Genomic DNA, 72089 nt, shown 5'->3' with positions numbered 1-72089 from the left:
TGACCCCTAGGTGTCACAGGCTGGAAGCATTCCAGTACCTGTCCGTCAGGAAATGTCACTGTAAGTCCCTTCTCGCCGCACAATATCTGGGCTCTCAATGCTGACAACATGTCTCTGCCCATTAAATTGATGGGTGTGTCCATTGCATGAACATATGAATGATATAGTCTCTGTCCAGTGTTTGTAATTTCCGTTTTCAGTGGCCGAGTAAAGGGCAGAGTCTGAGGACGTCCCGAGAAGCCGACTAACGTTGTAACTCGCCTCGACAACGCTGTACTTGGCAGTGGCATGTTGATTGATGAATGTGTTGCTCCAGTGTCCACCAACATCTGGACTGGAGTGTCCGCCACTGTCAACTGAAGCATTGGCTCTGCCTGGCCAGTGCTTCCCGAGCTTCCCAGGCCCCCCTATTCGTCTGGGCCGTACCACTGGTCAGCTTGGAAATACTGACCCCTTGGATTCGGCTGTGGCCACGGGCGGGGCTGCTGCGGTACCCCTTGGTGTGGTGGCCCTGCTTGCTGGTTCTGCTGCTCCACCCCTGGTGGTGGGTTGCCATGACAATCACGTGCCCAGTGGTCAAGGGACCCGCAGTTGAAGCAAGTCCCTGGAGCGAACCCATTCCGCCCCCGGCCTGGGGGGGCGCCACGACCACGCCCTCTGTATCTACCACGGAACCCTTGACCTTGGCGCCGTTCAGCCCCCACTGGAGTTTGATACATCTGTTTTTGTTTCACCTTTTCTTGTTTTGCCTCACCATGCAACTTTGCCAACTGTAGTTTAACCAAACTAGTCGCCAGAGCGTCAGATTCCTTTTGATCTTTATTTGCTTTTTCCATGTAGATGCGGCAATGGTGTATCAAATGCCTCTTAAATCTCGGTTCCGGACAAACCAAAATGTCCGGATCAATTCTCAAAATCGCCTGCACCTCATTTGGGAGGCCGTTCAGCATCGCCGTCCTGAACATCATTTCAGCTTCAGGATAGTTGCCTGGGTGTTTACCTGTGGTCTCAATCCACAGCTCCAATGCCTGAGCATAATGTTGCTCGGGAGTCACATCTTTTCCGTAATTAAAAATTGTTGGCGCCACATCCACTGGGGAGGGAAAGGCCGCCCTCAGCTCCCGAAACAACGCCTCAGAAGTCTCAGCCAAGGGGGTTTCTCTCCCCAGCTGGCGGGTGCCAGCTGCCCCCTCAATATTCTGTAATTGAATCAGGGAACACGATCCCAAAATGGCTTGTCTAAAATCTCCCAATGCTACTCCCTGTCCTGACATGGCGGCTAAGAATTTAGTAATCCAGGCTCGTGCCCCTTTATGCAGCGGAGGCAATTTTTCCACCAATGCAGCCACATCCCGAAGCACCAGAGGCTCATAGTGACGGCCAGCGTGAGTCACCACTAGGGGTGCCATTGTTTGAGGCTGCTCCTGCTGTGCCATCATCTTATCTTTACTGCGTGTATTATAGCCTCGCTCAGCCCTGGACATGCTCTCCTCTTTATCGCCCAGCCTCTCTCCTTCACTCAACGCTCTGAGCATCTGCCGCTGTTCACGTAACACTACCTCGGCTTCCTCATCACTTTCCACTTCCTCCTCGCGGGGATCTGCGTCACTGGGCATTGCCTGCCCATGTTTCCGTGTCCCCGTCATCACTCCCTCTAACATCTCTCTTTCCTCACTTTGCACCCTGTGTCCTTCCAACAACTTTCGCGACGCCTCCTTCATCAGTGGTTTCGAATTTCTCTCACTCCCGGCACTCGGGGTGCCCCCACCTCCTGCGAGCGCTGCCCCTGACGTCAGCACGGGCGACTCCACATTCCCCAGCTGCTCTCCGCGCACTCTCTTCCTTTCATTATTCACAGCCTGTTCAATCAACTGTATGGTCGCTGGCGTCATCCGTGAATCGTGATCTTCTACATCCAAAACCATCCTGCCGCCCAAAGTGACTACGGGGGCCATTATTTGCGCCATCGGATACGGCGGCGGCTCATACACATACTGTCGCGAGTCAGGCAACTGTGGATAAATGCCTCTCCGACCTTCCGTCTTTTCTTCCACTTTTCCAATCACTTCATCCTTCTTTTTCACTTCATTCACACTCTCTTCCTCTTTTATTGCCCCCAGCGCAGTGGCAATAATTGCCAATTGGTGAATGCCTCGTCTATCTTTGTCCAATTCCTTCACTTCCTTCTCAAGTTTAATACGCTGTCGCCATCCAGCTTGGCTCTGATCCTCCTTCATATCTCGAATATTTGCCAACATTCTGGTTTCCTTTTTCTGTAACTGCCTCGCTAACTTCGACATGTCCCACGTTCCGGGACCACCGCAAAACAAATCATCCTTTTTTAATTTCAGAAACAACTTCTGACTCCGTTCTTTCACCTTCTTAATTTTCTTACTTTCCATTCCACTAATCAACTGTGATTCCAGCTGAGCATAATGACCATTAATCTCCGACCAGACTTCCGCCCGCTCGTCTGAAGCGCCAGACACAAGAAAACCCTCACATTTCCTCCCATTTTCCATCTCCAAATCCACTCGTGCGTGTCCCAAGCACTTCATACGCAGAACAAATTTAGGCTTCACATTCACACCGCTTCCACACAGACACGTAAATCCCAGATTTTAAACCGTGTCCTGATACGTAAATCCCAGATTTTATACCGTATCTTAACCACGAATAGTTCCAAACTATTCTAGTAGGTAAATCCCAGATTTTATATCCTCCTAACGTCCACACTGTTACACTTTTTTTTTTTTTTTTTTTTAATTTATTTTTTCTTTTTATTATGCCGTTCCGCTCCTCCTTCCTCTTATAATTTAGCGTTGCCAATGTGCAGAATTTGAAAAGGATCTGCTTACCTTATGTCACTGTGGGCCCAAAGAGGAAAGACGGTCGGATGTGCGGCTCCTATCAGGTCGTCACCTGGTGTGGACATGCGAGACCCAGTCTCATGTGGTCTTTCTCGAAGTTCCAAACTTCTTTTACCTCTCATGCATCGCGTCGGCGTCACCATAAATTGTTGGAATTTATCTTTAAATCAATGTTAGAATTTAATTTTAAACCAATGTAAACTCAAATTAATAATCTGACTCCAATTTGTGACTTTACCCAACTCTCACTCATCCAACAATATGCGCGCTCGTTCTGCAATAGAAAGGTATCAGGAAGCCGGCATTTTCACACACGAGTGGATTTATTCCTAACACACAAATCTACAACTTGAGTTTGGGTCCCTCTCAATACAGCTCTCTTTGTCTTCGCTGTTCAGCATTAATTTATAGACACAATATGCAAATGACACAGAGACAAAGGCATCCTGGCATGATTCTATTGGCTATGTGTATGCTGCAGTTAACTTTAGCTTGCTTCTCTTGGTCTTTCTTCAAGTGGTGGCCCCTCCTGCTTGTGGCTGGAGGGTCCAGTTTCTTGTGCATCCCTTCCCCCTCGAGGTATCTGTCTGCGCCAGGCACCGACCTAAAACCTCCCAAACCTCACATTCTTTCACTTTCTTTTTCCAGCTTCACCAGCCACCCACACAGCATTCCACAGAATAACAGTGACACAAGATGCAGGACATCGAATAAAACTAGCCAGGTTTAAACTCTTCCACTCCTTTAAAATAGAGGCACCACTTTTTAGTTTTCTTTGGTATCCTGCCTCTATGAATGTTGTTAGAGCCAGTACCTGTTCTGTGGTGCTTCTGTGCTTTCTAAATCCTGCCTGCTGGCAAGGAATATTCAGCTCCAGGGTTGGTGTTATTCTGGTTAGGATTATCCTCTCCATTATCTTATACATACTGCATAGCAGGGATATTGGTCTGTAGTTATTTGGGTCTTCTGGTGATTTCCCCGGTTTTAAGATGGCTATGACCCTAGCTCTTTTCCAGAGATGGCAGTATCTACCCATGTTTATTGCATCAGTGATAGCAGATGCCATCCATTTAATCGCAGCTGGACCCAGGTGTTTCAACATATCTGGGTAGATCCCATCAACTCCTGCTGCCTTGCCTGACTTCGTTGCTCTGAGTGCTGCTTTCACCTCCTCTTCGCTCACTGGGTGGGAGAACCCGTCTTCTTCTGGCATGTCTCTGATTAGCTGCTGGTACTTTTTCTTTATGGTGGTTTCGAACTTGTAGTCAGCGGTGTGAGCTCCTCTTCCTCTTATATTAATTGCAACACTATCAGGGCTCACTACGTTAGACTGTTTGCTCTTTTTTCCACCCCCGTCCAGTTTTTTAATCAGTTTCCATGCATGTCTACTGGATCTTGTGAAATCCATGCTCTCTACCGTTTCCATCCATCTTCTCTGTCTCTCCTCCTGCAGTCTCTCCAGCAATTTCTCTCCAGTATCTGGATTCTGGGTTTCCTCATAGGATTTTAATATTTCCTCACATTCTGGTGTCCAGCATGGTATATATCTTTTACGGACTCCCCGGGGTATGTGCTTTTTTGCACTGCTCTGAATGAGTTTATTGAACCTAATTATATTCTCCTGTTTTGCTGGGATTCGCTTGCATGTCTTATCAACTTGCTCTGCGAAACCCTGCCAGTTTGCCTTTCTAAAGTTTAAAGGATAATGTAAATGGCAGTCAATTTAAAAACTGAACAAAGAGTAGACTGCTAGGAGCCACTTTTGTGATCCCGGCATGGAAGTCCATTGTTTCAGAGGGGTCTCGTTCACACCTCCTGTGGTGCAGCTGTGATCCAATCTTCCTGCATTCCAATCCTGAGGGTTTGGTCATTAGCATGGTCTAAACTTCAGTTACACTTAAAGGATTTCATACATTTGACTATTAAAGGAATATAAGAGTTTGAGCTTAACATAGTTCATTAGATGTTGGTGCATCCAATGTATGAAAATGTGATATTGTAAAATGCTGAGAGTGTGACTGGTGAAGCGAAACTGGTTGCGGGGGTTGTGCAAGAATGGAATGTTTTAGAAGCAGAAGGTGCTGAGCGAGACAAGATGACTCCGGGAAGGAGCGGCCATCGGGGGATCGCACGCAGGAGGAGCCACGGGATTCGGCGGGAGGAGAAAGACCAATGAGAGCGAGCTAAAGTTAACTGCAATAAACATAGCCAATAGAATCATGCCAGGATGCCTTTGTCTGTGCCATTTTTGCATGTTGTATAGTATGAATCAGTACTGGGCAACTCGGGGGTAGAACACATTCGCTGGTGGCAAGAGAGGTGTAGAGTTGTATTGAGAGGGACCCGAGATCCAGGTGCCATGTAGAAAATCTGTATTGGGAATAAATCCACTTTGTGCGTGAAAATGCCGGCTTCCTGATACCTTTCTATTGCAGAACGAGCGCGCATATTGTTGGATGAGTGAGAGTTGGGTAAGGTCGCAAATTGGAGTCAGATTACTTATTTGAGTTTACATTGGGTTAAAGTTAAATTCTAACATTGATATAAAGATAAATTCCAACAAGTTCCATCTTGGCAGGGGTAGAGATTGTGTGACTGGTATGTTGATTCCTGTTTTTATCAATATTGGTCGGTGCTGGGACCTTGGGAAGTTACCCAGCACTCTTCGATGTGCTGGCATTGATATGCCATCTGTGTCCCTCGTAACGAAGGTCAGGTCAGGTGTGTATTCCCTCTGCCATCGTGCTGAGTGGAAGGTGCCTGGTTCATTTGGATGGTAAAGGAGGTGGAGATTATTTATTTCTGCCCAGTTGCTGAGCTGGATTCCAGCTGGGTCGGGCTCTGTGTATCCCCACGATGTATGGTGGCTATTGAAGTCTCCTAATATTATAGATTGATGTTGGTATTGTGGGAGGACACTAATTGGCCAGCTTGTATTTGGAGGCTTGTATATGTTGACCACTGTTGTACCCAGCACCTCAATCTCTGACCTGTGTATATTGTGTTCGTCCATAGAGGATCCTCTGTCTATGGCAGGGATGTCTTCATGTACATATATCATGGTTCCGTACTGTTGATGATCTATTCTCGTGATGGGTATGAAGCTGGATATACTGTATCTCGATGGGGGCGATTCTTTAGTCAGATGAGTTTCCTGCAGTGCCAACACTTGTACATCTTTCTCCCTCAGCATCTGCGCCATCAACTCACACTTAGCCATCGATATACCCTCCACATTCAATGAGATTATCCTCAGTCCTCCTCCTACTGTCACTACATTGTCATTTAGGTCATCATTAACTGAGTCTAGCGTATTTTTCGAAGTTGCAGGACTCTCTACTGCACCAACGCGGACCTGGTTATCCTGGGCGACGGCCGATCCAGTATGAATATTCCTTCTTTGAGCTTCCATTTCCATTTTTGAGGTGTGTAGTCGAGAGCAAGTTTTTAACGCTTGGTTCGACCACCAGGGTGGGATTCCTCTTAGTCAGGCCCCCAGAATGCTGGCTGCACTCCAGGGAGCCGCTCAAGCCTCCACACGACGACAACGTGGGAATCCCGGTCGTGGAGGGTGTCGTCACTTTCGGCGCGACATCTGTTCGTCTGCTTTCATCCACCAGGCGAGTAAACGCAACTATGGTTTCGTGCACCACCACATGCAACACTTGCACCATTCTCATGGAAAGACTCTCCCTGCTGGAGGGACGTGTCTGCCAGCTAGAGCAGAGTAATGTGGTAAGCGTAAATGTGGCGGACAGCACCGGTTAGCATTGGCCGTAAACGGCTTGCTAATCGCGTTGAGCCTGTTAAGACACAGAGCAGTTCCATTCCACCTCGGTCTCCTGGCTCCCGCACTTTAGTGAAAGGTGACTCCATTACTCGATACATTAAGCTTGAAAATCCAACCACAGAATGTGTATTGCTGGGGCCAGAGCACCCGACATTGAAGCTAATCTTATGGAGCTAGCACGCAAGAGACCTAGACACCAGCGCAGTGCAAACAACGCTAGCTATTCAGATATAGTAATACACGTCGGCTCCAATGACACTAGTGTTACTGCCGTTTCAATGATACGCTGGCTAAAGAAAGTTTTAACGCGCACTCACTCACCATGGGTTGAAGTTGCGATGACGTTCGCTCGGCTTCACTGGTCTTGATGTTGATGTGTAGTTATGTATGTCACGTCAAACAGTCAAGGGTTAGTCTTAATCGTAGTCATTTCAGTCCAGATGTCATGCCGTGAAGTCAAGTAAATCAAATAAATAAATCAATGGCTACGGTCTTCCAAACTTCAAATCAAAAACATCCGCGCATATGCGGTAATCAATACAATATACTATCTTCTATCTTCCAGTTTGTACATAAATAATGCGTCTTGAGTAAGTGCGGTTGAAAAACGGTATCCGACCAGCGTTCCCCCACCTGTCCTGCATTTGTTATTTATGGATGAACGCAACCAGTGCTGACGTCATCAATTGCCCTAGTGGTGGTGTTGCCATACTGCATTACTCAAAAGAAAACTGCTCCAACAACTAGGATGAAGCAATCAGAGATCACAAAGAAAAAACATAGCAAGGACTTGTGATCTCGCCAGAAAGATGAGTCTGAGTCGAGTAATTGTCTCTGGCCCCTTGCCTGCGAGAGGCAATGATGAGAAAGATGGGGGTGTAGCCCTCATTTCCGAATTTAATCTAAAACTTAGTCCTCGTCCTAGCAATTCCTTCAAAACATTTGAAGTTCTCATTATGCGATCCACGGCCGCACTGCCGTTTTATCTTGCCGTTTTTTACCGTCCCCCTGGCTCTTACTCAGGCTTTTTAGATGAATTTTCTGAATTTGTGGCTGATTTGGTAACTCATGCGGATAATATATCATGGGCGACTTCAACATTCATATGAATCTCCCGTCGGAACCACTTACCGTGGCGTTTAGGACAATAATTGATATGTTTGGTTTCATGCAAATAATAGATGAAGCAACGCATATAAATGGTAACACGTTAGATTTGGTATTAACCCGGGGCTTAGCATCCTCAAAAATAATTGTATTACCATATACTAGTGCTATAGCTGACCATTACTTAATCAAATTTGAAGTCTTGGCGCATTGCCATCGTTCTGACCATGATCAAAGCTATAGCAGCCGCAACATTAGCTCCTTAACCACCGCTGCGCTCTCTGAGCTACTCCCTTTAGTAACCGATTCGTTTCCTAATTATATTGGTACGATTGATGATCTTACAAACAACTTTAATGTCGCTCTGTTAAATGCGCCTGACTCCGTCGCACCTTTAAAAACTAAAACTTGTCCAAAGAGGCTGACTCCGTGGTTTAATGAGGAAACACGCATACTGAAACGATTCTTGTAGGAAGCTTGAGCGCAAATGGCGTGCGACCAAACTGGAGGTCTTCCGTCAGGCATGGTGCGCTAGTTTATACAAGGAAGCGCTCAATCTAGCCAAAACTAATTATTACTCTAGATTAATTGTTTTACATAAAAACAACCCTAAATATTTATTTGCTACTGTAGCAATGCTAACGCAACAGCAACCAACCTCGGATAGCTCTTCCTATTCAGCTCACGATTTCATGCAATTCTTTACTCAGAAGATTGAGTGTATTCGTGATGAGATTAAAGACACTGTTCTTACAATTCCGTTGAATTCCGTCATAAATGGTGTTAATAGGGACATTAGGGCTGATAACTGTCCGATAACCTTATCTCAATTTAAAAAAGTATCTCTTGAAAGCCAAACAAAATTGGTTAGTGGGGCAAAACCGACAACTTGTGTGCTCGATCCGCTTCCTGGCAAACTAATTAAAGAACTGTTTATGACCCTAGGACCGTCTGTCTTAAATATTATTAATCTATCACTTACCACGGGTATAGTACCAGCAGCTTTAGGACCGCCATTATGCGACCGCTACTTAAGCAACCAAACCTCGACCCAGAGAGTCTCAACAACTATAGACCGGTTTCAAATCTTCCGTTTATTGCAAAAATCTTGAAAAACTTAATGAATATATGACTACTAATAATCAATTTGAACCTTTCCAATCAGGTTTTACCGAATGGAAGCTACGGAGGAGGAGGGCATGCTCGCGTCACAGTTAAGCCGAAGAGGAGCACCTTCCCCGGGCACGGGCGGTGTCAAGCGGCCCCTAAGTTTAACCGAATGGAAGCTCCGGAGGAGGAGGGCATGCTCGCGTCACAGTTAAGCCGAAGAGGAGCACCTCTTCCCCCCGGGCACGAGCGGAGCGCGAGGCTGTCAGTTATGAATGAATAAATGAATAAATAAATAAATGAAGAATGCCACCTTTCATTTCACTGGCATGATCCGTGCCTGTCATGCCGCGTGTGTTTTTGTTTTTTCAGCTGTGTGGGCGTTCCTCCAGCGATCGTCTCGCGCCATGCGGTCAGCTGCTGCGAGACGCGCCCACCAGCCCCGCACCGGATTCCCATTCACTCACTGATTACACTCACTACCACCTACACTGACTACCTGGCGTCGGATTGTTATCCTACTTGTGTCTGCGTTTGGAGAGTCCTGCTCAATCCTCCAGCTCTGCTGGAGGATCATAACATTCACAGGGCACACCGGACGGCGTACCAGAAGTTAAAAGTCGAAGTAATTAAATAAATACAAAAATAAGTAATTGAATAAATACAAAAATAATGGCTGGGGAATAAAAAAATAAGAAGTTTTAATAATAATTTTTTTTTGTTATAACATGAATTTCACTCTCTCTCTCTCTACCCGTATATATATATATATATATATATATATATATATATATATAATTTAAGCATTTTTGAAGGTGCGCCGCTACTTCGCGGATTTTCAGTTTTCGCGGGTGGTCTCGGTCCCCATTAACCGCGATAACCGAGGGTTCACTGTATTACTCTTACTCGATCTTGGCGCCGCTTTTGACACTTGATCATAACATATTATTAAAACGCCTTGAAACTTGTGTTGGCATTTCAGGTTCAGCGCTTTCTTGGTTTAATTCGTATCTGTCGGAGAGGACGCACCGTGTAATTCATGGCAATGCGACTTCTGATCTTTGTAAGATCACACGCGGAGTTCCGCAGGGATTGGTACTAGATGCTACCGCTTGGTGATATTATACGGAAATATAACATTAGTTTTCATTGTTATGCTGATGATACGCAATTATACATGCCGTTGGATATAACGAATCCGTGTGATTGCTATAAATTAGAGGCATGCCTTGCCGAAATTAAACTATGAATGTCTTTCAATTTTTTGCGTCTTAACTCAGATAAAACCGAGATGCTGATCATTGGACCAGCGCGTCATCTGTACCTTTTTCAAAGACACCACTATGAGTATCGATAAATTGCCCAAAAGGATTCAACAAAAAATCTCGGTGTTATATTTGACACAACTATGTCGTTTCAAATGCACATTAAAAATATTACTAGAACTGCATTTTTTCATCTGCGTAACATTGCTAAAATTCGCCCATTTCTATCAACTTGTGATGCAGAAATCTTAATCCATGCGTTTGTTACGTCTCGCCTCGACTATTGTAACATTTTGCTCTCGGGTCTCCCCATGTCTAGTATTAAAAGTTAGTTCAAAATGCAGCAGCTAGACTCTTGACTAGAACGAGAAAGTTTGATCATATTACCCCGATACTTGCCAATTTGAATTGGCTTCCGGTCCACTTGAGATGTGATTTTAAAGTTCTGCTACTTGCCTATAAAATATTGCATGGCTTAGCTCCTTCCTATCTCGTTGACCTCGTGGTACCATATGTTCCGTCCCAAAACCTTCGCTCACAAAATGCTGGTCTTTTAGTGATTCCGCGAGCCAAAAAGAAGTCCACAGGTTCTAGAGCGTTCTCTATTCGGGCACCAATGCTTTGGAATGCACTACCCTCAGGTATTAGAGGCGCCACCTCAGTAGAAATGTTCAAAACACTATTAAAGACGCATTTATACTCTTGTGCATTTAGTTGAACTATTTGTTGGCCTGTTTACTGCCGCTTTTTCTCTTTTCTTCTCTATTCTGCCCCCTTTTCCCCGGCTGGGGGATTAGGTGACGGTGACCCACTAGGAAGTTTAAGGCATTGACAAACTGGGCATGCACCTGTTCCAGTGATGTCGTCTTCCTGCAGCGCGACATTTGATCAATTTATTTATATACTTTAGCATCTAATTTAATTATTTGTTGGCCTGTTTACTGCCGCTTCTCCTCTTTTCTGCCCCCTCTTCCCCTGCTTGGGAATTAGGTGATGGTGACCTGCTATGAAGATTACGGCACTGACCAACCGGGGAGGGACCTGCTCTCCCAAAGTCGTCTTCATGCAGCGCCTCTTCTGATTTCCCTATATTTCAGCACTTCGTTGAACTACTTGTTGGCCTGTTTACTATTTCTGTTCTTTTTTTTCTGTTCCCAATTCCACGGCTTGGGAATTAGGTGATGGTGATTCACTTGGAAGTGGCTGTTCTGAATTTACCCCAAACTGACTATTTCAAGATCGAAGGCTCATCCTCGGATATGCTGCCATGGAGATTACGGTCCTGGATGAGGACCCACTCCACTAAAGTCATCTTCCTGCAGCACTTCATTTAATTGACTCTCACATTATCTCATCTAACATTGTATAGCATCATTGTATGTGTCAAATGTTGCCCACTTAGCATCCAAAGCAGCCTGGTCATCCTGGAAGGGGGTTTCCCCCCCATCTGTGGTCCCTTCTCAAGTTTTCTCACTTTTCCCCCAATGGGGTTTTGAGTTTTTCCTTGCCCTCCTGGGGGTTAAGATCAGTGGATGTTGATTGTGGTTATGTAAAGCCCTTTGAGACTGTCTGTGATTAAGGGCTATACACATAAAATTGACTTGACTCGACTTGGACCAGAATAGAAGTGGATGAGGGAAAAAGGGAGGGGCGGTGTTGACTGATATTGTGCAGATGGAAGTAGGCTGACCGGGTTGTGTTATTATGCTTATGGAAAGATAGAGTGCTGTCAAGGATGACACCCAGACTCTTGACCTGAGGGGAGGGGAAAACAATGGAGGGGCCAACAGGAATGGGAAAACTGACAACTTTGGATTGTATTGATTTTGTACTGAAAAGAATAACTTCTGTTTTGTCGCTGTTAAGCCTCATGAAATCATTAGAAAACCAGTCATTGATTTCAGATAGACAGGAGGTGACGGAGGTGGGAGGGAGTGATATGCTGGGTTTGCAGGAGAACTAGAGCTGGGTGTCATCCGCGAAGCAATATAAAGCGATATTGAATTTTCGGAAAATGCTGCCAAGGGCAAGGAGGTATATGATACATAATAGGGGGGCCAGGACCGAGCCTTGGGGCAAACCTGAGGTGACTGGGAGGGACTTTGATGAGAAATATTTAAGCTGGATGAACTGAGTGCGGTCTTTGAAGTATGAATGGAACCAGTTGAGGGCGGTGTGGGTGATGCCGATGGAAGAAAGTCTTTTGAGAAGGATGGTGTGTGAGATGGTGTCAAAGGCCGCAGTCAGGTTAAGAAGGATGACAATGGAGAATGAATCGGAGTCAGCTGCAATGAGGAGATCAGAGGTGACCTTGAGTAGAGTTGATTCAGTGCTGTGAAGTGCACGGAAACCGGACTGAAAGGGTTATTGCAGGTGAGATGAGAGTGGAGTTGAGTGGCGACTACATTATCTAGGACTTTTGAAATGAATGGGGCAGAGGTTCAGGAAATAGTACTGAGCGGCTTTTTCTTAATCTCATGAGAAAATGTACTCGGGCAAGCACAGTCGAAAAGAGTCGTGCGTTATCTCAGCCCAGCCTCACATTCTTCCCCCGACACGGGTCTACGTCCAAGGGAAGGTCCTCTCCAGATTAATCATTGTCTGGATGGTTGATTCCCAGCTGGTCCCCAAGACTGGTATTCCACGGCTGGCCTTCTCCGGCGGGCAGTCTCTCCGTCTCTCCTGCTGGTATTCCCCTGTAATCTTGTCAGTGTGCATGTATGTGTGCTCCAAAATCAAATTATGTCTTTCAGAATGTGTTTTTGCAATGGCGTCCCAGTGAACCCTCCAATCAATCAATCAAATTTTATTTATAAGAGCACTTTTCATACATAAAATGCGGCTCAAAGTGCTGTACAATAAAAACATCCAAATTACAACGAAAAACTAAAACCCATTCCACCCACTCAACATAAACACAAGACACATCAACATACACGCCTGAACTCGCATACACACAGAACACTCGCATTCACACAACTTAATAAACCATCTTAGTAGAAAGACAGGGTAAGGCACAGAGAAACCATATGAGAAAATGTACCCAGGGTAGGTAATCCGCGCTGAGAGGGATGACGGCTCACGCCCACAGGGAGCTGCGCCAACACACAGACCCCGAGCCCAGACTGACCGGGGTAGACCCTACACATAGTGCAGAGGGCCCCGGGCCTAAGGAGCCTCCGGGATGAAGCCCCCTGTGAGAAGGCCAGCCACACCTCCCAGCGCGGAGGCCCCCCTTGAGGAAACACTGGAGCTAAAATATATAAAAGAAAATGATAATGCTAAACAAAAAAGAAGCTAAAAATTAAAGGACAATAATATAAAAAGACGAAGCTAAAATATTTAAGAAAAATTATGATACTAAAAGACATAGAAGAAGCTAAAAATTAAAAGACAATAATATAAAACGACGGAGCTAAAATGTATAAGAAAAATGATACTAAAAGACAAAGAAGCTAAAAAAAATTAAAGACAATGATAATAGATAAAATGACAGTCCTGAATTAAAAGACTAAGATAAATTATTTAAAAGCCAAACAAAAAAGGTGAGTCTTGAGCAGGGGTGGGCAATTATTTTTTCCATGGGGCCGCATAAGAAACATAAAATATTGTGGAGGGCCGGGCCAAAAGGCTGAACTCAATTCTGCATAATATTAATTGTATTTCTTTTTTAAAAAGCAGTAAATAGCACTGTTTTGACAAGCTGGCAAGAGTATATATTAAAGTTAAGCAATGAAACTAAATACCAAATAAACTGAAAAAATGAGGTTGCCTTCCAAAAATTTATTCATTCAAATTTCTCAACACAATGGTAGACAAAATATTAACATTTTTTACTATTTGTGACTCATATTAGTAAACATATTCTGTCACATTCACTTCAAAACACATTTTGAGTTCCATATACTGTTGGATAGTTGTGTAAAGGTTCTGAGCATTTTAAAGACATCACAATATTGTCTTTTTGCACCAAACATTAAGCAAGATACAACATATTGACTGTCACTGAACTGTGATTTTGAGAAAAAGTGTCCCAGTTCATTGTTATCTGGTGCCGTTTTTATATTTCTCTCCATGTTTCGTCTGGTAATGCCGACTCAAATTGTAGTCCTTCAACACGGCGATCTGCTCCCCGCAAACTAAACACACAGCTTTACCTCTAACTTCAGTAAATAAATACTTCGCTGTCCAATTTTTGTTGAAAATTCTACATTCGGCATCTACCTTTCTTTTTTTAGCCTGAGCGGACATTTTTGAGGGCGAACGTCGTCTTGTTGTGATTCAATTGCGCGCATGTCTTGATAAACGCATTACGTCATTATGTGCGACGCACATTGTGCGGGAATAAAAAAAACAAAACAATTTCAGAATAAAAGCAGTGCAGCTTTAGCCCATGAATGAGGTGAAATTAAAAAGTATGTTTATTTTGAAATTTCCAATTAACCTTACACTCGCGGTCAGAGTCAACCAAAGGTATGTGGCCCGGGCCATACAATGCCCAGGTCTGTCATACGGGCCAGTCAGTGCCACCCGGCGGGCCGGATGTGGCCCGCGGGCCGTGCAATGCCCAGGTCTGGTCTTGAGCCTCCTTTTAAAAATATCAACGGTCTCTGCGGACCTGATGTCCTCCGGCAGGCTATTCCATAGACGAGGACCAGAATGGCTGAATGCAGCCTCGCCATGTGTTCCAGTCCTCACCCTAGGAATAATTAACAGGCCGGTGCCAGAGGACCTCAGGGTCCGCGAGGATGGCCCAAGACCGTTAAGGCATTTAAAAACTAATTGAAGCACCTTAAAATCAATCCTGAAACACACGGGGAGCCAATGCAGCGATTTTAAAACTAAATCCAGTGCCCAATTTGGTATGTTTGCATCTCTATGGCCTATGTGGAGAATGTGCTTTGTCATATTTGTCCATGAAGTGCTGTCTGGCTTGTCATCAGTTTGTAATGTGCAGACTGAATATGTATGATGTGAATGTGAGTGTAGGTCATGAAAATACTATGTTCACACATTTATAAACTAAGTAATATAACGTTAGCATGTGAAAATAATATCATAAAACAGTAAAGACCATGACTACAATCAGTCATTCCTATGCGTAGTAGAATTAGAATTAGAATTAGAAATCCCTTTATTGTCATTGTACTCAAGTGTGCAACGAGATTAGAGGGCTCCCCTCTCCAGTGCAATACAACAATAATACAGACAAATATATAAATTAGATAAATAAATAAGAGAGTGCAATGGAATTTAGTACAGAATAGGGTATATAAAAACACATCAGGATGCTGTTCTGCAAGGTAGGGGTGTTCTCGTGTGTGTGTGAGAGTTCAGAATGGAGATGGCTCTCGGAAAGAAACTGTTTCTCAGTCTATTGGTCCTCGATTTGATGCATCTGTAGCGCCTGCTAGAGGGCAACAGGTCGAACAGGTGTGAGTTTGGGTGGGTATTGTCTTTGACGATGTTGAGAGCCCTTCTGAGGCACCGGGCGGTTTAGATGTCCGACAGTGAGGAGAGAGGGCAGCCAATAATCCTTTGCGCTGTTTTGACTGTCCTCTGGAGCCTCACTCTGTCCGCCTCAGTGCAGCCGCTGTACCAGGTGGAGACACAGTACGTCAACAGGCTCTCAATGGACGAGTGGTAGAAGGCTAGCAGCAGCTTCCTGTCCAGGTTGAATTTCCTGAGGACTCTCAGGAAGTGCAGACGCTGGTGGACCTTCTTTACCACTGCTGTGGTGTTGTGAGTCCAAGAAAGGTCGTCGGAGATCTGTACTCCGAGGAACTTGAACGTGTGGACCCTCTCCACACACACGCCTTCGATGCAGAGGGGGGGCGGCACCGTCTTGTTCCTCCTGAAGTCGACGACAATCTCCTTTGTTTTTGCAGTCTGTTGTCCTTGCACCAAGCTGTCAGTCTCTTTACCTCCTCTCTGTAGGCTGTCTCGTCACCTTTCGAGATCAGACCGACCACTGTCGCGTCGTCAGCAAACTTGACGATGGTGTTGTTGCCGTGGGCCGGGCTGCAGTCGTAGGTGTAGAGGGCGTATAGGAGAGGGCTCAGCACGCATCCTTGAGGGGAACCGGTGCTCAGCATGCAGGTGGAGGACGTGTAGGGGCCGAGCAACACAGTCTGGGGTCTGTTGGTCCGAAAGTCCTTAATCCAGATGCGTGTGAGGGCAGGGAGGCCGAGAATGTCCAGTTTGGCGACGAGGATGTCTGGGATGATTGTGTTGAATGCCAAGCTGTAGTCCACAAAGAACATCCTTGCATAGCTCCTCTGTTGTTTCAGGTGGCCCAGCACAACATGCAGAGCAGTGTTGATGGCGTCCTCAGTGGATCTGGTATGCAAACTGGTAGGGGTCCAGAGTGGGAGGAAGGCAGTCCCTGATGTGCTGGAGAACCAGCCTCTCGAAACACTTCATTATGACTGGTGTGAGAGCAACAGGACGGTAGTCATTCAGGTGGACGGCTGGTGACTTTTTGGGGACAGGAATAATGGTGGAAGTTTTCAAGCAGGAGGGGATGACTGCTTGAGCCAGGGAGCGGTTGAAGATCCTGCAGAAAACATGTGAAAGTTGGTGTTTTGAGGACCTTGCCTGGTATTCCGTCGGGTCCAGTAGCTTTCCTGGGTTTAACAGCCAGGAGCGCGCGCCTCACATCGTGTTCCTCTACGGTGAGTGGGGGGGAGTTGGAGCATGAAGTGCGGGGGTGTGACGATTGGGACGAGTCAAAGCGAGCGAAGAAGCAGTTAAGCTCCTCTGCCAGCGATGCACTCGGGTCTGCAGAGGTCGTGCTGCTGCCACGGAAGTTGGTGATGCTCCGTAGACCCTGCCACACCTCCCGTGGTCTGTTACTGGCAAGGTGGGCCTCCAGCCTCCCCTTGTAGGTTGCCTTGGCTAGCTTGATGCCTTTGCTCAGGTCAGCACGAGCCACCCTGTACTGGGCTTTGTCGCCTGACCTGAAGGCAGCGTCACGGGCCTTGAGGAGAGAGCGAACCCTGCTGGACATCCAGGGCTTCGCATTTGGGAAGGTCCGTATAGTCCTGTGTAGGGACACAGTTTCCATGCAGAACTTGATGTAGTCCAGTACACAATGTGTGTAGACATCAAGGTCCTGATGATCAAAGAGGCCCCAGTTTGTGTCTTGAAAGCAGTCCTGTAATTCACTCATGGCGCCGTCACGCCAGGTTTTCACAGTCTTTGTGGTGGGCCTGAATCTGCGCCTGAGAGGGGTGTATGCAGGTGCGAGCTGCAAGGACAGGTGGTCTGACTGGCCGAGGGGGGCGAGTGGGAGGGCCCTGTATGCGTGCTTGATGTTCGAGTACACATGGTCGAGAGTGTTGTCTCCCCTCGTTGGGCACTTGACATGCTGGTGAAACTCTGGGAGTACAGTCTTTAAATTGGCCTTATTAAAGTCTCCCGCTACTACGTGAACGCCATCAGGGTGGGCCCGCTGATGTTTATTGATGACGCACGCGAGTAGCGAGAGCGCCGTGCTAGTGCTAGCGTCGGGAGGGATGTAAACAGCTGTGACAATCACGACCGTTAGCTCCCTCGGGAGAAAATAAGGCCGGCATTTAACGGACATGAACTCGATGTCGGGGGAAGAGTGCTTCTCGACGATCGTGCTATCGCCGCACCAGTTCTCATGCACGTAAACACAGAGCCACCCCGCCCCTTCTCTTACCGGTGTCCCTCGTCCGATCCGCGCGATGTAGCGAGCGCCCGGCCAGCTGGATGCTAGCGTCGGGGACGTCTGCGTGCAGCCAGGATTCCGTGACGACGATCACACTGCTGTCTCGCACATAGCGGTTTCCCAGGATTTGTAATCCCAGGTCGTCGATTTTGTGGACCACGGATCTGGCGTTGGTGAGGTACAGGCTCGGCAGTGGTTGCCTATGGGGCTGCCGTCGCAGCCGTTGCAAGACACCGGACCTGCAGCCCCGCTACTGCTTCCTCTCTCTGCGTCGCCTGCGCCGCCTCCCGGTCCCGATGACAAGCCACGGTGAGCCGGGCAGCCTCGCCAGTTCGTCCGGAATTTTGCGATCATAGCATATTCAGTAAATATAAACCTGCTAAATTAAATAATTGACATTCTGTCCCATAAATGTTTAAAATGCCGGTAATTGCCATACAATCCTTCAAGGGTCGACGAGCGATGTTCGGGAGGAGGAGCAGTGGTGGTGGTGCGTTTCCCTCGGGCATGTGTCGGTAAATCCAGCGGAGTTCAGCGGCAGTGGATTGAAGTTGTCCTGACACAGGTTGATGACATGACAGGAACAGGCAGAAGTGCGAGAAGCAGACTGGCCTGCGGGTCCACATGGCAGACAGGTGCTAACTTTGATAGGTAAGCTAAAATTTAGCCACAGTAGACGCGTCAGCGACAATGCAATCGGTGGGTGGCATTCATGAGAATCGGGATCGCTCAACATACAGATAATAAATAAAATCACTGTAACTGGAGGGATTGTAAACTGCTAAAGCAGGTACAACAAGCGGATCCAAAAAATTTCTGAGAGTTACCGGTGAGCAGTGGCAGCCAAACGTGCCAGCGTCCACCCAACCGGGAGTTGATTCAATATTCACAATATTTTATTATTTTGTCGTACAGTTGTTTAAAAATGGCTCGCTATCGCCCCCTAGAAAAAAAAAACAACAAAAAAAAACAGCCCCATATCTCTGTTTCACCAAACTGAAAATTTGATGAAGTGTGTACAAAGCCAAGACCTAATAAAAAGTCTCATGGAGCCGTATGCTAAATTGAACAGGAAGTCGGCCATTCTAAATTTATCAGAATCCGAAATCCTTTTATTGTCATTGTACAGTGTGCAACAAGATTAGGGAGCTCCCCTCTCCAGTGCAATACAACAATAATTTAATCAAATATATAAATTAGATAAATAAGAGAATAAATATTGTGATGGAAAATAGTATGAAATTGGAGAAATACAACACAATACGTCGCTGTTCAGCAAGGTAAGGGTGGTCGTGTGTGTGTGCATGTGTGTGAGAGTTCAGAATGGTGATGGCTCTCGGAAAGAAAATGTTTTTCAGTCTATTAGTCTTTGATTTGATGCACCTGTAGTGCCTGCCAACAAATTTACTTCAAACATTGACGAGGCTTTGAAAACAAAAGCTGCTCTAACTTTAACTACAAGCAAATTCCTCTTGAAGATTCCTCACGTTATTTCTCGGAAATATTTCACATTTCCAACGTGCCAGTACCCCAACGTTGTCCGGGTGGCGAGGGCCCTTTATAGCTGCTCGCAGCTCTAGTTTTTAATTAATTTTTTAAAATCAATGGTGATGACAGTGAAATATGTCTGGTCTGGTATCATGATAGCTGGAGGATATTTTGTCATGATATTTTAGTCAGGCGTGATAACAGTGATGTATGCTGATTTCAGGCTACTTTTATTTTGAAATGCCGTATCACATTTTGGTGGGACCGCAATTGATGGACAACTGGGGTTGTCTAGTGTCCCCCAAAATGGGTCTGATATCACGATAGCTCGAGGGTATTTTGAAATGATTATTTTAAAATCAGTGTTGATGACAATGAAATGTGCATATTTCAGGTGTTTTTTTTTTTATTGTGAAATTACACCAGATTTTGATGGGACCACTTTTGATGAACAGCTGGGGTCGTCGAGTGTCCAACAAAACTAGTCTGGTATTACGACAGCTCCAGCTCTTTTATTTTAAAATGCCTCCTTACATTTTGATGGGACTACTTTTGGTGGAAAGCTGTGTTGTCTAGTGTCCTCCAAACCTGGTTTGGTATTACCATAGCTAGAGGATATTTTTTAATGAAATTTTAAAGTCAGGCATGATGACAGTGAAATGTGCAGATTTCAGGCAACTTTTAGTTTGAAATTACAAATTAGATTTCAATGGGACCACTTTTTATGGACAGCTGGGGTAGTCTCGTGTCCCACAAAACTGGTCTGGTATCACGAAAGCTCGAGCTATGTTTTTTTTTAACTCAGTGGTGATGACCGTGAAATAAGCGAATTTCAGGCTACTTTTATTTTGAAGTGCCACATCACATTTTGATGTGACCACTTTTGGTGGACAGCTGGTGTGGTCTAGTATCCCCAGTCCTGGTTTGGTATCACGATAGTTTGAGGATATTTTTTAAAGATTTTTCTTTTAAATCAGTGTTGATCACAGTGCATATTTCAGGTGATTTTTTTATTTTGAAATGCCACATCAAATTTTGAAGTGACCACTTTTTGTGGACAACTGGGGTGGTCTGGTGTCCCGCAGAACTCGTCTGGTATCACGATAGCTTGAGGATTTTGTAATGATTTTAATTTTTTTAATCATTGGTGACGACAGACAAATAAGCAAATTTTCACGCTTTTATTTTTAAATATCCAATCAGATTTTGATGGGACCACATTTGTTTTTCCGGTTCCGTCGCCACGCGAGTGGCTACCTGCTAGAGCAGCACGGCTCACTATTTGAGCCTTTTTCGCGTGTTTTTCCCTTTACCCAGTTTTATTTATTTTACCTCATCGCAGCAATGGACATCCAAATTGCGGTGGTTTTATTGCTGCTGAGGGCTGTTTTTTGCGTGATCGTGTCCGGAGATGTCACTGGGAGCTACGGATCAATCGTTTACACAAGAGATCAGCTGTTAGCACTTCGTGCTAACCCCGTGCCGACTCCCGGAGCGAGACCCGATATCCCCCGCGAGTTGAGGAGGAAGAGACGGGGGATGTCGCGCGGGGGCGAAACGCCAGGCAAAGAGGAGGCGTGACCACCCCGTCCTCCCGTCCGTTTTTATGGGAAATGTTAGATACCTTCCCAAGAAAATGGACGAGCTAACAGCGCTAACGCGGCACGAGAGGAACTTCCAATGAGCTAGCTTGCTGATGTTCACGGATTCATGGCTAACAGAGCTAACGCCGGACACCGTTGTGGAATTTGACGGCTTCCAAATACTACTTGCGGACAGGACACTGGAAAGCGGTAAGAGGAAAGAGGAGGGCTGGCTGTGTTTGTTAATGATAGATAGTGTAACCCTAGGCACATCACAGCTAAGGAGCAACTTTCCAGTCGGGACAATGAGCTGCTAGCTGTTAGCATGCGTCCATACTTGACAAGCATCGCGAGTTAACAAGGACGCGCACGTAACAGGTGCGTGAGTAAACTGCTTAAAACTTTGATCGTCATTCGGCTGACCTGCAAATTGAGACGCTACAGTCAGTTTGACGTTTTTGTTTGCTTCATTGTGGATTGACATGGAGGAACAAGACAGTGGAAAGCGGACATTAAAAATGACGGAGAAAAGCTGTAGAAGATCACAAGCCTAAACGGATGCAGGCACGCAGCTGCAAATTTGCTCAATTGACCTCCATGCAACGTCAAATTGAACAATTGATGGAGGATGATGCAAATGTTGACGCTGTAAAAAACTGAGGTTCGTGTTTGCTTTAGCGGCATGGAGCAAGAATTTGTGGACCTCAATTCCGGTCTGCAAAATTTAAAGACTGAAGAGGATTTTGCCGATGACCAAAATAACTGGTTTGATCCAAAAAATGTAATTAATGGAAATGTGAGCAATGGAAGAAGGACGTTTTGAAACGTGCAGAGGAAGGATGCAATAAACAAATATCACCTGCTGATAGTAGATCTGCATCAACTAACTACACCCATAGAAGTAGAAGTAAAGAATCTAACAGACAGAAGCTCACTTCTGTCAACGTCTTCAATTAAATTAAAGGCTCAAATGGAACGAGCATGTTTAAAGGCAAAGGCTGCTGATTTACAACAAAGGTTGGCACTTGAGCAAGAAGAAGCTGCAATTAAAGCAAAGAAGGAAATGCATGCAATGCAAACGGCACTCCCTGAGTCTGATGCTAAATTGGATGTCTTGAGAAGATATGAAAATACCCAGGAGGATGGTATCCACATTCCTGATGAGTGTGTTACAATTTAAACAAGGAAAAACATTCAATTACCATCACAGCCTATCAGAGCAACAAGCAGTGTTGACCTGAAATGCTCCCACTTCGACTATTCCAATGGCTAGATTTCCACATCAGACAGAAAGTAGAGAACAACAGGGACATGTGCTTGATGGCCTTTGCCACGCAATCTCACAGCAAGCCAGTGTCGCAGAATACTTAGCAAAGAGTCAAAAAGCATCGCTTCTTCCCGAACTTTCCATTCCTACGTTTTACAGGCGACCCTCTGCATTATAAAACCTGTATAGGTGCCATTGAACATGGGATTGAAGGCCGTACAAGTGATAACCGTGATCATCTTCAATTTTAGCTGCAGTATACTAGTGAACAACCACATGAGTTGGTGAAGAGCTGCATCCATATGGAACCTCTGACAGGATATACCAAAGCAAAACAAATCTTGAAGGAGTTTTATGGTGATGACTTCATGATAGCAGAAGCATATTTAAAGGAAGCCATGGATTGGCCAACAATCAAGTCTGAAGATGGTGTTGCACTTCAGTCTTTCACATTATTCCTTATGGGCTGTTTGAACATAATGGCAGATGTTAATTACATGGAGGACTTGGACAACATGGCTAATATAAAGGCATTGGCAAACAAACTTCCATACAGACTTATAGAATCTTGGAGAAAATTTGCCTGCAATCTCCAAGAAAGAACAAATAGAAGAGTGAAGTTTAAGGATTTTGTTGACTTTGTTGACAAGCACGAAAGATTTCTATAAAACAGAAAACAAAATCACAACACACAGAAACAACAAAATCAAAGAAAGTCTTCACAACAGTCATTGTGCCCGCCAAGATGGAAAACAACAAAACCACCACGCCAAAGGCAGAACCTGTTTCAGTGGATGCTATTGCCAAACCATGTGCTAATTGTAATGGAGAGCAACACAGTCTCACAATTGGTAAGGAATTTAGGAGAAAGCATCACAAGGATAAGATTGACTTCTTGAGGAGCAAGGGTCTGTGTTTTGCATGTTTGATGCACGGTCGCATTAGCAGTTGCTGGAAACAAAAGCTTCAATGTCAAGAATGCTCTAGACTGCATCCTACAGCACTACACATTGTCCATAAACTTCTGCAAAGAAACAGCCTAAGACGATTGTGAATAGCAGTACCTATTAAGCGCCCTCGTACAAACAACAGAAACCTGGGGTGTCACTGGGGCCTGTAAATAGGACTGCATCCTTTCAATAATTCCGGTATGGGTCAAGGCACAAAAAGGAACCAAGACAGTGGCGACTTACTGTCCGGTTTAAAAATGCCCTGACGCCTTTTTTAGACTGAAATAACTTACTAAAGTTTTCGTTTTGTGCCATTCAGAATGGGAGAGGGAGCCAGGAGGTGAAACAGCCGTCTTGCCAGTTCAATCCCGCACACCCTCTGACTCTCACCCTCCGTTCTGCCTTTTTATTGAAACTAACTCATCAATAACTAATCACCAGAAGACAGAAAAGCATCAACAACTAATCACCAAGAGACAGAAAACATCAATAACTCACGGTATAAAGGTCAGTTTAACTAAAGCATCAATAACTAATCACCAGGGACTCCAGCAGGCAGAAAATCATAACCCAAGGTCAGTTTAACTAAACACATCTTCAGGATACGGTGTCTGTGTGTGTGTGTGTTAAAATAACAAGTAAGTGTCTCTGTGTGTGTTCAACATTAATGAGTGTATAAAAACATGATTATGAATACACAAACTGATTACCTATCCTCAGCCCATCTTACATTTCCCCCCTGTTGTGGATTTAAAAATCATGTCCTTACGGCTTTAAGACAGATCATCATAATGAAATCATACAACAGTGTGATCATCAGTGGAGGAGCGAAAACCTCACATTAGGGAAAAATTCCCCTCCTCCCTTCCGGCGTAGAATGAGATCCTCATAATTTGATGACCATCAGGGAATAAAACTTGTCCCTGGGGTGACTTGGTGGAGGCCCTTGCCTCGTTGTAGGAGAGATAAGATAAGATAAGATGTCCTTTATTAGTCCCACAATGGGGAAATTTGAGGTGTTACAGCAGCAAAGATATAGATCACACAGAGTCGGCGGCGTAATGTAGCCGTTAATGTATAACATTAGCAGCAGACATTCAGAAAAAGCATGCAAATATACACAGTATAAACGTATCTAAGTGTAAGGAAACACTCCTAATGTTTGTCCATTATACGGAGGGGGAAACGCTGTAATGATAAAAACTACTGAATGATTGAAAATACTGCAATCATAAAAATATTGCAATGATAAAAGTACTGTAATGGTAAGAGTACTGAAATGATAGAAAAGTACTGCATGATAGAAAATACTGCAATGGTAAAAGTACTGTAATAGTAAAAGTACTGCAACGATAGAAAAATACTGCAATGATGAAAGTACTGCAATGGTAAAAGTACTGCAATGGTAAAAGTACTGTAATAGTAAAAGTACCGCAATGATAGAAAAATACTGCAATGATAAAAGTACTGCAATGATAAAAGTACTGTAATAGTGAACATCCTGCAGTGGTAGAAATACTACAGTGATAGAAGTATTGTAATAAGAATACTGTAATGGTAAACAAAATACATCATTGGTCAATATTTAAGTACACCCTTGGCTGAAAGTACAGTAGTAGTTAATATTGCATCCTAGGACTGCACAATTGCACTAATGCCCTCCCGTTTGTAGGCCTGACCCAATGTTCTTGTTAAAAAGTCTGACAGCAGTTGGCAGGAAGGAGCGGCGAAATCTCTCTTTGGTACAGCGAGGGTGTAAAAGTCTGTCACTGAAGGAGCTGTAAAGTGTTCTCAGAGTGTCATTGAATGGGTGGGCTGGTTTGTCCAGCATTGATGACAGTTTTGCCGTCATCCTTCTGCCCCCCACTGAGTCCACAGAGTCCAGGGAGCAGCCCAGGACAGAGCTGGCCCTCCTCACCAGTTTGTCCAGTCTCTTTTTGTCTCGGCCCGAGATGCCTCCTGCCCAGGAGACCACTCCATAGAAGATGACTGATGAAACCACCGAGTCATAGAAGTTCCTGAGGAGTGTTCCCCGAACGCCAAAGGACCTCAGCCGCCTGAGTAGGAAGAGTCTGCTCTGACCCTTCCTATAGAGAGCGTCTGTGTTGTCGCTCCAGTCCAGTTTATTGTTCAGATGAACACCCAGGTACTTGTAAGTTGAGACCCTCTCAACGTCTGTTCCCTGGATATTCACTGGTGCAGGTGGAGAGTGCCGACGCTTGCGGAAATCCACCACCAGCTCTTTGGATTTCCCAGCGTTGATTTGGAGGCGGTTCTGCTGACACCAGTCCACGAACCCCTGCGTAAGCCCTCTGTACTCCCGATCGTCATCGTCAGTGATGAGGCCGACAATCGCAGAGTCATCAGAGAACTTCTGCAGGTGACAGGTTGTGGAATTGTATTTGTAGTCCGAGGTGTAGAGGGTGAACAGGAAGGGAGCCAGCACAGTTCCCTGCGGCGCTCCCGTGCTGCAGAGGAGCACGTCAGACACACAGTCCTGTGTTCTCACGTACTGTGGCCGGTTTGTGAGGTAGTTGTGAATCCATGTGATGAGGTGGTGGGCCACTCCCGCCTGCTCCAGCTTGTCTCCCAATAAGGCGGGCTGGATGGTGTTGAAAGCACTTGAGAAATCAAAGAACATGATCCTCACCGTGCCCCCCGCCTTCTCCAGGTGGAAGAGTGAAGTGTGGAGCAGGTAGATGATGGCATCATCCACACTGATGCCAGGCTGGTATGCAAATTGGAGTGGGTCCATTGAGGAGCTGACCAGGGGGCGCAGATGGACGAGGACCAGTCTCTCCAGGGTCTTCATCAGATGAGACGTCAGCGCCACTGGTCTGAAGTTGTTGAGCTCCTTCGGATGGGGTGTCTTTGGAACCGGAACCAGGCAGGATGTTTTCCACAGCTGGGGGACTCTGCCCAGCTTCAAGCTCAGGTTGAACATGTGCTGGACGATTCCACACAGCTGGTCTGCGCAGGATTTGAGGAGCTGGGAGCTGATCCCATCTGGGCCTGCCGCCTTCCTCGCCTTCATCTTCCTCAGCTGGTTCTTCACCTGAGATGTTGTGAGGAACAAGGCTGAGCAGGAGGAAGTGGTGGTTGTCTGATGAGGCTGGGAACTGGAGCCTGTGGAGAGAGAGAGGGGCGAGAGAGGGGGAGAGAGGGTCTTGTTCGCAGTGGCAGGAGGGGTGGGTGGGGGCTGCATCAGGGAAGCCTGAGCGGGGTCAGACATTTGATCAAACCTATTGAAAAATAGGTTCAACTCATTTGCCCACTGAAGCCCCCCCCCCTTCTGGGTCTTACCTGCTTGTCCGTGGCCTGAGATGGTCTTCAGGCCCCTCCAGACATCCCTGGCATTGTTCCGCTGCAGTTGTTCTTCCATCCGCATCCTGTAGGACAGCCGTCCTTACCTCCCGGATCTTCGTGTATGGTGTGTGTGTGTGTGCACGTGTGAGGACAGGGGCAAGAAGTCCATGTGTTTTTACGTTTCAGTGTCCAGTTTGAGTTCGTCATTCTCAACATTAATCAGGTTGTAATGGTACATTTGGGCAACAAACCTACGATTAACCATCGTCTTTGTCATAAAAATAATGCAACATGAACAGACTACACATAACAAAATGAAAACTATAATTATCCCTATATATTGTTTTTTAAATTCTTCATAGTGGTCATAACATCAATAATTGTTTCATTTTTATTAAAAATTTAAATGCAGTAATGTACTCCAATCAAGGCTGATATTCCTTTATGTACGTCATTAATTTCCAAACAATATCTAATCTTTTTGTTCTGTGGCTTCAACATATTTATCATCTCATCAATATTAGCACCACAGAGTACTGAGTTTCGAGATCCTCACAATAGTCGTTCTCAAAATGATATTTTATTTTTATCAATTTAGCTTTGTTAAGGTAAGATATTTTATTGACAATCTAACATTAATATGCAAAGAACATGTACATTAGTACGAAATGTAAAAGAAAATTGTGGTGGGGGGGTGCGAATTGTTTTCTTCTTGGTAGGGGGGGCATGACAGGAAATAATTGAGAACCACTGGTCTAGTCACACACCAGCTTGGGTTCATTCCCTACCAGAGAAATGACATTCCATGTCCCCAGAGCTAGGCGCTTTATGTTGCCGGGGATTGGACTGCCTTTGACTGCCTCCTAGCTCAAAGGAAACCCAAATTCTTTGGTCCCGCCCACTGGTAGTGAGCCGAAGCCCTTGTATTAAATAATAAATAAATACATAAAATAAAAAAATTAATAAATTTAAAAAACGGACCGATCCACTGCTTGGGTTAGTTTGACCCACCTTGAGATCCGTTCCCACTCAGTGACAGTGTCTACAAGCCACTGCCACCAGGCCAGTGAACCCAACGTCCAGGCAGTGACAAAAAACGTGATCAAATTACATTGCTCATCATAAGGTGTTTGTGAGACGCTCTTTGTATGTTTCCTCAATTAAGACCTGTTTTCCATTGGTGTATTTGAAAAAAGTGGTGAACCTGTTAAATTCACTACAAAACGTTAAGAAGATGAAAGTAATGTTTGAAGGAATATTATTTTTCTATCGACGTGCCGGCGGGCGGGCACAGATAGAGAGTGATAAAGCAGCACCACCCGCGCGGGGCGTGCTGACGAAAAGGCAAGCGCTCCTCCTCTCATCGCGTCCTTATTAAGACAGAAAAAAGACGCTGTTGAATTTGACCTATTCGCAGTTCGAGCAGGTGCTTAACGCTGGAGAATATCACCACTTCGAAGTTCGAACTGCTGTTGAAACGGAGAGGTAAGTGTTTTTCGTTGGTTTTTTTTCAAAACATGCGTCGAGTGCATTTGTTCATAGTTAGAGATAGTTGTGTGGAAAACACTATACAAAGTAGCACCATGGATGTGGGCCTACAACACTGGCCTAGCAAACATGTACTCCTACATCGACATAATTGACGAGCTCCAGTTAAGCATTGAATAATTATAAAACGTCATGGTGCTTTTACTCATTTAAAGAACTAAACCGACGCGTATTGTCATCCGGTGGTCAGGTTTGCATTGAATGTGAGCACGAGGGACGCTAGCTTGTTGCGTTAGCTTTGCGGAGCTAACAGCTTGCACTTTTGTTATAGAACCACAGAATGCAAGTACCATGATAATTTCTGTCATTAATTTTTGTGTAAGACACGATGTTCACTGGTTAATTACATGATTCTTAAAGCAAAGGTTATTGTGAATGCAATTTTGGTAAGATTTTTGTAGTCACACTGCATAAATCTGTCTGTGTCTGTTGTTTAAACTTCAATATAAACTATTATGGTTGAAATCGTTAATTGGGATGGAGGAATTGATATTTTTTTAATTTATAATTTATTTTTCTTACACTAATATTGTTAAAACTCCATTTAGCCCATAGTATTAATAATTCTCAACACAATACTGTCTTTTTTCTTTATAGAATAAACAATGCCTTCCCTGAGATGCAGGAAGTCCCCAAAGCAGGATACTATTGAACATGCAGTCAAGGGTCTGGACAAGACTGCAGAGTTAGAAGCGAAGTATATAAACTAATTTAAAGGTATGATGTTAACGCTTTTGCTAAGATATATTATTGTTTTCTGATAACCAAGCTGACATCGTTTTTTAAGTGGTTATTTTACATTAAGAGTGTCTTGACCTTTTCTTTTGCCACTTTTGTCAGTTTCAAGTTATTTCAGTGAGTGTGAAACCTGATGGTAGGAGTTCTATCTAAATTAAGGCTGTACTTGATGACGCCCTCCGGCATTTTTATACCACAATAGACCGGTGAACAAGTCCGATATTGATAGTCTAGTGTAAAGCACGTAATACGTCACAGAGATCACGTGACGCGATCCAATATGACTGTGTACAGTGTATGTCATTGTTTTGAAACTAAATAATCTTAAAGTTTTTTTTTTACGTAACCAGGTGCAATTGACATTTGTACTTTCAGTCCTAATACATACTGGCTAATGCAATGCTGGAAAATGAATTTTGGCTGGTCTGTTCCTTTAAAATCATAAAGAAGGGCTCTGCTCTATCCCTCACAAGAAGCAATGTTTCAAACCACCCTACATTAGTATAGTGGCACAAATGAATATGATGACTCCTTATTTGTGTGCTTAAAAATATGACGAAGCTAACTTGATTTCCCTGTTAACTAGGTCGAGGAGTATTTACCAAGGCCCCTTTCAGGAAAGACGACTTTATTCTTTATTATGGAGTACAGAGGAAAATTGATAGATTCTGATGAATCTCAACGCAGGAAGATGGATGGAAGAGGCACTGTCTTTTTGTTTGACTTCCGCCGGCAAGAAAAAACTTGGAGGTGAGGCAAAGATTGAGATGTTATCTTATTTTTGTTTTTATTTAAAAAAATAAACACATACTCATCCCATAAGTGTTAGGGGAAAAATCATTCTCTAAGCAAAAATGTATAATTACTTTTATTCATGCGTTGAATCTGTACAAATGAAAATATAGATCATGAAGTCTCAAAGACAAGCTTTTAATAGGGTCTGATTCCAATAGAAATTTCTTGTATGATTTGATTTAGATTTAAAAATTGTGGATTTCCTATTTTTATGTTTTGTGTACACAAGATTGTCTCAAAGATTAATTTCTGACATTGATTGAATAATTGTTTTGTTTTTTTTTTTAATCTATTTTAAGTGTTGATGCAGCTCAAGAAGATGGCAGTCTGGGAAGACTGGTTAATGATGACCACATGCACCCCAACTGTAAAATGAAGAAGATGACAACAGAGGACAGACCACACCTCTGTCTGTTTGCGCTCCGAGACATTGATGTTGGCGAAGAAATAACTTAAGACTATGGACCAGCTGGCCTTGGAGAACACAGGTTTGTAAGATGCATCTTTAAGTACAATAACAGAGCCCACTTGTGGTGTTCTGGTGATGTAGTTTCCAATTAGTTTGGCAATCTAATAAATGTATGTGAGGTTTCTATGGAAGTTGAACATGCTGACTGACTGGGGGAGTTCTCCATTGTCCACTATCTGTAATTCAAATTTGTGGGTCTGAGTCAAAGTTTGGCTCTGCAGGAACAACGAACTGGTCAGGGAGTGACAGTATTACAAAGTTCTGCGTTACTCCTTTCTGGGCGGTGGCCCTGTTAGGCCATCATATGCCATATTGCAAATATCCCCATTGTGGGACTAATTAAGGACATCTTTATGTTGTGGTTTCCCTACCAGAACCAGCACCAACCCTGTATATTCATGATATAAAACACTGTTTCAATTTGATATTTAGCCTTTCTATACTGTAAAAATAGAAGACCCCAGGCTTTCCTGCGCGCCCTTGCCCAATTGGTGGTGTTCAGGAGACAACCTGGGACTGAAATATCAGTCACAACCAGTGTTGTTTTCGTCACTGATGACTATGACGAAAATACTTCGTTAACGCCCCTTTTTTAATGACGATGACAAGCTATACGAGGTTCTTTTATGACGAAAACATGACGTGATGTACATGAATTTTTTTCGTTGACTAGACAAAATTGTTAGCATGTGGTTCATAAATTATTTTATGTTGCTTTTAGTGAAATAAAGCCACAACAGTTGCCCAACAAAATGTTTTGCTTCTCTGCTTATTTTGGAGCAGTGAGTATTGATTCCACTGTTGCCACTTTTTTCTGTTTGTGATGAAGAATCCTTAGTAGTCCATCCAAAAGTCTTTGTTATTGGGTGGAAACCTTGAATGCCTTGTTTTAACTCAAATGGACTTAAACCCATCCATCCGTTATCTGTACCGCTTCTCCTCACTAGGGTCGCGGGGGGTGTTGGAGCCTATCCCAGCTGTCTTCGGCAGTAGGCGAGGTACACCCTGAATTGGTGTCCAGCCAATCGCAGGACATGCATAGACGAACAACCATCCACGCTCACACTCATGCCTCGGGGCAATTAGAGTGTCCAAGCAACTTGCCATGCATGTTTTAAGAATATGGGAGGAAACCGGATTACCCAGAGGAAACCCACGCAGGAAGGCCGGAGCCAGAATCGTACCTACGACCTCAATATTGTGAGGCCATCATGCTAACCAGTTGGGCCACCGTGCCGCTTGGACTAAAACCTTTGTGAATAAATTGACGAAAACTAGGGTAAAACTTTTTTTGCGTTTCCGTCGATTAAAACTGGACTAAAACCCTTTTTTTAGTTTTCGTTGACTAAAACTGGACTAAAACTATAACGAATTGGGATGACTAAATGTGATGTAAACAAATCAGCACTTTGTCCAAATGACTTGGACAAAATCTAAAATGCCTGCCAAAAACAACACTGGTCACAACACGTGTCTACAGAAGATTAATTGGCATGGGCGAAATTAATTAGTTTTATTTCATTCATGAGCTTATGTTTTGTTTTGGGTGGCTAAGGCTTAAAATGTGTAAAAATCTAATCCAACCTCAAATATAATTAATTCAATAAATTTATGATGCTACTAAAACATCGAAGCAGCCTCCTCCAGGCTTTACAGACTCAGAAATGGAGGTATGCGTATCGTGTGCTCATCCTGTCGTGTCTCGAGATGTTAAAATTGCAGTTAGATAGACGTGTGCTGATTAGACAAGACTTCTAATATATCTGGTGTCACAGGATATTTGTCAGTGAATGTGTATGTCTGGTTTGAGGCTCACTCAGCTTTTTCTTGTGTTGTGGGGTCCAGTTGAGTTGAATTGCGAGTCAGGTATGTTGGCCATCTGACACCCAACTGTCAGGTTTGCGTTCGTGGGGACCCCGTAGAGCCATTTTTATTGTTGACATAAATCATAGCTAATCATCTTTTCCTTCATTATCATATGAAATACAGTTAGGAGTTGTATGTGCCTTTACTATGTTATAATCTTAGAACCTACCAGCCACTACAGCTGTCCGACAAGAAGACTTTTGGCTGTCCTGTGCTCCATTGCGGCCCTGGTGGCGTTCAAAAGACAACCTGTGACTGAAATATCAGTCACAACATATCTCTACTGAAGATTAATTGTCATGCGCTAAAGTAATTGGTTTTGTTTCATTCGTGAACTTGTTCTTTAAAATGTGTAAAATTCTGATCCATTTTCTTTTTTTTAATTCATTAAATTAATATTCAACTTGTTCATTAGGATGGAGGACAACCGACAATGACTGAATCGGCTGAGGTTGATGCCACCAGAACATCGAAGCAGCCTTCTCAAGGTTTGACAGACTCTGAAAAGGAGGTATGCGTATCATGTGGTCATCCTGTCGTGTCTTGAGATGTTAAAATTACAGTTAGATAGACCTGTGCTGGTTGGACAAGTTTTCTAATATATCTGGACATAAATCGTAGCTAATAATATTTTCCCTCATCATCATATGATATACAGTTATGCGTAGTGTATGTCTTTACTATGTTACAATCTAAGAACCTACCAGCCACTACAGTTCTCTCATTGGGAGACTTAAGCTTTCGTCAGGCTGTCGACTGCTGCATTGCCCTCTTATTGGCTTTAAGTACACAACCTGTAACTGAATTATCTGTCAGAACAGAACCTATGTGTCCACAGCAGGTGATTTGGCATGTGGATTCTTCAGATTTTTAGAAAATAGGTAAAATTGTGATCAAAAGTTTAAAATGTATAAAATTCTGGTATGGTTTGCAATAGTATATCTATTAAATCATTTCAAAACTTCTTAACAAGGATGGAGAACATTGGCTGTGAACGAATTGGTTGAGGTTTACATTACCAGGACCATTGAGCAGCCTCCTCGGGATCTACAAATTTAGGAATGAAGATATGCATCCCATGTTACAATCCTGTTATGGCCCGAGGTTTTGAAGTTGCAGTTACATATTGGGCTGGGCGATATGGCTGATAAGTACATAGCGATATAAGTATTTCATATGGGTCCATCGATACACATTGAATTCTTTTTTCATATTATTTTATTCATTATTTTTTTTATTTTCCAATATTTTCACTGCCCTGTTAAAAAAACATTTAATGTAGTTTTCCTCCCGGGAGCTTTTTGTTACGGTCAATTAAGTGTTTTTGTTAAATATAGCTGCGTAGAATAATTATATGCATTATTATCGTACCACAATGTTTTGGTTTTGCAAATAATTTCCTAAAATCATTCTAATTTTGTTATTACATTATTTTGTCATAATATCATTCATCAATATTTTAGTTTTTTTTTTTTTTCAAATAGAATTAAGACTTTTTTCTGTGCAGATTCCTCTGGGGATTAAGTATTTAATGGGTTCTCAATTTTCTCTTGGACTCTGATGCAACCCAGTCTCCTCCCTTGGACAAAAAATATGGGCTGAATCTTCCTTGGAATAACGACACAGATTCTGACGAATCATTGTCAAATCCTGCCCCTGAACTTTGTGCCTCAGACCCAGACCATATTACTATCCCAAGGCTCAGGAGGACCAAAAGTATACAGGTAAACAACCCATATAGATTTCAGGGAATCTTACAAGCAAATTGCATATATTTTATTGGTCTCCTGCCTTCTATCCTTTATATTTCGTTGTTGTTGTTGTTTTTTAGATTAAAAAAACAGGCTGACTTTGGAATGGATAAGCATTATTACTCCAACTCAGATGACAGTGGAGATGAATATATTCCGGATACAAGTGAGGCCTCTGATTCAGACGGAAGTGAATCTTTGAAAATTGTGGACCCTCTCTTGAAGTCTAAGAATGCCTTCAGAGATTTTTCTCCCACACCACGAATCTCAAAAGCCACCTCAACGCAGGTTGTTAATCAAGGGCGTTCACCCGTTCGGAGGAGTAGCAGCACTGGTGTGATTCTTGAATTCTATGGCTCTTCAAATATTTGTGCAGTTTAACACAAATCATCCAAAATAGAATTCAAGCACATCTGTGACAGAAATTCAAATTCAGAAGTCAAAGAGAGAACAAAAAAAAAATCTAATGCTGCCCTTCTTCCGAAGACATATACTGTAAACATTAAATGTATGTTAGGACAATCTTGAAAAAAGTATTAGAACACCCTTTACTTTTATTTCTTGTTAATTTTATTAACCAAAATATGTCCATTTTTATTACAGATTAATGAATACAAAATTAAAACTCTAATCAGCTACTTTTTAATCGTTATATTTGTATAAACAAATGTTATACATCTGTGTGTTAACTTATACAAGAAATGACGGAAAAGCAAGGGTGGTTTAGTATTTTTTTATCGTATATAGTCTGTATAATATCTTTAACCTATGCTGATGCTGTTTAATACTGATTTTAAATAATAATAATAATGTCATAATCTGTTGGTTTTACATGAACAAAACCTTTCAAGCACTTTTTAAAATTCTAAATACTACCTCTTGTCAGTAAGTTGGTTCACAGCACTGCCTTGGAGTGAAAGTGTGTAGTGCTGAGACAGTCGGTATGTGCTGAGTCGTCTGACGTTTGTGTGACTGGTACCCAGGAAGGTAGCAAAACCAGGCAGTGTGTATGTCGTACCCAGGAAGGCAGAGAAACCAAGCAATATGTATGTGGTACCCACGAAGGCAGAGAAACTAAGCAGTGTGTATGTGGTACCCGGGAAGGTAGCAAAACCAGGGAGTGTGCATAGATACAGACCCCAAAAGTGATTAAAACCAAATAAAGTCCCCAGAAGATCATCTGTAGTCAGGTGAAGGACCCTGTACTTTGTTCAACTCATTTACTCCCTTAGACGTACAAAGACGTCTTTTAATGCAATGGCGCCCTCTACCAAAGACGTATAAGTACGTTTCCTGTCTTTTTTACGTCATAGTGTACATAAGGGTCTGATGCAACCTCTGACTGAGAATCAGCCTTGTCCGCATTGTGAATCATGTAAAAATCACCCAGCAGGGGGCAGAGGTGCAAAAGATCCGCCTTGAATCTGCGCCAGAGGTACAAATGGGGGGGCGGGATCCTGGGGTAGACTTATAAGTGTGGAGAGCAGCGTGGGTAGCAGCAGCATCGGCAGCACTAGCAGCAGTCGCATTAGTAGCGTTAGCAATGAAATCCTCCAAGCAAATGACGATCGAGGAATGCTTTTTTGTAAAAAAAATCTTCCTAAAAGCATCAAGGCGATGGAGACGCTTTGGTTGAGAGGATGACGCTTCGTCGTCGTCACAACAAAACGGCGTCTAAAGAGGGTGCGCGTGCCTTGCGGCCTGCATCGCCTGCCTTCGGACAATAGCCAAAGCAGCTGAGAGTCCTCACCAGATCCCCCCGAACGAGGAGGTAAGCGCTCGCAAGTTACCATTGAACATGTGGTTTTACCCCTCATGCTTTTATTGTACATAGCATGCATCTTGCGGGCAGAAAATGTCGCGTAAATGTGCAGTTAGACGCGAGCTTGCTCGCTGACTTCCTCGTCCGGCCGCCTCTATTGCACAATTACACGCGAGCGTAAGTCCTCGCCGACGAGGAAGTAAACGCTCGCAAGTTACCATTGAACATGTGGTTTTAGCCCTCATGCTTTTATTGTACATATCATGCATCTTGCGGGCAGAAAATGTCGCGTAAATGTGCAGTTACGCGCGAGCGCATCTCCTCCCCGACGAGGAAACAACAATACTGAATGGTGTGGTAATCATGCATACTTTCTAAAATTCACAGATTGTGCATCCCGCGGCAAGAAAGTTCCTCCTCGTCTTGTTGGTGTAAAGAAAGGTAAATTATAATATGAAACTTCACACGCCAGCAATAAAATGCAGCAATAAATATATATTTCCAATTGTTTATATTTCTGTAATTTACAGGTTGTGCATCAGGAAGCAGTGGTTCCGGATGGCGTCACACTGGATGGCAACCGAGGAAAATCGACTTTACAGCAACCCCTGGACCACTGAATGCCGCTGCCCATTTGGAGTCTGAGGAGCCAGCTGATTTCCTGCAGCTGTTTCTCACGGATGAGCTTCTGCAGCACATCGCGGATGCCAGCAATCACTTCCCAGACAATTATTTTCACACAAACCCCAGTGGACAAACACAAGCTCGCCTATTTTCCACGGACCAGCAAAGCCAGACCACAACGAAAGTGTCGGGTCTGTTTGCGCAAAGGCAAACGGAGTGAAACAAGAATGTGGTGTGAACTATGTTGTGTGCCCTTGCATCAAGGCAACTATTTTATTTTATATCACACAAAAAAAAAGTATGTATGACACTGATGTATTTCATTTTTGTACATAGTTCAACAGTTCAGTCGTTTAGTGTTATGTGCAAATAAATTTATTTTATCAAAAACATTTTTTGTGCTTTTTTTTGTTATTTTATAGAAGGCATGCATTATTTAGATGTTAGAGGTGTCATAAAAGCCATAAATAATAGTGTCAAAATTCAAATTATGGTCAAAATGCATCAGTTTACAAAGCTCATTTTCTCCGTTTTTTCCCCAGGGATTGGAGTTTTCATGAAATTTAGCTATTTTCAAATGCCGATTGCTCAAGAATGGAAAAAGATAGGAACAAACATTTTTTTTCTGTTGAAAGAAGAGAGTCTCATCTTTCTTCGGGTGTGCTCCATGTCTATATAGCATTAGAATACTATATTCTGTGGGCCTTGCAATATTAGTCAAAACCCAGGAAAACGCTGGGATTGAGCGGGTTGCTCCAGTGAAAATGGCTGGTATTTAATGAGTTAAGACTGGTTAGGACATCCGGCTCGCAGTCCCAAGGTGCAGGGTTCGATCCCGGGACCCAGCTTTCCTGTGTGGAGGTTGCATTTGTGAGTGAGTTTGAGCGCAGATGGTTGTTCGTCTTTGCGTGCCCTGCGATTGGCTGGCAACCACTTCAGGGTGTGCCCCGCCTACTGTCCGTTGACAGCTGGGTAGGCTCCAGCACGCTATCCTTGTGAGAATAAGCGGATTGGATATTACATGTATGTGTTTATGCCCTAGGCCAGGCGAGGGCAAACTACGGCCCGGGGGCCACATGCGGCCCGTTAAGTTTTAATCCGGGCCGCCGAACTTGAAAAAAATTTAATGAATAAACCTTGTTAATGTTTTATTTTCTAAACACTGTGGTTTTCAAAGACAAATATTATTGTTGGAATGCTTTTATTCACTTTCATTTAAAATTAAATGTATTTTTTTTCTCAGATGAGGTGAGGTTTCCAAAACACTCCATCCATCTGCTCCTGGTCCGGCCCCTCTGTCATATTTTAGAACCCATTGTGGTCCTCCAATCAAAAAGTTTGCCCGCCCCTGCCCTAGGCTTTGTGTCTTTGCTTGGTTGACTGTGTAATGAGTGTATGAATGCATTTCTTTCTACCAGACACCTTGGACTTCCCATGGCAGATTAATAATCTATTTTATCTATCCATCAGGGTCACGAATGTCATTTGATGAGTAGAGAATTTAGAGTCTCCAATTAACCTAATATACATGGATTTGCGCATGAAAACCTGAGAAAAAGCCCTTAGTCCTACTTTTCCATCTGAACCACTTTATCCTCACGAGGGTCACAGCCGTGACATCCCAGCTGACTTCAGAAAGTAAGTGGGCGACGACTCATGATCTCTTGGTTGAATAATATTGTTAGGGGCTCAAAATGGCCCTCTACAATAAAATGGCAGAAGAATATTACATACTCTCTGGCAGAAGAATATTGCGTTTTTTTTGTTTTGTCCAATTAACTTAAATAAAACTTGGGAAAATTTAATGATTACATGTAAACCAGCTGGTCTTCCCCATACCAAGCCCTGGCTAAAACTGACTGAAAAATGCATGATGTGTGCCTTTTAAACTCCTCGGCCCATCCACTATGCCAGGGATGGGCAAACTTTTTGATTGGGAGGGGGGGGGCACAATGAGTCCTAAAATACATTTAATTTTAAACGAAAGTGAACAAAAGCATTACAACAATATATATGTCTTTGAAAAACCACAGTATTTAGAAAATAAACCATTAACAAGGCTTATTCATTTAATTTTTTTCAAGTTTGGGGGGCTGGATTGAAACGTTTAACGGGCCACAAGTGGCCCCCGGGCCGTAGTTTGCCCAAGTGCCCTAAGCCAATTGATTCTAAAAAATAACAGTTTTCTTCATCAAAACAACATTTTATGATCAACATAAATGTTAGTGAGTACATAAAGGTATACTCATTCGATCTATCATAACCCCATGCACTTAGACTGTACAAAAAAAAGAAAATGTTTATTTTAAAACCTAGTATTTCGCCATGACGTCACACGCTAGCGTCAAGTGCTTGGCGCTAAAAACCCGGAAGTAACAGCGGCGCTCGGTTTGAAAGTGGAGAGTTGTGCATGGTAGGCGAATTCGGGAGAAATGTTTGTTGAACACGAGGACTGTGGCGTAGAAGATGGTTTAACAGCGATCTAGTGCGCACCCAACCGTGATGGCTGACCAACGAAATAAATGCGGACCGACGGAGTGGACTGACAGGACGTGGAAAACAGGTGTGTGGCATGTGTGCGTGTGCACGAATGTGGGAGCGCGTTCACTATGGTGGCAGCGATCGCAAAGCAGCAGCACCACTCCTTGACAAAAGTATTGTACTTTCTCTGATGTTTTGGGTTTGCTCTGCTTTGGGGTTTGTAGTTCTGGCCACGCAAAAGTAACAAAGCAAGTTCTTGGATGTCTGCTTTTTTCTTGAACTGTTAATTGGTTAACATCGTGGCTCTTATTTTTATCTAATGTATGGAGTTTGGTGGCTATCTATATGCACAACTATATTAGTTGCACTTGAAATTGCATACAGAAAATTAGTATAAATAGGTTACGCTATAAAGTATAACAATATTAACAATCGTTATTGTTGTTACTGTTTATTTATTTTATTTTGCAATAACTGTGCTCCAAGCTTAGCTGTTGTGCCAGCTGCCAAGTAAAAATTTGTAATCTCACTCAATAATAGGAATAAATACTTAACTAACATCTCAATTTTTCGGGTTGGGCTGTGGGGGAGGGGAGGGTGGCTGCCTGACATAAAGCAGACTGTCCTGCACATGCGCAGACCAGCCGAGTGTGTGAAGTGTGCGTAAGTGCAGTACCGGGACCGACCACTAGACAGCGATCCTGAGTAATTTTTCCGCACACACATTTCTAGCACACTCGTCTTGTTTTTGTGACCTTCCTGGGAAGCCCTGAAACTTTGACAGGACCTCCCCCTGAGCTTCTTATCACTGAATTCAATGCTCTTTTTTGTGGGGCCCAGATTTTTGGTCCCCACAAAAATTTTGGTCCCCTACAGTGGGTGTGCTGTCCGATGTTGGTCCCCAACATGTAGCTTATACAAACACACACACACCCCCCTACTTGTTTTTGTGACATTGTTGGGCCACCTGAGCAAAACTCACATTGTGGGAACCACCCTTTCTAGTGGTTGTACAGCTCTGAAAAAAATCAGGCAGTGTCCAGGAATTTAGTTAAACACAAAAACCACTTCAAATTACCAATTAATGACCTGGAGGTCAAATGAGTGACTCAAGTGCATGTAATTCAGTCACTGTAGCCCAAAGATTCTCTGGGCCAGTGGATGAACCATTATTCGTCTTGGACAGCATTGAAGCAGGCCGTAGCCTGGTTTCTAAAGCTGAAAGACTTACTGACAGAGTAAAGGAAAATAGAAAGGAGTTAATCACATTAGGTGAAGAAGGCAAGATGAATTTATTCAAGAGAACTGTCAAAGGAAAGTATTTGACCTGCGACGACTTGGATAAAGCAGAAAGAGAACTTGTGAAATACTGTCAAAGGCGAAGTTTCAAAAAAGATTTAGCCATATTTGAAAAACAAAAAAGGGTGAAGAAAAGTAGCCCACTTTACAAGTTCAATATAGTACTTCAAGATGGTGTCATGAGGGTTGGTGGACAGTTGAGCCACGCAGCCATGCCTGAAACAGCAAAACAGCAAGCCATCTTGCCAAGGATTCACATAACACAAAGCTAGTCCTGAGATACATTCATGAGATTACAGCTCACGCTGGAAGGAACCACATGATGGCTAATCTGCATCAACAGTTTTGGATACCTCGAGCTGCTAGAGTCATCAGAAGAGTGCTACCTGACGATCCGCCTTTCAAGAGAATTGGCGTTGATTATTTTGGTCCATTCTAAGTAAGTAGGGTTAGAGGACAAGTAAAGAGATACGGCGTGATTTTTACATGTCTCGCTGTACGAGCCGTACATCTGGAAATTGCATCTTCACGTGACACAGATGCTTGTCTCAACGCAATCCGAAGATTTCTTGTCAGAAGAGGACAAGTGAGAGAGATGTATTCTGATAACGGAACCAACTTTAGATCAGCTGACAGTGAAATGAAGAAATCAATCAAAGAATGGAACACTAAGTAAATCGAGAAACACTTGCTGCAAAAAGGTATTCAGTGGCATAGCAATCCCCCAGCAGGTTCCCACCACGGAGGAAGCTGTGAGCGACTTATTTGGTCTGTGAGAAAAATCCTGAATGTCACTGTAAAAGAACAAATTTCGGGTGAAGAAAGTCAATATACCTTGCTTGGTGAGGCTGAAGCAGTTATAAACAGCAGGCCTATCACAAGGACATCTTCCGACCTCAACGACTTGGAAGCACTCACACCCAACACTCTGTTGTGGCTGAAGGTCAAACCTGAGTTACCTCCTGGAGTCTTCTGTAAAGACGACCAATACGCCCCAATACGTACCTCTGGGAATGAGCTGGTCAGCTCTTTAAAGAGTATTATGTAAGTTGAAATACATTAATCCATTTTTCTTTTTTGGACCATCTTTAACTGTGTAGTGTGTAATGTCTAAAATACAAAATGATCAGATTTTAGGGTGCAGTTGACGACTGTGGCACAGGTCCTCGCTCTACAAGTGCTAATAGTCTTCGGCAAAGAGAAAAATCTGCCATAAGGTACAGAAAACATTGGCATCAGAGTAAATGGATGCATGTTTTTGCAATGTGCGAGGAAACTGGCGAACTCAGAGAAAACTACGCAGGCTTGGGAGAACATGCAAACTCTACACAGGAAGGCCGGAGCCGGAATCGATCCCACAACCTCTGCATTGTGAGACCATCGTGCTCACAAGTCGCCCACCGTGGCGGCCGTCCATTATGAATGCCATCCCACCATCCATTATCTGTACGGCTTCTCCTCACAAGGGTTGCGGGGGGTGCTGGAGCCTATCCCAGCTATCTTGGGGCAGTAGGTGGGGTACACCCTAAACTGGTTGCCAGCCAATCGCAGGTCACACAAAGACAAACAACCATCCGCGCTCACACTCACACCAATTTAGGGTGTCCAAACAACCTGCCATGCATGTGTTTGGAATGTGGGAGGAAACCGGAGAACCCACGCAGGCGTGTGGGAAACATGCAAACTCCAAACAGGAAAGCCGGAATCAATCCCGCGACCTCTGCATTGTGAGACCATCGTGCTAACAAGTCGCCCACCATGCATCCCTGCTAAATAAATGATTAATTTTTACATTTTAGTATTTGTAAGCGATCTTGTGTTCATGACAGCATTTTCAACAGTGTGGGTGTTTGTATGAAAGCATTTCACTCGTGTATGGGCATGAGCATGTTTCAGTTGTATTTATGAATAACAATAATTTCACAATTGTGCCTGAGCGCCTTTCACTGGTGTGTATGAGAATGTTTCACCTATGTGTATGAGCGCATTTGACGAGTGTATGAGCAACAACTATTTCACTAGTGTGTATGAGAGCGTTTCACTCGTATGTATGATAGCGTTTCATAAGTATGCATGAGCAACAACAATTTCACTGGTGTGTAAGAGTGCATTTCAGAAGTGTGAAGCGATTCCTGACTTTTGTCCCCAACGGCACCTCATACTCCCCATCTCCCGCTCACTTCTCCTGACCCCATGAGCCATCCCCGTTGCTACTACATGGAGATTTGATGTGTTTTTTTGTTTTTTTTGTTATTAGCTTCTTCAACATCTCTTCTGATTCTCATCTCTTCTCTGGCGCTCGTCTCCGCCTGTCTGATTTGAAGTCGACCTCAGAATTTGCACTATTTTGACATGACTTCTGTGGTAATCACTACTGACATATTGTGTCATTTGCTCAATAATACATTAAAATTATAATAAATAATTAAAATGGGTCCGGTGCCGAGCTCTGGCTTCATATCTTTAAAAGTGGTCTTCTCAAATCTGTTACTAATGGCCTCTAAATCAGTTGTGGTAGAGAAGGGGCAAATTAGACCTTATGGCATCTTAATTTGGTCAAGTCTTGTACCCATTTTCAAGGCCAGCGACTATTGCTTTAGCTATATACAAGAAAAGGATTACTCTGAATATACACAACAACAAATCCCAGATGTCCAACCCAAATGTTGTTTCAAAATAATCCAGTTCAGATGATAAACAAATGTATTGGTATGTTGAGGTCATTATTTCAAATCAAAATATACACTTCTTTTTCAGACAATGGGGAGGATCGAAGAAGTGGAAAAGTTGCAGGAGTAACTTCAAAACAATGCAAAGAGACAGAATCTGGAAGAATGTCAAGTTTGTCCATGTTTATATTTCTGGAATTTAGTGGGCGTGCATCTCGAAATGTTTGGGGATGGTTCGGGCTGCCAGACAAGACTTTCACTGCGAGCGCTGGACCACTGGATGCTGCGGCAAACAGCGGACTTCATGCAGCTATTTATTACCAACAAGCTACTCCTGCACATCAATGATGCGGATGGCACAGACTGCTTTGCAGACAATTATTTTGAGGCAAAACCAAGAGGTCTGTAAGCACTCTGAAAACAAAGTAAAATATTTGACACCCACGGCAAAGAAAGCCATGCTACAGCATAGGGCTGGGCGATAAACCGAAAATTTACCGTTACCGAAATTTATTACAATGACCGAAATCATTTTGCCCATGTCGGTAAATTCGATGAATAAAAAAAGAAAAGCCTTTTGTCTGCGGCAATGTTCATGCCCCTTTAAGACCGCTACAGCGCCTCTAGTCATGTGACTCCACCCGTCTGTCGCTCTCGTTGCTGGCGATTCAAATCCAGAAGCTTTCTCACCACCCACAACACAACCATGCTGTGCTGAAAGTTCAAAGTGAGAAGCAAGGTTCGACAAGTGACAACAGCCCATGAACGGAGGCGACACCATACGAGAGAACGTCTCAGAGGTGGACGCGATAGCTTAGCACATAGCTAAAGATAAAGCTCCTCTAGTTACGTGGCGCGCACAGGATTTAAACGCTTCATGAAAGCCGTATTTCCCGATATGGACTACATCGGGCCGGGAGCTTAGACATGTCAAGCATTTTGCATCTACATCCGACTTGTGGTCGGGTCGCAACATGGATCCCTGATTGAGCCTAACTGTGCATTACATAGATGACAAGTGGCGACTGCGCAGCAGAGTACTCGAGACGGCACATTTTCCCCGATAATACCCACTTGTTTATTTGGCTTGCATTGACATTTTCTTTCATTTTATTTAGCGTTTTTTTATTTGCCATTATTTACATCATGAGAGCATCTTGGCGCAATCTATTTGCAGAAAAAGATTTCGCAAGAGGTACCCTTTTTCTTTGTGACATTGTTCAAGTCATGCAGAGCAAGCTCAGGGTTCGCGGTTAACCGCTTCCCGATTGCCCGGGGCAAGTGAAATTTGGCCACGGGCAAGGTAAAATTATGGGCAACTTGCCCGACCGGGCAAGCATTTTTTAAAGCAGCCAAATATCTTTAATTTTGACGAAAACGGTGGTGTGATCTGTTTGTGTGCACTGTATGGTGATGGTTTAACCCAGACAACCCCTTATGTTTTGGTATGGTCCATTGGCCTTATCGGGGGCAATGGGCGGGCGCTACGGGGATCAGTTAGTTCAGTGAATGTCGAGTTAAAGTGGACGTCAATAAATCCCGCAGTATTGGAACTCGCTGTCGTAGCATCCTCATTTGAAGTTTGAAAAACACAACAAAAACCTACGATATTTTGGCCGAAAATTGGCGACGAGTTCGTTCAAATCCGAACATTTCGGATTCCTCTGACATGACTAAAATAGCTCGAATATTTTTAAGTAGACAATTCAGTTGTGAGTAAGGAAGGGAGTAATATTTGATTATTGGCTGTTAATTCATTAGCTCCATGATGTGACCTGACATAGTGTCAGTGACTGTGTTCTGTTTATGCTATGAAACTTATGGAGGCAGCACCACAGGCGCTGGTCTTAAAGGAATACACAAATTTGCCACACTCATAATTTACTCATGTGATTCCTCAATTAATACGCTCTCCTGGACTTAAAATTGATCATCTGGATTGCTGTAATATCATTTTCCCAATTTAACATGCAGATTTGTTAATTATTAAAACTACAATTAACATTTTCAATAACTGCACAGGATGATACATTTGCTCTTGTGAGTAGGGTTTCATGGTTGATGATGAAAACAAGATTAATTTATGCTTATCAGATTATATGTTTATTTACATTTGTGGCGCACATTTTACAACCATAAACATTTTATTCTTAGAGAAAAAAAATTGTCACTTGCCCAAGTCGGGCAAGTAATTTGGCCACTCGGGCAAGGCAAATTTTAGTGGCACTTGCCCTATGGGCAAGCAGTTTTTAAAGTTAACCGCGAACCCTGCAAGCTATTTGGAATGTTCATACAAATGATTTTTGTACTTTTATTTTTCATTGAAAGTAAAGTGTACCAGTTGGTCAATAAAAAAAACAGTCAATATGCAATTCCTGCATTTATTTTGATTTTAGTCCACGTGGGAATTTATTGTGCATTTATCGTTATCGAGGTAAAATTGCTCGATTTCTCGCGATATTGATTTGAGGTCATATCGCCCAGCCCTTCTACAGCATGTATACAGTGTGAGACGTGTTGTGTTCACTTGCTCCAAGGCAATTGTTTTTAAGTGTATACCACATACCCAACGAATTGTGTAATTTGTATGGCGGGGTGTACACATGCGTTGCAAAAACACATGCACACACTGTCACTCACGCACTTCCGTATATAGTTTATTTCAGCACCTTTTGTCATGCTGTTTTTATTTTATAGAAGGAAAGCATTATTTTGATGTCTGAGCTGTCACAAAAGAAAAAATAGAACTGTTGAAGTCAAGTCAAGCTTGTGCTTGAAATGTTTGTTCTTAGTTTCTCAGTTTTTCGTGAGCAATGGGAATTCAGTTATATTCAAACGCTGTCAGGTAAAGGCTCCATATTTTTATAGCATTATAGCACACTATTCTGTGGGCGCTAGAATTGAAGGGTTTGCGTTAGTAAAAATAGGTGGGATTAAATGAGCTGAAGTGTATCTCTTGAGTGCTCCTTAAATATTTGCCTGTGTTGGTATATTTTATTTTGGTCGTGTCATGTTTATTCTTACGCTGAAAGAGACATGAGGTGTTCGAAAAAAATAAATGATTTTTTTTTTCCCGGTCAAAACTACCAATGGTGTCTGTTTTTTTTCCCTCCGTGAAATGTACGAGTTATCACTTTGACGCGCATGATGTCACGTGGCTGGAGGACTGGAAACTTGCACGAACAACATTTACGTTGAAATGTAACAATGACACATATATCGACATCTAACAAACATGCATGGGCATCTAACATTGACACTTACATTGACGTCTATAACATAAACCATTACAATCACATCTAACAAACACGGACATCTAACAGACACATCGACATCCATCATAAACATTTACATAGACATCGACATCTAACCAACCTCTACATAGACATCTTACACACATCGACATCTAACAAACATTTACATAGACATCTAACATAAACACATCTAATATAGACACATAGATTGACATCTAACATCGACACATTGAGATCTAACATAGACATACATTGACATCTAACATAGACTGTTACATCGACAACTAACATCGACACAAGGCTTTGTCAAATGACACGTCATGACGACATATACAGAGACACAAGGCACAACAGCATATTTTTGGTACAAATTGAACCCGATATGTTAGCTACCTCGTTCGACTTAAAGGGTTAGCGAACTTGTTATGGTGGTTGAGGCGTGGTGGCTACCCAGCTCGTGTAGTGTATATTAAACTTAAGTTAATAATTTATGACCAGTAAACACGGATGTTGTAACGCAAAACAATGTTCAAATGTTAGTTTTTTTTCAACACATTTCATGAGAAAAAGCTCTACTTGTCTGTGAGAAATGTATGTTGTAGACCCATTATATAACACAATATTACACAATTTTACATTGGAATTTCATTTAATAAAACATTGACAATTATCTTTACAAACACTGTGTATGATTCATCTTTTCATTTGTTGTTCAATGAGCAAAACAGTGGCGATCAAAACAGTGCAAATTAAATGACATTTTATAGGTATCTGGCTGCAATACAGTGAACCCTCGCTACTTCGCGGTTCACCTTTCGCGGGTTCAGTGCTTCGCGGGTCTAAAAAATATTCGGGGGCATTGTAGTTTCGCCGAGCGGCACGACGGGGCGCTGGAGTGGTTAGACGGCCGGCGTGCGCCGAAGAAGAACGTGGGCGAAGAGGAGAGTGGACAAAGAAGAGCACGTTCCCCCGGGCACGATTTGGGGCGACGTTTCGCGCGGTTCGGACCGTACCAGAGCTCCGGCCAGCGTGCGTGGCAGTTAAGCTGAAGAGGAACAACTTCCTCCCGGGCACTAGCGGGGCGACATTTCGCTCCGTTCGGGACCGTGCGAGAGCTCCGGAGGAGACCGGCCGGCGTGCGTGGTTGTTAAGCCGAAGAGGAACACCTTCCGCCCGGGCATGAGCGGAGCGCGAGGCTGTCAGTTATGAATGAATAAATGAATAAATAAATGAAGAATGCCAGGGCACACCGGACGGCGTACCAGCAGGTAAAAGTCGAAGTAATTAAATAAATACAAAAAGAAGTAATTGAATAAATACAAAAATAATGGCTGGGGAATAAAAAAATGTTTTAATAATTTTTTTTTTTTGTTATAACATGAATTTCACCCTCTCTCTCTCTACCCGTATATATATATATATATAGATATATATATATATATTATTTTATTTATTTATTTTTTTAAGCATTTTTGAAGGTGCGCCGCTACTTCGCACTTTTTTTTTTAAAGCATTTTTGAAGGTGCGCCGCTACTTCGCACTTTTTTTTTTTTAAGCATTTTTGAAGGTGCGCCGCTACTTCGCGGATTTTCAGTTTTCGCGGGTGGTCTCGGTCCCCATTAACCGCGATAACCGAGGGTTCACTGTAGTAAGTTACATTCTAATTTACATTTACAGGTAATGGAAATGACTACTGGTAACCTCAATTTAACTGTATTTCAGTCAGAATGCCTCAAACATCATAAAAAAATAAAACGTTGAGTATTATTTCTCCTTCAAAATGTCAGAAGAAATACTCTATAATGGCCTGACGACATTAACATAGTTTATAGTATATAGCAGGGGTGGGAAAACTTTTTTATTGGCGGGCCACAATGGGTTCTAAAATTTGACAGAGGGGCTGGACCAGGAGCAGATGGATGGAGTGTTTTGGTAACCTCATCTCATCTGAGAAAAAAAATACATTTAATTTTAAATGAAAGTGAACAAAAGCTTGTCTTTGAAAAACCACACTATTTTGAAAATAAAACATTAACAAGGTTTTTTTTTTTTTTTTTCAAATTCGGCGGGCCGGATTAAAACGTTTAACGGGCCGCATGTGGCCCCCAGGCCGTAGTTTTCTCACGTCGGTATATAGCATAGCGGCATAGGTTCCCTCGTCAACATCAAGTGAGTTACCCTCTTACCAAGACCAAAATACGGGGCTCCCCATCTCCCGGTCACTTCTCCAGACCCCAACAGTCACCCTCGTTGCGAGAACTTTAAGATTCGATGTTTATTTTTTTTCGCTTCTTCAACTTCGTGTCTGATTCTTTTCTCTTCTCTGGCTCCAGGATTCCGCTGTCAATCAGATGACGATTGAGGCGGGACTTCCGGTTCAAAGTCACCCTCAGAGTTTGCAACCATTTGAGATGGCTTCTGTGGTAATAACAACTGTCATAGGTGCAATTTGCTCTATAAAGCATTAAAAAAAAATAATAATAATAAATTACAAAAAATAGTCAAGTACAGCACTCGTCTCATAAACTAGGTAAGAATTTAGCGTTACTAACGTTGCTACACTATAAAGAGTGTTTTACTGACTAGCTAAACCCAGTTTTGGTTTAGCTGTTATAAAAGTTTGTTTTTTTAGTGCTGTAAATGCATTTTCAGCTCGCGCTGTACACATTTGCTATGAGAGGCATTATCTCATAAGGGAAATATTGGACAATCAAATTAATGACTGCCCAGGCATCAGGATGTCTTTTTACACTATATAAAGGTGGGAATTTACATTGGAAACGTTTAGTTTAGCTGTTAATGAAGTTTCGTTTTTTTTAGTGCTGAAAATTCATTGTCTGCTGGCGCTGTACACTTTTTCTAAGTGTTGCAATATCTCATGAAGGAAATACTGGACAATCAAATTAATGACTTTCCAGGCTTCAGGATGCCTTTCTACACTATATAAAGGTGGAAATTTACATTGGAAACGTTTGGTTTAGCTGTTATAAAAGTTTGGTTTTTTAGTGCTGTAAATGCATTTTCAGCTCGCGCTGTACACATTTGCTATGAGAGGCATTATCTCATAAGGGAAATATTGGACAATCAAATTAATGACTGCCCAGGCTTCAGGATGTCTTTTTACACTATATAAAGGTGGAATTTACATTGGAAACGTTTGCTTTAGCTGTTATAAAAGTTTGGTTTTTTAGTGCTGAAAATGCATTTTCAGCTCGCACTGTACACATTTGCTATGTGAGGCATTATCTCATAAGGGAAATACTGGACAATCAAATTAATGACTTCCCAGGCTTCAGGATGCCTTTTTACACTCTATAAATGTGGAAATTTACATTGGAAACGTTTGGTTTAGCTGTTAATGAAGTTTCGTTTTTTTAGTGCTGAAAATTCATTGTCTGCTGGCGCTGTACACCTTTTCTAAGTGTTGCAATATCTCATGAAGGAAATACTGGACAATCAAATTAATGACTTTCCAGGCTTCAAGATGCCTTTCTACACTATATAAAGGTGGAAATTTACATTGGAAACGTTTGGTTTAGCTGTTATAAAAGTTTGGTTTTTTAGTGCTGTAAATGCATTTTCAGCTCGCGCTGTACACATTTGCTATGAGAGGCATTATATCATAAGGGAAATATTGGACAATCAAATTAATGACTGCCCAGGCTTCAGGATGTCTTTTTACACTATATAAAGGTGGAAATTTACATTGGAAACATTTAGTTTAGCTGTTATAAAAGTTTGTTTTTTTAGTGCTGTAAATGCATTTTCAGCTCGCGCTGTACACATTTGCTATGTGAGGCATTATCTCATAAGGGAAATACTGGACAATCAAATTAATGACTTCCCAGGCTTCAGGATGCCTTTTTACACTCTATAAATGTGGAAATTTACATTGGAAACGTTTGGTTTAGCTGTTAATGAAGTTTCGTTTTTTTAGTGCTGAAAATTCATTGTCTGCTGGCGCTGTACACTTTTTCTAAGTGTTGCAATATCTCATGAAGGAAATACTGGACAATCAAATTAATGACTTTCCAGGCTTCAGGATGCCTTTCTACACTATATAAAGGTGGAAATTTACATTGGAAACGTTTGGTTTAGCTGTTATAAAAGTTTGGTTTTTTAGTGCTGTAAATGCATTTTCAGCTCGCGCTGTACACATTTGCTATGAGAGGCATTATATCATAAGGGAAATATTGGACAATCAAATTAATGACTGCCCAGGCTTCAGGATGTCTTTTTACACTATATAAAGGTGGAAATTTACATTGGAAACGTTTAGTTTAGCTGTTAATGAAGTTTCGTTTTTTTAGTGCTGAAAATTCATTGTCTGCTGGCGCTGTACACTTTTTCTAAGTGTTGCAATATCTCATGAAGGAAATATTGGACAATCAAATTAATGACTGCCCAGGCTTCAGGATGTCTTTTTACACTATATAAAGGTGGAAATTTACATTGGAAACGTTTGGTTTAGCTGTTATAAAAGTTTGTTTTTTTTAGTGCTGTAAATGCATTTTCAGCTCGCGCTGTACACATTTGCTATGTGAGGCATTATCTCATAAGGGAAATATTGGACAATCAAATTAATGGCTGCCTAGGCTTCAGGATGTCTTTTTACACTATATAAAGGTGGAAATTTACATTGGAAACGTTTAGTTTAGCTGTTAATGAAGTTTCGTTTTTTTAGTGCTGAAAATTCATTGTCTGCTGGCGCGGTACACTTTTTCTAAGTGTTGCAATATCTCATGAAGGAAATACTGGACAATCAAATTAATGACTTTCCAGGCTTCAGGATGCCTTTCTACACTATATAAAGGTGGAAATGTACATTGGAAACGTTTGGTTTAGCTGTTATAAAAGTTTGGTTTTTTAGTGCTGTAAATGCATTTTCAGCTCGCGCTGTACATATTTGCTATGAGAGGCATTATCTCATAAGGGAAATATTGGACAATCAAATTAATGACTGCCCAGGCTTCAGGATGTCTTTTTACACTATATAAAGGTGGAAATATACATTGGAAACGTTTAGTTTAGCTGTTAATGAAGTTTCGTTTTTTTAGTGCTGAAAATTCATTGTCTGCTGGCGCTGTACACTTTTTCTAAGTGTTGCAATATCTCATGAAGGAAATACTGGACAATCAAATTTATGACTTTCCAGGCTTCAGGATGCCTTTCTACACTATATAAAGGTGGAAATTTACATTGGAAACGTTTGGTTTAGCTGTTATAAAAGTTTGTTTTTTTAGTGCTGTAAATACATTTTCAGCTCGCGCTGTACACATTTGCTATGAGAGGCATTATCTCATAAGGGAAATATTGGACAATCAAATTAATGACTGCCCAGGCTTCAGGATGTCTTTTTCCACTATATAAAGGTGGAAATTTACATTGGAAACGTTTGGTTTAGCTGTTATAAAAGTTTGGTTTTTTAGTGCTTAAAATGCATTTTCAGCTCGCACTGTACACATTTGCTATGTGAGGCATTATCTCATAAGGGAAATACTGGACAATCAAATTAATGACTTCCCAGGCTTCAGGATGTCTTTTTACACTATATAAAGGTGGAAATTTACATTGGAAACGTTTAGTTTAGCTGTTAATGAAGTTTCGTTTTTTTAGTGCTGAAAATTCATTGTCTGCTGGCGCTGTACACTTTTTCTAAGTGTTGCAATATCTCATGAAGGAAATACTGGACAATCAAATTAATGACTTTCCAGGCTTCAGGATGCCTTTTTACACTCTATAAAGGTGGAAATTTACATTGGAAACGTTTGGTCTAGCTGTTATAAAAGTTTGTTTTTTTCGTGCTGTAAATGCATTTTCAGCTCGCGCTGTACACATTTGCAATGAGAGGCATTATCTCATAAGGGAAATATTGGACAATCAAATTAATGACTGCCCAGGCTTCAGGATGTCTTTTTACACTATATAAAGGTGGAAATTTACATTGGAAACGTTTAGTTTAGCTGTTAATGAAGTTTCGTTTTTTTTTAGTGCTGAAAATTCATTGTCTGCTGGCGCTGTACACTTTTTCTAAGTGTTGCAATATCTCATGAAGGAAATACTGGACAATCAAATTAATGACTTTTCAGGCTTCAGGATGCCTTTCTACACTATATAAAGGTGGAAATTTACATTGGAAACGTTTGGTTTAGCTGTTATAAAAGTTTGGTTTTTTAGTGCTGTAAATGCATTTTCAGCTCGCGCTGTACACATTTGCTATGAGAGGCATTATCTCATAAGGGAAATATTGGACAATCAAATTAATGACTGCCCAGGCTTCAGGATGTCTTTTTACACTATATAAAGGTGGAAATTTACATTGGAAACGTTTGGTTTAGCTGTTATAAAAGTTTGGTTTTTTAGTGCTGTAAATGCATTTTCAGCTCGCGCTGTACACATTTGCTATGTGAGGCATTATCTCATAAGGGAAATACTGGACAATCAAATTAATGACTGCCCAGGCTTCAGGATGTCTTTTTACACTATATGAAGGTGGAAATTTACATTGGAAACGTTTGGTTTAGCTGTTATAAAAGTTTGTTTTTTTAGTGCTGAAAATGCATTTTCAGCTCGCACTGTACACATTTGCTATGTGAGGCATTATCTCATAAGGGAAATACTGGACAATCAAATTAATGACTTCCCAGGCTTCAGGATGCCTTTTTACACTCTATAAATGTGGAAATTTACATTGGAAACGTTTGGTTTAGCTGTTAATGAAGTTTCGTTTTTTTAGTGCTGAAAATTCATTGTCTGCTGGCGCTGTACACTTTTTCTAAGTGTTGCAATATCTCATGAAGGAAATACTGAACAATCAAATTAATGACTTTCCAGGCTTCAGGATGCCTTTCTACACTATATAAAGGTGGAAATTTACATTGGAAACGTTTGGTTTAGCTGTTATAAAAGTTTGGTTTTTTAGTGCTGTAAATGCATTTTCAGCTCGCGCTGTACACATTTGCTATGAGAGGCATTATCTCATAAGGGAAATATTGGACAATCAAATTAATGACTGCCCAGGCTTCAGGATGTCTTTTTACACTATATAAAGGTGGAAATTTACATTGGAAACGTTTGGTTTAGCTGTTATAAAAGTTTGGTTTTTTAGTGCTGTAAATGCATTTTCAGCTCGCGCTGTACACATTTGCTATGAGAGGCATTATCTCATAAGGGAAATATTGGACAATCAAATTAATGGCTGCCCAGGCTTCAGGATGTCTTTTTACTCTATATAAAGGTGGAAATTTACATTGGAAACGTTTAGTTTAGCTGTTAATGAAGTTTCGTTTTTTTTAGTGCTGAAAATTCATTGTCTGCTGGCGCTGTACACTTTTTCTAAGTGTTGCAATATCTCATGGAGGAAATACTGGACAATCAAATCAATGACTTTCCAGGCTTCAGGATGCCTTTCTACACTAGATAAAGGTGGAAATTTACATTGGAAACGTTTGGTTTAGCTGTTATATAAGTTTGTTTTTTTAGTGCTGTAAATGCATTTTCAGCTCGCACTGTACACATTTGCTATGTGAGGCATTATCTCATAAGGGAAATACTGGACAATCAAATTAATGACTTCCCAGGCTTCAGGATGCCTTTTTACACTCTATAAATGTGGAAATTTACATTGGAAACGTTTGGTTTAGCTGTTAATGAAGTTTCGTTTTTTTTAGTGCTGAAAATTCATTGTCTGCTGGCGCTGTACACTTTTTCTAAGTGTTGCAATATCTCATGAAGGAAATACTGGACAATCAAATTAATGACTTTCCAGGCTTCAGGATGCCTTTCTACACTATATAAAGGTGGAAATGTACATTGGAAACGTTTGGTTTAGCTGTTATAAAAGTTTGTTTTTTTAGTGCTGTAAATGCATTTTCAGCTCGCGCTGTACACATTTGCTATGAGAGGCATTATCTCATAAGGGAAATAGTGGACAATCAAATTAATGACTGCCCAGGCTCCAGGATGTCTTTTTACACTATATAAAGGTGGAAATTTACATTGGAAACGTTTGGTTTAGCTGTTATAAAAGTTTGGTTTTTTTAGTGCTGAAAATGCATTTTCAGCTCGCACTGTACACATTTGCTATGTGAGGCATTATCTCATAAGGGAAATACTGGACAATCAAATTAATGACTGCCCAGGCTTCAGGATGTCTTTTTACACTATATAAAGGTGGAAATTTACATTGGAAACGTTTGGTTTAGCTGTTAATGAAGTTTCGTTTTTTTAGTGCTGAAAATTCATTGTCTGCTGGCGCTGTACACTTTTTCTAAGTGTTGCAATATCTCATGAAGGAAATACTGGACAATCAAATTAATGACTTTCCAGGCTTCAGGATGCCTTTCTACACTATATAAAGGTGGAAATTTACATTGGAAACGTTTGGTTTAGCTGTTATAAAAGTTTGTTTTTTTAGTGCTGTAAATGCATTTTCAGCTCGCGCTGTACACATTTGCTATGAGAGGCATTATCTCATAAGGGAAATATTGGACAATCAAATTAATGTCTGCCCAGGCTTCAGGATGTCTTTTTACACTATATAAAGGTGGAAATTTACATTGGAAACGTTTAGTTTAGCTGTTATAAAAGTTTGTTTTTTTAGTGCTGTAAATGCATTTTCAGCTCGCGCTGTACACATTTGCTATGTGAGGCATTATCTCATAAGGGAAATACTGGACAATCAAATTAATGACTGCCCAGGCTTCAGGATGTCTTTTTACACTATATAAAGGTGGAAATTTACATTGGAAACGTTTGGTTTAGCTGTTATAAAAGTTTGGTTTTTTAGTGCTGAAAATGCATTTTCAGCTCGCACTGTACACATTTGCTATGTGAGGCATTATCTCATAAGGGAAATACTGGACAATCAAATTAATGACTTCCCAGGCTTCAGGATGCCCTTTTACACTCTATAAATGTGGAAATTTACATTGGAAACGTTTGGTTTAGCTGTTAATGAAGTTTCGTTTTTTTAGTGCTGAAAATTCATTGTCTGCTGGCGCTGTACACTTTTTCTAAGTGTTGCAATATCTCATGAAGGAAATACTGGACAATCAAATTAATGACTTTCCAGGCTTCAGGATGCCTTTCTACACTATATAAATGTGGAAATTTACATTGGAAACGTTTGGTTTAGCTGTTATAAAAGTTTGGTTTTTTAGTGCTGTAAATGCATTTTCAGCTCGCGCTGTACACATTTGCTACGAGAGGCATTATCTCATAAGGGAAATATTGGACAATCAAATTAATGACTGCCCAGGCTTCAGGATGTCTTTTTACACTATATAAAGGTGGAAATTTACATTGGAAACGTTTAGTTTAGCTGTTAATGAAGTTTCGTTTTTTTAGTGCTGAAAATTCATTGTCTGCTGGCGCTGTACACTTTTTCTAAGTGTTGCAATATCTCATGAAGGAAATACTGGACAATCAAATTAATGACTTTCCAGGCTTCAGGATGCCTTTCTACACTATATAAAGGTAGAAATTTACATTGGAAACGTTTGGTTTAGCTGTTATAAAAGTTTGGTTTTTTAGTGCTGTAAATGCATTTTCAGCTCGCGCTGTACACATTTGCTATGAGAGGCATTATCTCATAAGGGAAATATTGGACAATCAAATTAATGACTGCCCAGGCTTCAGGATGTCTTTTTACACTATATAAAGGTGGAAATTTACATTGGAAACGTTTGGTTTAGCTGTTATAAAAGTTTGGTTTTTTAGTGCTGTAAATGCATTTTCAGCTCGCGCTGTACACATTTGCTATGAGAGGCATTATCTCATAAGGGAAATATTGGACAATCAAATTAATGGCTGCCCAGGCTTCAGGATGTCTTTTTACACTATATAAAGGTGGGAATTTACATTGGAAACGTTTAGTTTAGCTGTTAATGAAGTTTCGGTTTTTTAGTGCTGAAAATTCATTGTCTCCTGGCGCTGTACACTTTTTCTAAGTGTTGCAATATCTCATGAAGGAAATACTGGACAATCAAATTAATGACTTTCCAGGCTTCAGGATGCCTTTCTACACTATATAAAGGTGGAAATTTACATTGGAAACGTTTGGTTTAGCTGTTATAAAAGTTTGGTTTTTTAGTGCTGTAAATGCATTTTCAGCTCGCGCTGTACACATTTGCTATGAGAGGCATTATCTCATAAGGGAAATATTGGACAATCAAATTAATGACTGCCCAGGCTTCAGGATGTCTTTTTACACTATATAAAGGTGGAATTTACATTGGAAACGTTTGCTTTAGCTGTTATAAAAGTTTGTTTTTTTAGTGCTGAAAATGCATTTTCAGCTCGCACTGTACACATTTGCTATGTGAGGCATTATCTCATGAAGGAAATACTGGACAATCAAATTAATGACTTTCCAGGCTTCAGGATGCCTTTTTACACTATATAAAGGTGGAAATTTACATTGGAAACGTTTGGTTTAGCTGTTATAAAAGTTTGGTTTTTTAGTGCTGTAAATGCATTTTCAGCTCGCGCTGTACACATTTGCTATGAGAGGCATTATCTCATAAAGGAAATATTGGACAATCGAATTAATGACTGCCCAGGCTTCAGGATGTCTTTTTACACTATATAAAGGTGGAAATTTACATTGGAAACGTTTGGTTTAGCTGTGATAAAAGTTTGTTTTTTTAGTGCTGAAAATGCATTTTCAGCTCGCACTGTACACATTTGCTATGTGAGGCATTATCTCATAAGGGAAATACTGGACAATCAAATTAATGACTTCCCAGGCTTCAGGATGCCTTTTTACACTCTATAAATGTGGAAATTTACATTGGAAACGTTTGGTTTAGCTGTTAATGAAGTTTCGTTTTTTTAGTGCTGAAAATTCATTGTCTGCTGGCGCTGTACACCTTTTCTAAGTGTTGCAATATCTCATGAAGGAAATACTGGACAATCAAATTAATGACTTTCCAGGCTTCAAGATGCCTTTCTACACTATATAAAGGTGGAAATTTACATTGGAAACGTTTGGTTTAGCTGTTATAAAAGTTTGGGTTTTTAGTCCTGTAAATGCATTTTCAGCTCGCGCTGTACACATTTGCTATGAGAGGCATTATCTCATAAGGGAAATATTGGACAATCAAATTAATGACTGCCCAGGCTTCAGGATGTCTTTTTACACTATATAAAGGTGGAAATTTACATTGGAAACGTTTAGTTTAGCTGTTATAAAAGTTTGTTTTTTTAGTGCTGTAAATGCATTTTCAGCTCGCGCTGTACACATTTGCTATGTGAGGCATTATCTCATAAGGGAAATACTGGACAATCAAATTAATGACTGCCCAGGCTTCAGGATGTCTTTTTACACTATATAAAGGTGGAAATTTACATTGGAAACGTTTGGTTTAGCTGTTATAAAAGTTTGGTTTTTTAGTGCTGAAAATGCATTTTCAGCTCGCACTGTACACATTTGCTATGTGAGGCATTATCTCATAAGGGAAATACTGGACAATCAAATTAATGACTTCCCAGGCTTCAGGATGCCTTTTTACACTCTATAAATGTGGAAATTTACATTGGAAACGTTTGGTTTAGCTGTTAATGAAGTTTCGTTTTTTTAGTGCTGAAAATTCATTGTCTGCTGGCGCTGTACACTTTTTCTAAGTGTTGCAATATCTCATGAAGGAAATACTGGACAATCAAATTAATGACTTTCCAGGCTTCAGGATGCCTTTCTACACTATATAAAGGTGGAAATTTACATTGGAAACGTTTGGTTTAGCTGTTATAAAAGTTTGGTTTTTTAGTGCTGTAAATGCATTTTCAGCTCGCGCTGTACACATTTGCTATGAGAGGCATTATATCATAAGGGAAATATTGGACAATCAAATTAATGACTGCCCAGGCTTCAGGATGTCTTTTTACACTATATAAAGGTGGAAATTTACATTGGAAACGTTTAGTTTAGCTGTTAATGAAGTTTCGTTTTTTTAGTGCTGAAAATTCATTGTCTGCTGGCGCTGTACACTTTTTCTAAGTGTTGCAATATCTCATGAAGGAAATACTGGACAATCAAATTAATGACTTTCCAGGCTTCAGGATGCCTTTCTACACTATATAAAGGTAGAAATTTACATTGGAAACGTTTGGTTTAGCTGTTATAAAAGTTTGGTTTTTTAGTGCTGTAAATGCATTTTCAGCTCGCGCTGTACACATTTTCTATGAGAGGCATTATCTCATAAGGGAAATATTGGACAATCAAATTAATGACTGCCCAGGCTTCAGGATGTCTTTTTACACTATATAAAGGTGGAAATTTACATTGGAAACGTTTGGTTTAGCTGTTATAAAAGTTTGGTTTTTTAGTGCTGTAAATGCATTTTCAGCTCGCGCTGTACACATTTGCTATGAGAGGCATTATCTCATAAGGGAAATATTGGACAATCAAATTAATGGCTGCCCAGGCTTCAGGATGTCTTTTTACACTATATAAATGTGGAAATTTACATTGGAAACGTTTGGTTTAGCTGTTAATGAAGTTTCGTTTTTTTAGTGCTGAAAATTCATTGTCTGCTGGCGCTGTACACTTTTTCTAAGTGTTGCAATATCTCATGAAGGAAATACTGGACAATCAAATTAATGACTTTCCAGGCTTCAGGATGCCTTTCTACACTATATAAAGGTGGAAATTTACATTGGAAACGTTTGGTTTAGCTGTTATAAAAGTTTGTTTTTTTAGTGCTGTAAATGCATTTTCAGCTCGCGCTGTACACATTTGCTATGAGAGGCATTATCTCATAAGGGAAATATTGGACAATCAAATTAATGACTGCCCAGGCTTCAGGATGTCTTTTTACACTATATAAAGGTGGAAATTTACATTGGAAACTTTTAGTTTAGCTGTAATAAAAGTTTGTTTTTTTAGTGCTGTAAATGCATTTTCAGCTCGCGCTGTACACATTTGCTATGAGAGGCATTATCTCATCAGGGAAATAGTGGACAATCAAATTAATGACTGCCCAGGCTCCAGGATGTCTTTTTACACTATATAAAGGTGGAAATTTACATTGGAAACGTTTGGTTTAGCTGTTATAAAAGTTTGGTTTTTTTAGTGCTGAAAATGCATTTTCAGCTCGCACTGTACACATTTGCTATGTGAGGCATTATCTCATAAGGGAAATACTGGACAATCAAATTAATGACTGCCCAGGCTTCAGGATGTCTTTTTACACTATATAAAGGTGGAAATTTACATTGGAAACGTTTGGTTTAGCTGTTAATGAAGTTTCGTTTTTTTAGTGCTGAAAATTCATTGTCTGCTGGCGCTGTACACTTTTTCTAAGTGTTGCAATATCTCATGAAGGAAATACTGGACAATCAAATTAATGACTTTCCAGGCTTCAGGATGCCTTTCTACACTATATAAAGGTGGAAATTTACATTGGAAACGTTTGGTTTAGCTGTTATAAAAGTTTGTTTTTTTAGTGCTGTAAATGCATTTTCAGCTCGCGCTGTACACATTTGCTATGAGAGGCATTATCTCATAAGGGAAATATTGGACAATCAAATTAATGACTGCCCAGGCTTCAGGATGTCTTTTTACACTATATAAAGGTGGAAATTTACATTGGAAACTTTTAGTTTAGCTGTTATAAAAGTTTGTTTTTTTAGTGCTGTAAATGCATTTTCAGCTCGCGCTGTACACATTTGCTATGTGAGGCATTATCTCATAAGGGAAATACTGGACAATCAAATTAATGACTGCCCAGGCTTCAGGATCTCTTTTTACACTATATAAAGGTGGAAATTTACATTGGAAACGTTTGGTTTAGCTGTTATAAAAGTTTGGTTTTTTAGTGCTGAAAATGCATTTTCAGCTCGCACTGTACACATTTGCTATGTGAGGCATTATCTCATAAGGGAAATACTGGACAATCAAATTAATGACTTCCCAGGCTTCAGGATGCCCTTTTACACTCTATAAATGTGGAAATTTACATTGGAAACGTTTGGTTTAGCTGTTAATGAAGTTTCGTTTTTTTAGTGCTGAAAATTCATTGTCTGCTGGCGCTGTACACTTTTTCTAAGTGTTGCAATATCTCATGAAGGAAATACTGGACAATCAAATTAATGACTTTCCAGGCTTCAGGATGCCTTTCTACACTATATAAATGTGGAAATTTACATTGGAAACGTTTGGTTTAGCTGTTATAAAAGTTTGGTTTTTTAGTGCTGTAAATGCATTTTCAGCTCGCGCTGTACACATTTGCTATGAGAGGCATTATCTCATAAGGGAAATATTGGACAATCAAATTAATGACTGCCCAGGCTTCAGGATGTCTTTTTACACTATATAAAGGTGGAAATTTACATTGGAAACGTTTAGTTTAGCTGTTAATGAAGTTTCGTTTTTTTAGTGCTGAAAAGTCATTGTCTGCTGGCGCTGTACACTTTTTCTAAGTGTTGCAATATCTCATGAAGGAAATACTGGACAATCAAATTAATGACTTTCCAGGCTTCAGGATGCCTTTCTACACTATTTAAAGGTGGAAATTTACATTGGAAACGTTTGGTTTAGCTGTTATAAAAGTTTGGTTTTTTAGTGCTGTAAATGCATTTTCAGCTCGCGCTGTACACATTTGCTATGAGAGGCATTATCTCATAAGGGAAATATTGGACAATCAAATTAATGACTGCCCAGGCTTCAGGATGTCTTTTTACACTATATAAAGGTGGAAATTTACATTGGAAACGTTTGGTTTAGCTGTTATAAAAGTTTGGTTTTTTAGTGCTGTAAATGCATTTTCAGCTCGCGCTGTACACATTTGCTATGAGAGGCATTATCTCATAAGGGAAATATTGGACAATCAAATTAATGACTGCCCAGGCTTCAGGATGTCTTTTTACACTATATAAAGGTGGAAATTTACATTGGAAACGTTTGGTTTAGCTGTTATAAAAGTTTGGTTTTTTAGTGCTGTAAATGCATTTTCAGCTCGCGCTGTACACATTTGCTATGAGAGGCATTATCTCATAAGGGAAATATTGGACAATCAAATTAATGGCTGCCCAGGCTTCAGGATGTCTTTTTACTCTATATAAAGGTGGAAATTTACATTGGAAACGTTTAGTTTAGCTGTTAATGAAGTTTCGTTTTTTTTAGTGCTGAAAATTCATTGTCTGCTGGCGCTGTACACTTTTTCTAAGTGTTGCAATATCTCATGAAGGAAATACTGGACAATCAAATTAATGACTTTCCAGGCTTCAGGATGCCTTTCTACACTATATAAAGGTGGAAATTTACATTGGAAACGTTTGGTTTAGCTGTTATAAAAGTTTGGTTTTTTTAGTGCTGTAAATGCATTTTCAGCTCGCGCTGTACACATTTGCTATGAGAGGCATTATATCATAAGGGAAATATTGGACAATCAAATTAATGACTGCCCAGGCTTCAGGATGTCTTTTTACACTATATAAAGGTGGAAATTTACATTGGAAACGTTTAGTTTAGCTGTTAATGAAGTTTCGTTTTTTTAGTGCTGAAAATTCATTGTCTGCTGGCGCTGTACACTTTTTCTAAGTGTTGCAATATCTCATGAAGGAAATACTGGACAATCAAATTAATGACTTTCCAGGCTTCAGGATGCCTTTCTACACTATATAAAGGTAGAAATTTACATTGGAAACGTTTGGTTTAGCTGTTATAAAAGTTTGGTTTTTTAGTGCTGTAAATGCATTTTCAGCTCGCGCTGTACACATTTGCTATGAGAGGCATTATCTCATAAGGGAAATATTGGACAATCAAATTAATGACTGCCCAGGCTTCAGGATGTCTTTTTACACTATATAAAGGTGGAAATTTACATTGGAAACGTTTGGTTTAGCTGTTATAAAAGTTTGGTTTTTTAGTGCTGTAAATGCATTTTCAGCTCGCGCTGTACACATTTGCTATGAGAGGCATTATCTCATAAGGGAAATATTAGACAATCAAATTAATGGCTGCCCAGGCTTCAGGATGTCTTTTTACACTATATAAATGTGGAAATTTACATTGGAAACGTTTGGTTTAGCTGTTAATGAAGTTTCGTTTTTTTAGTGCTGAAAATTCATTGTCTGCTGGCGCTGTACACTTTTTCTAAGTGTTGCAATATCTCATGAAGGAAATACTGGACAATCAAATTAATGACTTTCCAGGCTTCAGGATGCCTTTCTACACTATATAAAGGTGGAAATTTACATTGGAAACGTTTGGTTTAGCTGTTATAAAAGTTTGTTTTTTTAGTGCTGTAAATGCATTTTCAGCTCGCGCTGTACACATTTGCTATGAGAGGCATTATCTCATAAGGGAAATATTGGACAATCAAATTAATGACTGCCCAGGCTTCAGGATGTCTTTTTACACTATATAAAGGTGGAAATTTACATTGGAAACTTTTAGTTTAGCTGTTATAAAAGTTTGTTTTTTTAGTGCTGTAAATGCATTTTCAGCTCGCGCTGTACACATTTGCTATGAGAGGCATTATCTCATCAGGGAAATAGTGGACAATCAAATTAATGACTGCCCAGGCTCCAGGATGTCTTTTTACACTATATAAAGGTGGAAATTTACATTGGAAACGTTTGGTTTAGCTGTTATAAAAGTTTGGTTTTTTTAGTGCTGAAAATGCATTTTCAGCTCGCACTGTACACATTTGCTATGTGAGGCATTATCTCATAAGGGAAATACTGGACAATCAAATTAATGACTGCCCAGGCTTCAGGATGTCTTTTTACACTATATAAAGGTGGAAATTTACATTGGAAACGTTTGGTTTAGCTGTTAATGAAGTTTCGTTTTTTTAGTGCTGAAAATTCATTGTCTGCTGGCGCTGTACACTTTTTCTAAGTGTTGCAATATCTCATGAAGGAAATACTGGACAATCAAATTAATGACTTTCCAGGCTTCAGGATGCCTTTCTACACTATATAAAGGTGGAAATTTACATTGGAAACGTTTGGTTTAGCTGTTATAAAAGTTTGTTTTTTTAGTGCTGTAAATGCATTTTCAGCTCGCGCTGTACACATTTGCTATGAGAGGCATTATCTCATAAGGGAAATATTGGACAATCAAATTAATGACTGCCCAGGCTTCAGGATGTCTTTTTACACTATATAAAGGTGGAAATTTACATTGGAAACTTTTAGTTTAGCTGTTATAAAGGTTTGTTTTTTTAGTGCTGTAAATGCATTTTCAGCTCGCGCTGTACACATTTGCTATGTGAGGCATTATCTCATAAGGGAAATACTGGACAATCAAATTAATGACTGCCCAGGCTTCAGGATGTCTTTTTACACTATATAAAGGTGGAAATTTACATTGGAAACGTTTGGTTTAGCTGTTATAAAAGTTTGGTTTTTTAGTGCTGAAAATGCATTTTCAGCTCGCACTGTACACATTTGCTATGTGAGGCATTATCTCATAAGGGAAATACTGGACAATCAAATTAATGACTTCCCAGGCTTCAGGATGCCCTTTTACACTCTATAAATGTGGAAATTTACATTGGAAACGTTTGGTTTAGCTGTTAATGAAGTTTCGTTTTTTTAGTGCTGAAAATTCATTGTCTGCTGGCGCTGTACACTTTTTCTAAGTGTTGCAATATCTCATGAAGGAAATACTGGACAATCAAATTAATGACTTTCCAGGCTTCAGGATGCCTTTCTACACTATATAAATGTGGAAATTTACATTGGAAACGTTTGGTTTAGCTGTTATAAAAGTTTGGTTTTTTAGTGCTGTAAATGCATTTTCAGCTCGCGCTGTACACATTTGCTATGAGAGGCATTATCTCATAAGGGAAATATTGGACAATCAAATTAATGACTGCCCAGGCTTCAGGATGTCTTTTTACACTATATAAAGGTGGAAATTTACATTGGAAACGTTTAGTTTAGCTGTTAATGAAGTTTCGTTTTTTTAGTGCTGAAAAGTCATTGTCTGCTGGCGCTGTACACTTTTTCTAAGTGTTGCAATATCTCATGAAGGAAATACTGGACAATCAAATTAATGACTTTCCAGGCTTCAGGATGCCTTTCTACACTATATAAAGGTGGAAATTTACATTGGAAACGTTTGGTTTAGCTGTTATAAAAGTTTGGTTTTTTAGTGCTGTAAATGCATTTTCAGCTCGCGCTGTACGCATTTGCTATGAGAGGCATTATCTCATAAGGGAAATATTGGACAATCAAATTAATGACTGCCCAGGCTTCAGGATGTCTTTTTACACTATATAAAGGTGGAAATTTACATTGGAAACGTTTGGTTTAGCTGTTATAAAAGTTTGGTTTTTTAGTGCTGTAAATGCATTTTCAGCTCGCGCTGTACACATTTGCTATGAGAGGCATTATCTCATAAGGGAAATATTGGACAATCAAATTAATGACTGCCCAGGCTTCAGGATGTCTTTTTACACTATATAAAGGTGGAAATTTACATTGGAAACGTTTGGTTTAGCTGTTATAAAAGTTTGGTTTTTTAGTGCTGTAAATGCATTTTCAGCTCGCGCTGTACACATTTGCTATGAGAGGCATTATCTCATAAGGGAAATATTGGACAATCAAATTAATGGCTGCCCAGGCTTCAGGATGTCTTTTTACTCTATATAAAGGTGGAAATTTACATTGGAAACGTTTAGTTTAGCTGTTAATGAAGTTTCGTTTTTTTTAGTGCTGAAAATTCATTGTCTGCTGGCGCTGTACACTTTTTCTAAGTGTTGCAATATCTCATGAAGGAAATACTGGACAATCAAATCAATGACTTTCCAGGCTTCAGGATGCCTTTCTACACTAGATAAAGGTGGAAATTTACATTGGAAACGTTTGGTTTAGCTGTTATATAAGTTTGGTTTTTTAGTGCTGTAAATGCATTTTCAGCTCGCACTGTACACATTTGCTATGTGAGGCATTATCTCATAAGGGAAATACTGGACAATCAAATTAATGACTTCCCAGGCTTCAGGATGCCTTTTTACACTCTATAAATGTGGAAATTTACATTGGAAACGTTTGGTTTAGCTGTTAATGAAGTTTCGTTTTTTTAGTGCTGAAAATTCATTGTCTGCTGGCGCTGTACACTTTTTCTAAGTGTTGCAATATCTCATGAAGGAAATACTGGACAATCAAATTAATGACTTTCCAGGCTTCAGGATGCCTTTCTACACTATATAAAGGTGGAAATGTACATTGGAAACGTTTGGTTTAGCTGTTATAAAAGTTTGTTTTTTTAGTGCTGTAAATGCATTTTCAGCTCGCGCTGTACACATTTGCTATGAGAGGCATTATCTCATAAGGGAAATAGTGGACAATCAAATTAATGACTGCCCAGGCTCCAGGATGTCTTTTTACACTATATAAAGGTGGAAATTTACATTGGAAACGTTTGGTTTAGCTGTTATAAAAGTTTGGTTTTTTTAGTGCTGAAAATGCATTTTCAGCTCGCGCTGTACACATTTGCTATGTGAGGCATTATCTCATAAGGGAAATACTGGACAATCAAATCAATGACTTTCCAGGCTTCAGGATGCCTTTCTACACTAGATAAAGGTGGAAATTTACATTGGAAACGTTTGGTTTAGCTGTTATATAAGTTTGGTTTTTTAGTGCTGTAAATGCATTTTCAGCTCGCACTGTACACATTTGCTATGTGAGGCATTATCTCATAAGGGAAATACTGGACAATCAAATTAATGACTTCCCAGGCTTCAGGATGCCTTTTTACACTCTATAAATGTGGAAATTTACATTGGAAACGTTTGGTTTAGCTGTTAATGAAGTTTCGTTTTTTTAGTGCTGAAAATTCATTGTCTGCTGGCGCTGTACACTTTTTCTAAGTGTTGCAATATCTCATGAAGGAAATACTGGACAATCAAATTAATGACTTTCCAGGCTTCAGGATGCCTTTCTACACTATATAAAGGTGGAAATGTACATTGGAAACGTTTGGTTTAGCTGTTATAAAAGTTTGTTTTTTTAGTGCTGTAAATGCATTTTCAGCTCGCGCTGTACACATTTGCTATGAGAGGCATTATCTCATAAGGGAAATAGTGGACAATCAAATTAATGACTGCCCAGGCTCCAGGATGTCTTTTTACACTATATAAAGGTGGAAATTTACATTGGAAACGTTTGGTTTAGCTGTTATAAAAGTTTGGTTTTTTTAGTGCTGAAAATGCATTTTCAGCTCGCACTGTACACATTTGCTATGTGAGGCATTATCTCATAAGGGAAATACTGGACAATCAAATTAATGACTGCCCAGGCTTCAGGATGTCTTTTTACACTATATAAAGGTGGAAATTTACATTGGAAACGTTTGGTTTAGCTGTTATAAAAGTTTGGTTTTTTAGTGCTGAAAATGCATTTTCAGCTCGCACTGTACACATTTGCTATGTGAGGCATTATCTCATAAGGGAAATACTGGACAATCAAATTAATGACTTCCCAGGCTTCAGGATGCCTTTTTACACTCTATAAATGTGGAAATTTACATTGGAAACGTTTGGTTTAGCTGTTAATGAAGTTTCGTTTTTTTAGTGCTGAAAATTCATTGTCTGCTGGCGCTGTACACTTTTTCTAAGTGTTGCAATATCTCATGAAGGAAATACTGGACAATCAAATTAATGACTTTCCAGGCTTCAGGATGCCTTTCTACACTATATAAAGGTGGAAATTTACATTGGAAACGTTTGGTTTAGCTGTTATAAAAGTTTGGTTTTTTAGTGCTGTAAATGCATTTTCAGCTCGCGCTGTACACATTTGCTATGAGAGGCATTATATCATAAGGGAAATATTGGACAATCAAATTAATGACTGCCCAGGCTTCAGGATGTCTTTTTACACTATATAAAGGTGGAAATTTACATTGGAAACGTTTAGTTTAGCTGTTAATGAAGTTTCGTTTTTTTAGTGCTGAAAATTCATTGTCTGCTGGCGCTGTACACTTTTTCTAAGTGTTGCAATATCTCATGAAGGAAATACTGGACAATCAAATTAATGACTTTCCAGGCTTCAGGATGCCTTTCTACACTATATAAAGGTAGAAATTTACATTGGAAACGTTTGGTTTAGCTGTTATAAAGGTTTGTTTTTTTAGTGCTGTAAATGCATTTTCAGCTCGCGCTGTACACATTTGCTATGTGAGGCATTATCTCATAAGGGAAATACTGGACAATCAAATTAATGACTGCCCAGGCTTCAGGATGTCTTTTTACACTATATAAAGGTGGAAATTTACATTGGAAACGTTTGGTTTAGCTGTTATAAAAGTTTGGTTTTTTAGTGCTGAAAATGCATTTTCAGCTCGCACTGTACACATTTGCTATGTGAGGCATTATCTCATAAGGGAAATACTGGACAATCAAATTAATGACTTCCCAGGCTTCAGGATGCCCTTTTACACTCTATAAATGTGGAAATTTACATTGGAAACGTTTGGTTTAGCTGTTAATGAAGTTTCGTTTTTTTAGTGCTGAAAATTCATTGTCTGCTGGCGCTGTACACTTTTTCTAAGTGTTGCAATATCTCATGAAGGAAATACTGGACAATCAAATTAATGACTTTCCAGGCTTCAGGATGCCTTTCTACACTATATAAATGTGGAAATTTACATTGGAAACGTTTGGTTTAGCTGTTATAAAAGTTTGGTTTTTTAGTGCTGTAAATGCATTTTCAGCTCGCGCTGTACACATTTGCTATGAGAGGCATTATCTCATAAGGGAAATATTGGACAATCAAATTAATGACTGCCCAGGCTTCAGGATGTCTTTTTACACTATATAAAGGTGGAAATTTACATTGGAAACGTTTAGTTTAGCTGTTAATGAAGTTTCGTTTTTTTAGTGCTGAAAAGTCATTGTCTGCTGGCGCTGTACACTTTTTCTAAGTGTTGCAATATCTCATGAAGGAAATACTGGACAATCAAATTAATGACTTTCCAGGCTTCAGGATGCCTTTCTACACTATATAAAGGTGGAAATTTACATTGGAAACGTTTGGTTTAGCTGTTATAAAAGTTTGGTTTTTTAGTGCTGTAAATGCATTTTCAGCTCGCGCTGTACACATTTGCTATGAGAGGCATTATCTCATAAGGGAAATATTGGACAATCAAATTAATGACTGCCCAGGCTTCAGGATGTCTGTTTACACTATATAAAGGTGGAAATTTACATTGGAAACGTTTGGTTTAGCTGTTATAAAAGTTTGGTTTTTTAGTGCTGTAAATGCATTTTCAGCTCGCGCTGTACACATTTGCTATGAGAGGCATTATCTCATAAGGGAAATATTGGACAATCAAATTAATGACTGCCCAGGCTTCAGGATGTCTTTTTACACTATATAAAGGTGGAAATTTACATTGGAAACGTTTGGTTTAGCTGTTATAAAAGTTTGGTTTTTTAGTGCTGTAAATGCATTTTCAGCTCGCGCTGTACACATTTGCTATGAGAGGCATTATCTCATAAGGGAAATATTGGACAATCAAATTAATGGCTGCCCAGGCTTCAGGATGTCTTTTTACTCTATATAAAGGTGGAAATTTACATTGGAAACGTTTAGTTTAGCTGTTAATGAAGTTTCGTTTTTTTTAGTGCTGAAAATTCATTGTCTGCTGGCGCTGTACACTTTTTCTAAGTGTTGCAATATCTCATGAAGGAAATACTGGACAATCAAATCAATGACTTTCCAGGCTTCAGGGTGCCTTTCTACACTAGATAAAGGTGGAAATTTACATTGGAAACGTTTGGTTTAGCTGTTATATAAGTTTGGTTTTTTAGTGCTGTAAATGCATTTTCAGCTCGCACTGTACACATTTGCTATGTGAGGCATTATCTCATAAGGGAAATACTGGACAATCAAATTAATGACTTCCCAGGCTTCAGGATGCCTTTTTACACTCTATAAATGTGGAAATTTACATTGGAAACGTTTGGTTTAGCTGTTAATGAAGTTTCGTTTTTTTAGTGCTGAAAATTCATTGTCTGCTGGCGCTGTACACTTTTTCTAAGTGTTGCAATATCTCATGAAGGAAATACTGGACAATCAAATTAATGACTTTCCAGGCTTCAGGATGCCTTTCTACACTATATAAAGGTGGAAATGTACATTGGAAACGTTTGGTTTAGCTGTTATAAAAGTTTGTTTTTTTAGTGCTGTAAATGCATTTTCAGCTCGCGCTGTACACATTTGCTATGAGAGGCATTATCTCATAAGGGAAATAGTGGACAATCAAATTAATGACTGCCCAGGCTCCAGGATGTCTTTTTACACTATATAAAGGTGGAAATTTACATTGGAAACGTTTGGTTTAGCTGTTATAAAAGTTTGGTTTTTTTAGTGCTGAAAATGCATTTTCAGCTCGCACTGTACACATTTGCTATGTGAGGCATTATCTCATAAGGGAAATACTGGACAATCAAATTAATGACTGCCCAGGCTTCAGGATGTCTTTTTACACTATATAAAGGTGGAAATTTACATTGGAAACGTTTGGTTTAGCTGTTATAAAAGTTTGGTTTTTTAGTGCTGAAAATGCATTTTCAGCTCGCACTGTACACATTTGCTATGTGAGGCATTATCTCATAAGGGAAATACTGGACAATCAAATTAATGACTTCCCAGGCTTCAGGATGCCTTTTTACACTCTATAAATGTGGAAATTTACATTGGAAACGTTTGGTTTAGCTGTTAATGAAGTTTCGTTTTTTTAGTGCTGAAAATTCATTGTCTGCTGGCGCTGTACACTTTTTCTAAGTGTTGCAATATCTCATGAAGGAAATACTGGACAATCAAATTAATGACTTTCCAGGCTTCAGGATGCCTTTCTACACTATATAAAGGTGGAAATTTACATTGGAAACGTTTGGTTTAGCTGTTATAAAAGTTTGGTTTTTTAGTGCTGTAAATGCATTTTCAGCTCGCGCTGTACACATTTGCTATGAGAGGCATTATATCATAAGGGAAATATTGGACAATCAAATTAATGACTGCCCAGGCTTCAGGATGTCTTTTTACACTATATAAAGGTGGAAATTTACATTGGAAACGTTTAGTTTAGCTGTTAATGAAGTTTCGTTTTTTTAGTGCTGAAAATTCATTGTCTGCTGGCGCTGTACACTTTTTCTAAGTGTTGCAATATCTCATGAAGGAAATACTGGACAATCAAATTAATGACTTTCCAGGCTTCAGGATGCCTTTCTACACTATATAAAGGTAGAAATTTACATTGGAAACGTTTGGTTTAGCTGTTATAAAAGTTTGGTTTTTTAGTGCTGTAAATGCATTTTCAGCTCGCGCTGTACACATTTGCTATGAGAGGCATTATCTCATAAGGGAAATATTGGACAATCAAATTAATGACTGCCCAGGCTTCAGGATGTCTTTTTACACTATATAAAGGTGGAAATTTACATTGGAAACGTTTGGTTTAGCTGTTATAAAAGTTTGGTTTTTTAGTGCTGTAAATGCATTTTCAGCTCGCGCTGTACACATTTGCTATGAGAGGCATTATCTCATAAGGGAAATATTGGACAATCAAATTAATGGCTGCCCAGGCTTCAGGATGTCTTTTTACACTATATAAATGTGGAAATTTACATTGGAAACGTTTGGTTTAGCTGTTAATTAAGTTTCGTTTTTTTAGTGCTGAAAATTCATTGTCTGCTGGCGCTGTACACTTTTTCTAAGTGTTGCAATATCTCATGAAGGAAATACTGGACAATCAAATTAATGACTTTCCAGGCTTCAGGATGCCTTTCTACACTATATAAAGGTGGAAATTTACATTGGAAACGTTTGGTTTAGCTGTTATAAAAGTTTGTTTTTTTAGTGCTGTAAATGCATTTTCAGCTCGCGCTGTACACATTTGCTATGAGAGGCATTATCTCATAAGGGAAATATTGGACAATCAAATTAATGACTGCCCAGGCTTCAGGATGTCTTTTTACACTATATAAAGGTGGAAATTTACATTGGAAACTTTTAGTTTAGCTGTTATAAAAGTTTGTTTTTTTAGTGCTGTAAATGCATTTTCAGCTCGCGCTGTACACATTTGCTATGAGAGGCATTATCTCATCAGGGAAATAGTGGACAATCAAATTAATGACTGCCCAGGCTCCAGGATGTCTTTTTACACTATATAAAGGTGGAAATTTACATTGGAAACGTTTGGTTTAGCTGTTATAAAAGTTTGGTTTTTTTAGTGCTGAAAATGCATTTTCAGCTCGCACTGTACACATTTGCTATGTGAGGCATTATCTCATAAGGGAAATACTGGACAATCAAATTAATGACTGCCCAGGCTTCAGGATGTCTTTTTACACTATATAAAGGTGGAAATTTACATTGGAAACGTTTGGTTTAGCTGTTAATGAAGTTTCGTTTTTTTAGTGCTGAAAATTCATTGTCTGCTGGCGCTGTACACTTTTTCTAAGTGTTGCAATATCTCATGAAGGAAATACTGGACAATCAAATTAATGACTTTCCAGGCTTCAGGATGCCTTTCTACACTATATAAAGGTGGAAATTTACATTGGAAACGTTTGGTTTAGCTGTTATAAAAGTTTGTTTTTTTAGTGCTGTAAATGCATTTTCAGCTCGCGCTGTACACATTTGCTATGAGAGGCATTATCTCATAAGGGAAATATTGGACAATCAAATTAATGACTGCCCAGGCTTCAGGATGTCTTTTTACACTATATAAAGGTGGAAATTTACATTGGAAACTTTTAGTTTAGCTGTTATAAAAGTTTGTTTTTTTAGTGCTGTAAATGCATTTTCAGCTCGCGCTGTACACATTTGCTATGTGAGGCATTATCTCATAAGGGAAATACTGGACAATCAAATTAATGACTGCCCAGGCTTCAGGATCTCTTTTTACACTATATAAAGGTGGAAATTTACATTGGAAACGTTTGGTTTAGCTGTTATAAAAGTTTGGTTTTTTAGTGCTGAAAATGCATTTTCAGCTCGCACTGTACACATTTGCTATGTGAGGCATTATCTCATAAGGGAAATACTGGACAATCAAATTAATGACTTCCCAGGCTTCAGGATGCCCTTTTACACTCTATAAATGTGGAAATTTACATTGGAAACGTTTGGTTTAGCTGTTAATGAAGTTTCGTTTTTTTAGTGCTGAAAATTCATTGTCTGCTGGCGCTGTACACTTTTTCTAAGTGTTGCAATATCTCATGAAGGAAATACTGGACAATCAAATTAATGACTTTCCAGGCTTCAGGATGCCTTTCTACACTATATAAATGTGGAAATTTACATTGGAAACGTTTGGTTTAGCTGTTATAAAAGTTTGGTTTTTTAGTGCTGTAAATGCATTTTCAGCTCGCGCTGTACACATTTGCTATGAGAGGCATTATCTCATAAGGGAAATATTGGACAATCAAATTAATGACTG

The 72089-nt window shown here is 40.7% G+C and overlaps 2 long non-coding RNA genes across 2 annotated transcripts; both read left to right on the top strand.

Moving 5' to 3' along the window:
- The first annotated feature begins 27824 nt into the window (after window positions 1-27824).
- On the top strand, window positions 27825-34748 carry LOC148315675 (uncharacterized). The gene is made up of 7 exons (XR_015840701.1): window positions 27825-27914; window positions 28575-28694; window positions 29302-29465; window positions 29810-29998; window positions 32261-32356; window positions 33417-33569; window positions 33677-34748. It is a non-coding gene; the product is annotated as an uncharacterized LOC148315675 (long non-coding RNA).
- A 314-nt stretch (window positions 34749-35062) lies between these two features.
- LOC148315674 (uncharacterized) lies at window positions 35063-36121 on the top strand. The gene is made up of 3 exons (XR_015840702.1): window positions 35063-35367; window positions 35746-35799; window positions 35889-36121. It is a non-coding gene; the product is annotated as an uncharacterized LOC148315674 (long non-coding RNA).
- Window positions 36122-72089: the final 35968 nt, after the last annotated feature.

Source organism: Idiotropiscis lumnitzeri, unplaced genomic scaffold (assembly GCF_059441095.1).
Source record: "Idiotropiscis lumnitzeri isolate Australia: NSW breed Sydney's pygmy pipehorse unplaced genomic scaffold, RoL_Ilum_1.0 HiC_scaffold_62, whole genome shotgun sequence".
NCBI lineage: Eukaryota > Metazoa > Chordata > Actinopteri > Syngnathiformes > Syngnathidae > Idiotropiscis > Idiotropiscis lumnitzeri.
This window is presented reverse-complemented; position numbering and strand designations above follow the sequence as displayed.